The sequence below is a fragment of the Urtica dioica genome, chromosome 10, assembly GCF_054948205.1.
Source record: "Urtica dioica subsp. dioica isolate 48M chromosome 10, U.dioica_male_clone48M_v1_H2, whole genome shotgun sequence".
NCBI lineage: Eukaryota > Viridiplantae > Streptophyta > Magnoliopsida > Rosales > Urticaceae > Urtica > Urtica dioica.
Window position 1 is genome coordinate 4,308,261 of NC_142765.1, and position 72,089 is coordinate 4,380,349.

A 72,089-nucleotide genomic window follows, 5' to 3' on the forward strand; every position below is an offset into this window, starting at 1 on the left:
TTTTTAGGGTAATTTATATGAAATAAAATTAGAAAAAAATTTATGGAGCGCAATGGAGGACCTCCTCTAAGGGAAATATGTATCTAAACCAAGATGAATTAATTCGCCATTCTAAAGTTTGGAATTGGGACATATAATTTATTTGCATTTGTCTCCTCCCGGTCAGTCACCTCACCAAAATCGACAAACACACCATTGCGCGAAAACATTACCATCGTGTAAAGCTTCACCTCGGAAAAATGTCGTATTTGTGCGAACCTCTCAAATTGAAAAAACAAAATAAAGTTTTTCGATAAGCTATCGTTGTGCAGCTACTTTACAAGGAGGAAAAAAAACCTTGCGTGGTAAGAAGATATTCCGTGGTTCAATTTTTGAGATTGTGGTTGTTGATTCTGAATGTGTAAAAGCTCACAAGTTTTATTGACACAGTATACATCACCAACAAGAAACAAAAAAAAAAGTTTGGATTATGTCAATATTTTAATCATAAAGTAAAGGTTTACCTTATTTGGTAGGAGGGAAAATAGGAGGGATGGATTATATAGGAGAGATTTGGAGGGATATGGATTATGCATTTTCTTTGTTTGGTATGAAGAGGAAAAAAGAAAAAAAGAAAAAAAAGATGAAGGGATGGATTTGTCTCCGTGGGACTCACCAGAAAAACTTTCCCCTCCACTTTGGAAGGAGTGTAGAAATCCATAGCATTTTATTCATGAAAATTACATTTATAATATTTATTGATGCAATTTCATACTATCTAATTATTTTATACACAATTTATTTTCTAAATTATCACTAGTACAAAAAACAGCATTGGGTGCGACTTTTTTCGCACCTAAAGGTCGAAAGTCGCAACCTTTAGGTGCGACTTTAGGTGCGACAAAGTCGCACCCGAAAGTTCGCACCTAAAGGTCATGGGTGCGACTAGTCGCACCCGATGGTCATGACTTTTAGGTGCGACTTTTAGGTGCGGATTTTCGCACCCATATTCGCACCCATAAGTCAGAAAAGATGTGTGAAAAAGTCCGCGGGAAGGCCATTAGGTGCGACTAGTCGCACCCGTTGGTCTACCCGCCAAGTTTTTGGGTGCGACTAGTCGCACTCAATGGCCTTCGCGCCAAGTCTTTGGGTGCGACTAGTCGCACCCAATGGCCTTCGCGCCAAGTCTTTGGGTGCGACTAGTCGCACCCAATAATTTTTTTAAGACTTTTTTTTTTTTTATTCATATGAATTCTATAATTGTAAACAAATAACTAAATAGTTTATTTTTTAAGACTTTTTTTTTTATTCATATGAATTCTATGATTGGAAACCGACTCTCGGTTTATCTCTAACCAACAACTCGAAGCTAACCCGAGACACTCGACGTGAATCCCGAAACTACACAACTTGTTTAACTTTGTACAATTACAATTTTTTTTTCAACTAATTATACATGATTATAGTTAGACTCTAGCTAACGGTCCTAGCCTCGAGGACTCGCTGCCTCAAGTCTACGCCACGCCGAGGCTTCACAGCTCTAAACCTCGTCGTTGCTGCACACTTTTCGGCGACCTCCTGGAACAGTCTCGTCGTCGCCTTGTACCTGCGTTTCAACCTCGGAGACACGACAAACAACCACAAGAGTCGTGTTCAGGTTACCTCGCGCTAAAGTTACTTATTTTCTCGACTCTTATCTCATCCTAGAACGTCCTAGGACACATCTATTCTGCTAAGTTATTCACATCCAAAACTAACTCAAACTCAGATTCAAAACAAGGCCAAGAAGTCAAAACACTCATCACATGAATTCTTAAGCTAAACATTTAAATCTCCAATTCAGCAAATAAAATACAAAACCCGGACAGAGATTTAAGCTTCTCATGAAAACCCCAAATTGCATTTTCCAATTTTTCGGCCAAACTAAGAAAAATTAGAAATCAAAACTCTTAATCACACGAAACCAAAGGCAAAACAAGCAAACACAAGTTCAATCCTAAGCATAATCCACGGAATCACAAAAATAAACACACATACACATAAACACACATACACGCACACGGTCAGGCATACACATAAACACACATACACGCACACGGTCAGGCATACACATAAAAATTACAAACTAATACACGCACACGGTCAGGCATACACATAAACACACATACACGCACACGGTCAGGCATACACATAAAAATTACAAACTAATACACGCACACGGTCAGGCATACACATAAACACACATACACGCACACGGTCAGGCATACACATAAAAATTACAAACTAATACACGCACACGGTCAAGCATACACATAAACACACATACACGGACACACACACGCAGAAATTCCAAAAGCCCCAAAACCAACCCTAGTTCATGAGATTTTCGGCCAAAACACTACCAAACCAAGGAAATTCGAGTTCAATCCACAAATTCGAGCTATAAACATCAACAATCGAGTCCAAACAACATATAATACTAACCAATTTCACTGAATTCAACTAGGATTCAAAACCCCCAAAAATTAAAACCAAGAACCCTAGATCTCAAAATCCATTTCGGGTTTGATTTTCTTACCGAGATTCTCGTGAATTTTGGACTCCTCGGCGTGTTATCTCTCCTTCCCGGCGTCTCTTTCTCGGGCGGTGGTCACGGCGAGCTCGCGGAGGTGTTGCTTCCTCGACTGGAGCGCACGCGATAGTGGAGGGGTTCGGCCAACAGCTCGCGAGGTAGAAGAGAGGAAGAAGGAGGAGAGAAGAGTGTGGCGGTCGGAGTGGTGGCGGCGACGGGGGTGGGAGCAAATGCAGGAGAGAAATCGGAGAGAGAAATCGCAGGAGTTTTTTTTTGGGTCTTTGGCGAGAGAATGAAGCTGCTGCTTAATTTATACAGATTTTTGAATTTGGGTGCGACTTTGTCGCACCCAATGACCTGTGTTAGTGATTTCGGGTGCGACAACGTCGCACCCAATGACATTTGTAAAAAAAAAGGGGGAAGTTTTGGCCGCCGAAATTTTTTGGGCATTTAGGTGCGACTTATTCGCACCTATTACTCTGGAGAAAGTATTGGGTGCGACTAGTCGCACCCAATAGTCTTAACACACTTTTGGGTGCGACTAGTCGCACCCAAATTCAAAAAAATTCGCGAAAATTTCCAGCGCTTAATTGAGTTTTGGGTCCGACTAGTCGCACCTAAAAGTCTTTTTGGTGCGACTTTTAGGTGCGAATAGTCGCACCCAAAAGTGATCCGCACCGGAAAACTGTATTTGTAGTAGTGTATTTTGGATGTGAAACAAAAATGAGTAAAAATTAAGGGGCGGCTAGGTATCTAGCCCAAATTGACCCCCTCTATTAAAATTATAGCCCAACTATCACAAAATTTAAGTAAGTAGCCCAATCCACTACCAAATAATTTAATATTCCTATATTACCCTTAGTTCAAATAATAGAGCGGAAAACACAATTCCCTCATTAGAAACAAACCTCTCCGCCAAACGAATTTCTTTTACCCTCATTCGCGAACACGAAACCGACGATCTCTCCACTTCCGAAGCCGACGAAGAAAAAATGGTGAGTATCTCAACCTTCAATCTCTGGTAATTTCAAATCCTTCAATCTCTCCACTTCCGGCGCCGACGAAGTAAATTGGTTAGTTAATATTATTAACAATTCTTTGCGATCTCATAAAACACCCAAACTGAAACCCTAGACCTCATCCCCGCTCAATTTTGTGTTAGATTAACCATTAAATTGTAAGTAAATATTATTAACTGAACCCTAGACGTCATCTCCGAACGATTTTGGGTTAGATTATTCATAAAAATGATAAGTAAATATTATTTACAAATCGCCGTTCGATAGTAAATAATATTTACAAATCGCCGTTCGATAGTAAATAATATTTACCATTTGAAAAAACCAACATCTTGAAGTGAGAAAGTCAATGTCGGTTATAGTGTGATCTCTTCTCTTCATCTTTCATAGTAAAACGTGCAAAATGAAAAATAACTGCAGTAATGTTACACATACTCGTCGGCTCGTTCCAATTTGTCCAAATCATAACCTTGATAGTAAATAATATTTACAAATCGCCGTTCGATAGTAAATAATATTTACCATTTGGAAAACAACATACCTGTCTCAGATTTGGCCAAGATCGAGGTCGCCTCGCCGATCTTGATGCAATCGCCGTCGCGGAGCTCGACTCCGGCACCGGGAACGACGGCAAACGCTTGGAGCTAGGGTTGACTTCGGAGAGCATGGAGTGGACCCAGGTGGAGAAATCGGCGGGGTTGTAGTGAACGGTGTCGTCGCAGAGCTGAGGAGCCGAAGCCAAGTAGCCCAAAGCCATCTCGAGCTGCTCGAGCCTCTGCGCCACGTCAACCATGCTGGAAGATCGGACCTTGTAGCCGAGCACGGCGAGAAGCTCGTCCATTCCTCCGCCGCCGGATTCTTGCTCCTCCTCGCCGGTCCAGCAACCCATGGCCTTGGCCTTCGAGGAAGAGCATTCGCTGGTGTTGGTTTTGGTCATCAAGTCTTGGTGTTCACTCTTCATTTTTCTTCGATTCATTATTTGATCTCTCGAACCCAATACCAAATGGGTTTCTCAGTGCGTGAGAAATATTTTAGGGGAAATGAATGGGAAAAGGTGGTGTGGATGTGAGAATTGAAGATGGGTGAGAGAGAGAGAGAGAGATATGCGTAGAAGACGAAGAAGAAGAAGAGGAATTGTAAATAAAATTGGGGGTAAAGGATAATTTTGGAAACTCAAAATAATTTGGGCTATTTTCCTAATAAACTAATAGTTAGGCTATTATTTTAAAACTCCTCTCCTCAACTGGCTAGTTGTTTACAAATCTCTTTAAACATAATTTTAAAATTATTGTTATATACTTTTATTTATGTACCTTGATTATATATTTGATATGTAGACAATATAGTTATTTTACTCACATATTTTATAATATATAAATATTAATATATATATATATATAAATATATATTAAATTGTTCAAATTATTTTTGGATAAATTACACAATTTGGTCTCATATAATAAAAGAGTTATTAATGTCATTAGTATAATAAAAACTAGACATGTTTTTTTTTTTTTTTTATACCAAACAACAAGTTGATGAATTTTAATCTTTCCTCTTAACATACCAATCAAGTTTTTGGAAAGATACAATCCATCCATTTCTTTTCCTTCCATTTCCCTCCTCTTCAATCTCTCCTTCCATGTTTCCCTCCTCTCTACCAAACAAAGCATGTTGGTTGTCAAGCACAAAAAAAAAAAAAAAAAAAAAAAAAACCATAAACTTTAAAAAATAAAAGGGTAAACTAGCAACGTAGCCATTTTGAAACATGATTTTTGGAATCTAACCAACGTTTGGTAAATTTCGCAATCTAGCCATTTACTGAAATTTACGGATATAAAATACCTAATTTACCCTTTTCTTATACTTACTTGATCAAAACACTAGCCCACGTTTGACCGGTTTGAATTGTATACAACCAATTAATTTCAAATTTTTTCGCAATTTAATTGGATATTTAGCTAATTTAATAGGAGATTCGGTGATGTAATTAAAAGAGAAAATTTAATGCAATAAATGCACAAAAAATTTACCATAATTAACATAAATTAACAAATCAGCGGAGATTAACAAAAATTTACAAACATTTACACTGTATTTGCTTACACGGCTATAATTTCAGCAATTTAATTTCAGCTTTTTGAATTCATAATATGAGATTCGGTGACGTAATTAAAAGGGAAAGGAAATATTTATTTGATTGAATAAGTCAAACAAGATAATGAATACACGTAATTATGATAAAATCCCGTTCAAAATTAGAAAATAAATTTGGAAAACAAAAATACCGTATTAAATGCGTATTAAAGGAAAGGAAAGAAATCGGCTCTACCTGCACATATGCAAATTTACCATAATTAACAGAAATTAACAAAGCAACGGAGATTAACAAAAATTTACGAACATTTACACTGTATTTGCTTACACGGCTATAATTTTGATTAAAGAAAAAAACGCTCAATAACCAACTTTGCCAAGTATAGATTTTTTTTTAAAAAAAAATTCGAAATATAAACTGAATATAACAAATTCGGCTACAAAACCAAGTTTCAAAACGTGGGCTAGTATTTTTGAAACCAAACCAAGGCTAATATAGTAAATACCATCTTACATAAATATGACACGTCATCAAATTTGGCTAGATTCGAAAATTAAACGAAACGTTGGCTAGATTACAATTGCAACGTTTGATGTGGCTTAGATCGACTAATTTTTCAAAATAAAAGCATCTACTTGATCTAACAAGTGATTCAGAAAACACAATTCTTCAAATCAGCTTCCATATCCAGCATGCATTTAGACTAATCAAGGACAAATTATTAAGCTTATATGAGTCTGTGACAGATAGCTAATTAATTTCATATGGACAAACCCGTAGCAAGCATATATATATGGCTGTATTGTGCTATTACTCTCATATATATAACAATATATAAAAATATTATACACACACCCATATATACAATACTCATGCATGCAGAGAACTATTCTCGATGACATCCCAGCATATCATATCATCAGTAATAACGAAAGGCATTTTACGTTATATATTTTCACAGCCGACACAAAGAAAATGAATTACGTTCAGACTAGTTTAAGTAGTTCAATTTCTGTAGTGTAAAATTATCAATATATATTAACTTGGTAGCAAGTATGTAAAGACTTTTTCAAAGCGTCAAACGCATACGGGATTCGAGTCAATTATATATGTTCAAAGAAACTTTTATAAAATCGATGCGCCAACCACATCGTGATTCACTAGACTATTCTATAACCCTAATGGGAATGCATAACAAAATAATAATAATAAAAAGGAAAAATATCATTTTTGCCCCCTGTAGTTTGCCACATTTTTCAAGTTAATATTCGAACTCTCAAAACGATTTTTTTAATGCTCTAACTTTGTTTTTAACTTTTTTAGTCCTTCCGTCAAAATTTCCGTCAAAAATTCTGTTAAATGTAATCATATAAAAAAAGGCAATTAATATTTATAAAGAATGAATTAAAAATAAACATAAATTGTTAAAAATAATAAAAACAAAAAAAAATCTCAAAAATCGCTTGTGATTCGAACCAAGAGCTCGCATGGAAGATCGCCATGGCTTTGAACACCTCAGGAGTCAAACCTCTCGAAGAGACCAAATCAATCCTCTCGGAGCTCAACAATGGCGTCACGAACATCGTGCTCTCGAACCCTAAGATTCCGATCCTCCGCCGCCTGGAATTCTTCAACTTCGTCGGAGCAAACGCCGCCGAGAAACCAGACATTAGAGCTCACGTGACTCTCGCCGGAGCTCTGTTCTCCGCACGGATGTTCAACCAGGTTAATTCAGTTCTCAACAATGTTGCGATCGACGAAGGTCTGAGATCTCCGCCGTCGAAAATCGTGGAACTGATCGTCGAGGACGGGAAAGAAGATCCGGATCTCGCCGGAAACCTCTGCGACACGATTTTCTGGGTCTACGCGAAGAACGGGATGTTCGAAGAGGCTCTGAGTGTCTTCGACGAAACAGAGAAGAGAAATATTCCGGTCAACGAAAGGTGTTGCGTTGAGCTTCTGAACGCGATGAAGAAACTGAAAGTCCACGATTCGTGTTCGTTGTTCTTCGATCGGATGGTAAAGAGAGGGATCGAAATCACTGTGTACTCTCTGTCGATCGCCGTGGATTCCATGTGCCAGATCGGAGAGACCCGTGTGCGCTCAAAGACGAGCTGGACCGCGTGTGCGCTCTGGCCGGCAAGTTCCTGGGGCGGCCCATCTTGTCCCTGGGCCCGCCCCCACTCCCCAGCTCCGCCCTCGAGCTCGGCGTCGGCGGCAACGGCTTCGGAGCGAGATTGGGTTAGAGATGGAGAGAGTGGGAATGTGACGAAGAAGAAGAAGAGATTTTTTTTTTTGTTTTTATTATTTTTAATTCATTCTTTATAAATATTAATTGCCTTTTTTATATGATTACAAATTTACCCTCATTTAACAGAATTTTTGACGGAAATTTTGACGGAATGACTAAAACAGTTAAAAAACAAAGTTAGAGCATTAAAAAAATCGTTTTGAGAGTTCGAATATTAACTTGAAAAATGTGGCAAACTACAGGGGACAAAAATGACATTTTTCCTAATAAAAAAGCAACTACTCCATTTTTGTTTTTACCAATATACCAAAAAAAAACAAACAAACAAACGTTGCGTTAAGCAATAATGCAATGCATTATATACGTAGTAGTCTTCTTCTGTGATTAGACCCACAATCATACACACACACGGAGAGAGAGAGAGAGAGAGAGAGAGAGAGAGAGAGAGAGAGAGAGAGATGAGGCTGTCTTGGTTTCTTTTAAGCTTGATGATGTACCTCGTTCTACTATTTCATTCATCTTTTGCTATCCGGTAAGAGAACAACAACATAAAATAAATAAATAAAAAACTAAAAAAAATTAAAAGTTAATTGAATCTTTCTCACTATATTAATTGTCGTTTTCAAGTCCAATTTTGTTTTTATATATATATATATGTGTGTATATATATGAATATTCATATATATAATCAATTTTTATACTCTGTAAAGATCATTAGGGTGTATTTATATCATTACTCTTTCTTTTGTATTGGATTATTTGTACTAAATCATTATTATTATTATTATGATAAATTCATTTTATAGGACCAAGCTGGAATATTTATGCTCCCCTCCGCCACCTCCTAATCCAAATTTTGAGGGCCGTGGAGATGACAAAGGAACACGAGCTCCTCCGCCGCCGAGAAGGACCCCGAGCCCAAAACCATGAAGAACCATTCACGAATTCTATAAATCATATGAGGATTAGTATAAATACATATAATTATATGTGTGCCTATTTAATTTCATTTTGCAGTTACTTCTAGAGTTGACAGGCATCAAATGTACGATGTGTTAAATTCCCATAAATAAATATAAAAAAAAAATCCCTATCAAATTCAACTCCAGTTGCCAAATGTACGATGTGTTAGAATTTAGAAAATTATTTGTGATTTTTTTCTCCGGAGGTCATTGATTTGTGGTTTATGGTTTTCAAACATTTTTACATATATGTGTAGGTTTTTATAAGGTTTCCAATAATAATATAAATGTATAAATTTAGATAGGCCGAAGGCATTACTGACAAATTATAGGCGGAATACAAAAATAAAATAAAAAATTACTTCAGGGAGTTTTTAGTTTACGTAATTAATGAATGAAACCTGCTGAACTTATCAAACCTATTCTACAGAACTATGAACACCTGCAAAATATGTCAAATTGAAATCTAGTGAAACCGGTGAAGAACTAATAACTGAGACTATATACGCTAGACAAATTCAAAATTGGAGGATATACGGTTTTTTTTTTTTTAGTAACAAAAAAAATAAAAAAGAAGAAGATGATTATGATAATTTCTTATCACAAAGACGCAAGTATTACCAACCCATAGTCCACAAAAATACTAGCAATTATCTAGTAAGCAATTCAAGAGCATTAGAAGAAGACTGACACGTCACACACGACCACTTTATACATTGTTAAAACAAAAAATTGGCTGCTTAAGCCACGGGATGTGTAGCAATTTAAAATTAGCCAACGTTTTGTTAATAATCCGTAAATAGCCTAGATGCTTACGTGGCAACTCATTTAAGAAGGATTTTTTTACTGATTTGTCCTTGTTTGACCGATTTAGTAACTTCTTTTTTAGGCAGTTTTTTTGTTTGAAATTTGAAAAAAAAATTCGGCAAGTTTTAATTAAACAATATTCAATTTTTGCGAGAATTTTGAAAATTCTGTTTCAAAATTTTAATTTTGAATTCGTGCAGGTAGTTATTATGAGCGCATATTTGTAGGTTATTAGTTTCTAATTTTGTTACAGATTATTTATTGGAAATCTGTTAATGATAATTCTATTTATTGAAAATATTAATAGTTGATATTTGTTGAACGCTTTATTCAAATACATTTGGCCGCCAATAGTTGTTCAAATTTTTATTTTTCAGGTTTCAACGTTTGAAAAAAAAATTATTCCCAGAAATTAAACCGCCCCAAAGCATGGATGAATGGTCGTCCTTTTCTCTAATTGATTCAGGTATGTGTTTTTTTTTTTATCATTTTATGCAGTTTTGATAATTGTTTCCTCGTGCAATTTTACCCTTTTTCAGTGAATTTATTTGATTAACAATGCCATGAATCGTCGAAAGCTTTATTGCCTCATTCTAGTCATGAAGAACCCCCGGCAGAAATTGTTTTGTATGATGAACCGGATTTGAGGAATTTTCCTATGAATTTTGAAATTAATGTTAATAACGTATTTAGACGCAAAGATGTACTTCAAATGGCTATTGGCATGATTGCAGTTCGCAACAATTTTGAATTCAAGGTGTTGAGATCCAGTAAAAACGCGTTATAGTATTGGTTGTTTGGATATGCAGTGTTCCTGGAAGTTAAATGCGTCGGTTTGCAAGAATTCTGGATTATGGGGTCATAAGGTCATATGTTAAAGACCATACTTGTTATGGTAAATCTATTGTGCACAAGAATAAACATGCATCGTCTGTTCTTATTAGCAAATGTGTCAAAGATGATTTTCGCGGGTCATTGGCAAATCAAATTACGCCTTCCGGTGTGGCTGAAATTATGAGGACCCGATTTAATGTGGAGGTAACATATTTTCGGGCATGGAAGTGTCGTAAAGAAGCTTTGAGGGATCTTCGTGGTGATTTTGAAGAGTCATATAGTCATTTACCACTAATTGGTGAAATGATCAAAAAGAAAAATCCAGGTTTTTATTTACAGCTTATTTACTAATAATTGTAGTATGTAAATATTATATACATTTACAATATGGATTCAGTTTTATTTTGTTATTTACTGAACTTGTTGTAAATTAATGATTTATTTACAACTATAACGTGTTATGTTTGTAGGGTCTTATACTGTGACCGAGATCGAACCTGATGGGACATTTAGGTATTTCTTCTTGGCATTTGGTGCTTCTGTACAAGGATTTCAATATTGCCGCCCGGTAATATCTGTTGATGGTACTTTCTTGAAAGGAAAATCTCATGGTACATTACTTCTGGCCACTCCTCAAGATGGTGATAATCATTTGTTTCCATTAGCCTTTAGTATTGTGGATTCTGAAAATGACAAATCTCGGTCTTGGTTTATGATGCATCTTCGAATTGTGTATGGTGTTCGAAAAGACTTGGTTTTTGTTTCGGATAGGCACAAGTCAGTAATTCAGCCCTGTAAATAACATTCCTTAAACCGTAAATAACTCATCAATTTACAAATACTGCGTGCTATACTCAGCAACTACGTATGTTAAACATTTACCTGATATTAACTCAAAGTCATACATATTGAAAACCAATATGTTTCCACATATATTGAAATGGAGTTCATCTACATTCCCGGACTCTACTTGACTGAGCACTAGTAAATGCGCCAGTTTTTTGGGATATACATGGCCTTGTAGGTGTTGAAGATGAGCAAATGGCCCACGACTGAACAACTCATGTTGGTATTCTGTTTCTAGGAGTGACATGAGGTTGCTAATAACGTTGAATGATGAATGAACTATGATTCGTTGTTTTAAATCCCAGTTCTTCCTTTCTACAATCATGTCCCCTATCTACACACAAACAGCATAATCAAATCATCAAAAAATTGCAACCTGCTCTCATTTCATATCTTAGAGCTAAAATATATTTACACAACACTACTATTTACAAACTTATTTACATCCACATCATTTACACTTTTTAACACTAATTTAGTGTATATACCAGCTTTACATAATTTATTTACATATTAACAGATAATCATATGTATTTCCATTAACCCCAAATTCCTAACCATTTTCATTCAGCCCAATACCAGTTCGCTGTATTTCTCAAATTACACTAACTTCTACTACATTAACCACGTATTCAAAGAACATATTTACATATTAACAGTTTAGCCTAAAACACTTGTACTTACAATCAAGCGGTCAGTACCCTAAAATACATTTATTACGATTTAAATCAAATATCTTGAATTCTTCATGTTTATTAACCATTATCGAGAATGAAAATAAAATCTCGGCATAAAAAACATACCTTTGTTGCATTTGTTTTTTTCCGACTGGATTTATTCCCCTTTTCTTGGCTCACTTCAGGGTGGATTTTTTTCTTTGAGGGGGATTTCCTTGCCATTGTTCATTACCACAGCGATGTCGTGTGTTAAAAAAAATAAAAACAGGAAAACACATATTATCAGTGTTTGCGTCTGGGTAAATTCTGTCGATTTCCTAGACATGCAAAGAAACTAACCCGTGTTCGTTCTACTTCGTCGTCGCTGTTTTTGAAGCCTTTCTTGTCTGGGTTTCGATTTCGTTTGTAAATAAAGGGGTTGAATTTTATTTCCGGTTCAAATTTGAGCAGTTTCTTGTTCGCGATTTTCTGGGCTTTTTTTTTTTTTAATTGAAAACAGTACATTTGAGGGGTTGCGTGTTAATGTGAACGCAGCTGACGGTTATAATTACTCCTCGATTTTTGCGTGCATTAATATCCAAATATTAGAGCTGATCACATATTAATGTCCCAATACATAGTGGGCGGGAAAATATAAGGGTAGTCTCGTCCTATTTTAAATCCTCCTGGCTATTTACCACTTATTAACAAAATGTGGACTAAAAATAAATTGTCTATTTTCAGGAGTCTATTTAGCTTAATTACCCTTGTTAAAACTCTCACGTATATAACGAATCCAAATCTTCTCTCTTTTGTTGGTGTGTTCCTCCAATCAAAATGTGTCAATTTAATTATTTTAGTTTATTTTTAAATAAATATGAATAAAAAACTTAAATGAAATGATGATTGTGGGTGTAAGAAAAACGACCTCACCACTTTATACTCTGAAGTGGGCCCAAGCCCGTGATCGGCGAACCCAGCGAGGAGAGCACCTCGTCAAGGCCCAAGCTCTCCACTTCTTCAAAGCCCAAGCCCTCCATTTCGTCGAGACGGTGCGCAGCTCGGAAGGAAGAAGAGGTAAATTCCACTACTCATTCAGTCTGGAAGAATCGATCCACTCCCGATCTTCATGCCGCTGTGGAACAAGTCAGCACGCACGTGTCAATCCAATTCCTTCCAGATCAACGATGAGATCCCAAGAATCTCCATTATAAATAGGAGAGAAGTAGGAGTTCAAAGGCACGTATTATTCCAGAAGAAATTCTCTTTTTTATAGTTGAGTTTGCCATTTCCATTGTGTGCCCGAGCTCGACCACTCCTTGTAACCAGTCTGATTCCGCCATCAATAATATTTCCTTTCATTCATATTTCATTTTCAGCTGTTTTGTTATTATTTTCTAGCTATATTTCAATTCAGTTACGACGAATTCTTGAGATCCATATAAATATAAATAAATACGATCCTTAAATATATTATATATAGTTTCGTGATTGTTGAGGGACCGAATCCGGTATCGCTTATTTTAATTAGAGGTACACAAATAAGACACCAAAAAGAGACAGAAGATTCGAATTCATATATAACATAAGAGACCCTCACGAAATTCTTTCTATGATATATTGTGCGTTTATTTCTTGTTAAGTCTCCACAATTAAACGACAATTCTGATTGTCCTGATTCACCAAGATCGGATATTATTATTTTTTAAGAGGAAATAGCAGCATAAATATCTAACGCTTTCATTTTTGTACATTTTTATACTCATTCCTTTCTTCGGCGGCATAAATACTTAACCGTTAAATTTGGATGGAAAAACACATGTTGGCTATCGAAAAAAAAAACGAGTATGTAAGTGTATAAAATCGAAAACATTAAGTATTTATATCGCAATTTTATGAAAAAGAGAAGTTTGACTCCTTTTTACGAATTTTTTTGAGAATTTTCTTAAATAGGAGTTGAAATAAATTTGGTAAATTGAATCTTTATTTCATAGAATAATATTGTTACTTTTTAAGGTTAAAAGATAATATTTCTTTCAATAATGTTTTTTCAAGAGAAATAAAAATTTGATCTTAGTTCTCGATGGGTGGTATTGGCTAAAATTGATCTTTTTAATAGATGGACTATTTGGATTAAAGTTAGGGAAATTGCATCAACTAGTAGCAATTTTGATAATTTGGATCAAAATAGTAGCAATTATGTTTTTGGACACTTTTACTAATAGCTGTGGACTTATACTTATATTGTAGATATATAAGTATAAGTCTACAATTACTAGTAACAGTTTCTAAAAATATAATTGCTATTATTTTAGTTCAAAGTATCAAAATTGATATTAATTTAGGCTATTTTCCTTAAAGTTAGTGATAGGAACATGAGTTCACTTGGGAGTTTTATTCAATGGGCTTGTTGTGAGGCCCAATAGTTCAGTTGTAGTTTATCTATTATGTCGAATAGGTATATAAATATACCTAATGATGTACAAATGCTTTAAGCATGAATCAAGAGAAATCACGTGAGCTTCTTTGGGAGTCATGTATCGACTCGAAGGATGCGATTCTCTATCACTAGTGCTTTCATTGAGAGTAACCTGAAAAAAAAAATGAAGAAAGAGATGAAGATCGAAGACCTCGCCGAGTTGACACGTGCTACCTAGAGGCGCGGATGCTGGCTGTCATGGATGCTCGTTTCACCAAGCAGCTCGATGAGCTTCACCACCTCATCGCCGAGAAGATCTCGTCCTCATCGCTCACTGCTCTGTCGACGAGTCTTTATTATGCATCTGCGGTTAAGACCGTTCATCGGTGAGCTTGGGCGATTGTCTCCTTCTCCCATGGCATTCACGGCGAATATCGATGAGCTTCGTCACTCCACCGCCGAGAATATCTCGTCGCTCTCCGTTCCAGCTCGCCTCGAGCGCACGCCTGCGACGTCCGCGGTGACAACCACAGATCCGACAACGCCGAAGAAGACCATTTCTCGTCCAGCATCGACGGTCGTTTCGGAACAAAGCAGTGACCACGCTCCTCTCCAGACTCCCCGACGCAGCAACTGTGGCTCAATTCTGAACACAACGAGAAAGTAAGCCATGCTTCGATGAGCTGACCTCACATCGGTCAAACAATCTTGTGCGTGAAGTCTGACTCCAATCTACACCACCATTTGACGGCTCAGGAAGAATCATCTGCACGTCGGCAAACCTTCGATCCCGGCCGACCACGGCGACTCATGAAGACGACGGTAATCAAATTAGGGTCAATCACACGCTCCCAACACAAACAACGGCCAAAACAGACGACACCGTCCTTTTTCTCCGCGCTCGTCGATTGCTCACCGTCGACTGAGTCCTCTTTTACAATTTTTCGACGAGGATTAGGAGATTCGCAAAATTCATCGGAATCTCGCACCGTCGTGGTGTACATCGACTCCAACCGCCGTAATCTCCACGCAAATTCTGTCGCTAAACCTCTCCGTAGTTCTCCAATGTTTGCCTGCCTTAACTACCACTCCTCGTCGGTCATCATCTTCGCCATTGACTATTTGCGCGACTACGAGGACAAGATCAATTTGGAGAGCGTGAGAGTGATAAGAATCTGGGTTCACTTGGGAGTTTAATTCAATAGTCTTGTTGTAAGGCCCAATAGTTCAGTTGTGGTTTATCTATTATGTTTAATAGATATGTGAATATATGTACAAAGGCTTTAAGCGTGAATTAAGAGAAACCATTTGTGCTTCTTTGGGAGTTCTATATCGACTCGAAGGATACGATTTTCTATCATTTAGATCTAACTTTAATTATTATCTTGAAAAACAGAGCTCCTCTTTGAAAATAGTCTACTTTAATATCTATTGAAGAAAATTAAAATGAAGTCAAACTCATTTTTTAAGAATGTGAATATAAATACTTAGGGGCCGTTTGGTTTAGTTTTCTAAACTCATTTTCTGTTTTTAAATTCTGTTTTCTGATTCTAATTTTTAAATTTAAAAAACAGATTTAGAATTACGTTTCGGAATATTTTAAATGTTGTTTGGTTATGTTTTTCATTCAATTGTATAGAGATAAAATAGAAAACAACTTTTCATTGTTTTCTGTTTTCTAAACAAATTTCAAATAAAACAGAAACATGATTCTAAATCTGTTTTCTGAATTTATAACTAAGCAGTTTTTCTAAAACTGTTTTCTAGAATTTAGAATCAGAAAACAGGAATGGAAAACTTAACCAAACGGGGCCTAATGTTTTCGATTTTATACACTTATATACTCATTCTTTTTTTGACCGTCGCCATATGTCTTTTCATCCAAATTTGATAGTAACGGTACAACTAAAATAGTAACGGTACAACTAAAACAAGACTTTAGATATTAATGCCGCCGAAAAAAATGAATATATAAGTGTATACAACTGAAAACATTAAGTATATCCCGATATTTTTTTTTTTCAATGAAAGAGAATCAGCTCTATATTTCAATGATACATTGATACTCCTTTTATTTACGATGAATAAAGAAGGAAAGCTATGATCAAATAAAATAAAAAGAATAAAGAAGGAAAGGTTTAGGCGGGAATATAAAACACCCAGTGATTGACAGCCCGTGTGTACTGTGTACGATATTTTTGTTGCCAACGCTGTACTGTGATTTGTTGATAAGATCGACCAGTTCTGGAATGATGTGGACGTTTTGCACACTAATCTCCTTCAGCTGATGTCGTTTGTATCAGACCTTGGTGATTGTCGTTTGTATCAACAATCAGAATTGTCGTTTAGTAGTGGAGACAACATTGCTAGAGAAAATTTGGTTTACATTATTCGCCGAAGCTTAAAACGTACTTGGTTTAGTGATTTTTTTTCATTAAACATTTGTATATATAATGTAATCCTAGCAATTATAATTTTACCCTTTTGAAACTATAAAATATAACGTGTAATAGTTTGAGTAAAATTTGGGCTTTTATGAAATGAAGTCCCAAAAGTGTTGATTTCGCTTTGTTTGCTGCTATAAGGTCTAAGGTATTGTTTAGTAGGAGGAAAAGTGGAAGGATGAATTAATATGGATGGATTGTAGTGTTGAAATAAACGTAGAGAGGAGGTAAAACAAATTGAGAAGATTATGAGGAATTGCTTTCTGTGGGACCAACACAAAACTATGTCTTCCAATTTGGAAATATTGAGAAAGATCAAAACAAAAACTGAAAGAAAATTATTAATATAACGTTAAATACTATAATTATTCTACAAATATAATGAAAATTTAATAATTTTAATATACAAAACACCAATCATTCATCTTTATTATACCAAACAAATGATGTATTATAATATTTCCTCACATTATATCAAACAACTTTTTAAAAAATTATTCACCACTTTTCTTTCTTTTATCTTCCCTCCTACTTAATCCAACCACTCATTTTTCTTTGGGAAATGGCCGGTTCTAGTAGTCATTTCAATAGTTTGGACCAAAATATAGAGTTTCTTGTTTTGGACACTTTTAGTAGTTGCTTAAGTGAACAAGTACATATTTGTCCTTGACTTTATTTTTTGTTTTAAAAATACCTCATTAAACAATAGCGTCAGTTAATATTTCAAAACTCAAATGAAACCCATTTTCATCTTCTTGGTTCACGCTCTTTCATCTCTCCTCCGACTCTTTCTCTCTCTAAAACCCTCACCCACTTCGCCGAAATCGCGGAAATCCTCATCCACGTCGTCGAAATCTCCGGGTTCGTTGCTAATCTCTCCTAAATATCTCAGGTTCGTTGCTAATCTTCATTATTCTTTCAAATCTCTACGAATCACCTTTTTTCAAACGCTAAATTGCAGAAAATGACGGCAAAAAAATGCACGCCGGTTCGGAAGAATTCGAGGACGACGAAGAAAGGTCCGACGCCGCTGAAGAAAAGTCTCTCCAGCGAAAAAGTCTCCTGCCAAGAAGCCAACAACGTCTCGTCGAGTGAAGAAACTAAAACTACTCACTGAATTGCCGGCGTCAAATTAAGATGAGACATCGCCATTTGAGCTCCGAAAATGAAAAGCAACTGTAAATGAGGTACATTTCTTCACTTTGAGCATTTTTTGTAACTTTTTGATGGCATGCAAAGCTGAATTTGGGTTATTATTTATGTGATTGTAGAATTCTTTGATTTGCATTTTCTGTGTGTTGAAGATTTCATAGGTTATAATTTATGTAATTGTAGACATTTATAGCTATAGTCACTAGAATTGTAGATGTTTATGTCTAGTGAATATAGCTATAAATGTCTACAATTACATGTTTGTGTAGATATAGTTCTGGTGATATGAGGACTGTTTGTGTAGAGTTTCATGTTTTTTTCTTGACATATGCAGGGATTTGTAAGATTTGTCCCCGAAGAAGAGATTGTGGACCACAACTTCATCTTCTTCGGCGCATTGGACAAGTTTGAGGAGACCATGTGGCGGTGAAACTTGCGACCGGCTACGAATCTGACGACGAGTTTCCGACATCTTTGGGCTGGGATTTTTATGTTTACATGAACTCAAATCTCAAACTATGAAGTTACTTTTAAAACTATGTTTTATATTTTTGTATGGTTTTGTATGACAATTTGAAGTTTGAATGCCTAAACATTGCTATATATTTTCGTATGCTTTGTTTTGTTTTATTATGACTGTATGGCTTCGGTATGCTTTTGTTTTGTTATGGCTGTGTCTACAGATGTGTACAGTGATGTCTACAATTGTGATGATTGTAGACATATATATCTATAATTTGAACTGATTGTAGACATTAAATGTCTACAATCAGTTTAATTGTAGACAATGATGTCTACAATTTGAACAACTTCTATCATGTAATGCATTCAAGACGTAAAAAAAGACATACAACTATAATAATTCAATTCTATCAGTAACCCCGTCTCACTGAAATATAACATTGTAAATTCATCACCACCATAACACTGCAAAAGTATCAGTTCAAACCAAAAATTGTCATTGCATTGCATTGAAATCATCTTCATTACATCATTACAAAACCCTTAAAACAGATACCTTAAAATCTGATTCGAGCAGCTATTATCTGACTAACCAAATATATTCAGAGCATGTAAAAAACTACAACAATGACAATGACAACGAACAGAGCCATCTTCAGCTTGAAAATTTGACTTCGAAGTCCCGCATTCTCGGATTCTAACATGTTTTTCCTCCGCAGCAAACCGGGAATGATTTGCTTCGATCTATAGAACATTTCTGGGTCTATCCATTTGAAATACCCGCACCCACCATCTTCCTGAGAAAACAAACACAAAGAGGTGACTTTTCGGCGAAAACAAAGACGCGATTCACAATCGTGATTCGAGAGCTTACCTTTTTTGTGATGCAACCGTGGAACCTCCTTCCAGGATTCAAAATTGTCCACGAAGCGCACTCGCGAACAGGAATGCCACAGTAGCAAAGCTCTCCCATGACTGCAAGATCGCGACTTGAAGTTAAGCAGACGATAGAAATAAGAAGCAATTTGGGGTCCTTTTCTTATTTAGGGATTTCAAATTGTTTTTCTCATTGAGTCCAGAGAAAGAGTTTGATGATTTATGCCGCCAATTCCCCTTGATATGTATAATTGTAATAAAAACTGTAATAAACGGTAGACTTATAAGTCTACAGTTAACAACAATTGTAGATATCGACGTCTACAGTTGTAGTAACTGTAGACCTATAATATCTACAATTGTTACAACTGACATTCCTGCATAGCAAAAACGCATATCTGATTGTTATTATCGTGTATGAAAAAAATTAAATGTCTACAAATGAGACTATTTGTATACATGTATATCTACAATTACACCAATTGTAGATATACACATCTACAATTCTTGTAGTTGTAGACATATAGGTCTACAACTTCAGTTGTAATAGACGTATTAGTCTACAACAGCTGAAGGTGTACACCGATATGTCCACATTTACAAGAATTGTAGACATGCATATCTACAATTACAATAACGACGTATAACGGGGACAGTCTACAATTTCAGAGACTGTAGACATGTATGTCTACAATTCAAGAACGCGAAAAAAAACTCAAACGTCCAAAAACACGAAGAACAACACACAAACAAACCCAGCAACAAACAACACAGAGACGGCGGGTAATGGCACCAACAAACCCAGAACGACAAAGACCTAAAACCCAGACAACAAGCACACGAAAACAAAGATGACCGACGAAAAAAAAAAGCTTTCTTTTAAGATGCACGAGGATGGCGTTGAACAAACATGTTCTCCGAAACCCAGAAACTCAAAAACCCGACGAGGATGAACGAAAACCCAGAAACAAAAAGAGAGGAGAGAAGACGACGATGGCGATGAACGAAAGAAGCTTACTTTTAGACGATGACGAGGTGGCCGAGAGCTGAGCTTCACTTCAAAGACACACACAGCTCATGGAGGAAGTTCAAACGTCATTCACACGCAGAGAAAAAAGAGATGAGAGAGAGAGAGCTGTGATGACACAATAAACAAGACGTACTTGAATTCTTATTGAGCAAGTTTTGGTTTAGGGCTTGAATGAACAAAATTAAATTTTAAAGGGCAAACCGGGTATCAAATTATTATCTCTCCTCAAAACACTACTAAAAGTGTCCAAAATTAGGCTACTATATATTTTGGTCCAAACTACTGAAATGAGTAGTAGAATCGGCCATTTCCCTTTTTCTTTCTTTTCTACCAAACAAAGCCCAAGTCTGAACAATTTTATAAAACCCTTTCCACTCAGAGAAAAGAAAATACAGTTCGTGCAGAGGCTCGTCGACGACGCCCGAGAGGATCGTTCCTATGCCGTCGTTTGGTGAAAGTATCGATAATCTTCTTTCGGTCACCAAGTTTTTTTTTTCATTTTTTCTGCTACACTTTCGTGCTCTGTATTAGAAACAATTTGAGCATATTTAGCACTTGTTCTCACTGTGATTGTTGTATCTTGAGCAGAAAAAAGAGGTCTTCTCCGGAGTTTCTTTCGATGTTTGCTCACCAGGTTCGTGGGGTTCTGGTTTATAACTGTTTGTGCGTATAAGCTTTGTAACTAATTAAGCCAATACAAACAACACGTTTGTGATATAGTCAACGTTTGCACATTTTTCAAAAACTACTTTTATAACTTTAATTGTTTAAATTCGTCACTTTCTCTCTCTTTTGATTTTGAATTCGTCACTTTATCTCTCCTACTTTTTTTCAAACATTTTTTTTCATCAAAACTTCAAAAATTCATATCTATCTCATATGAACTCGAAATGGAGTGATTCAATATCGTACGGATTCGTGGCACCGAGATATTCAAAAATAAACCTATTGTGTTGGATGAAAAAATAATTTTTAATGCCATAGATGTAGAAAAATCACGTTACTACCTTAGATATGAAAATAACTGAAAATTTTCGAGAATCATCTTAAAATAAATGAAAATTTATTGAATATTTCTGGAAAAGTCATTACAAACACACATAAACATGATGCATAATATAAAAGTGCTAAGCAATTCTAAACTTTTATGGATAAAAAAAAAATCATATTTGTTTTCGGAATATGTCTAATTCAAATATTTATAATTTGACAACTTTGTTAATCATTCGTGTGTGCTGTATATATATAAACTCTACATTGTGCTATATTATTACGGGTATGTTTGTTACTTGTTTGAATGTACTCCTATAAGTTTATTGAAATTAATAAGAATATATTAAAGTCAATGAAGTTTCAAGTTTATTTTGAACAAATATTACTTTCCAAAGGAAAATTTCAGATTATTGTTGAAAAATTAAACGAATTAGTCACTTCAAAAACGTTAAAATTTCTATTTAACCAACATTTTATAAAAGCTTGCCTAAGCTTTTAAATATATAATATTTGATTTATGTTATTTTACCCAGGTTGATTTTGGTTATTGGTTGAATACAAAATTAATAGAACCCTAGTTATTTTGCAAAACTTGAGTTTGTTATTAGCTAGTTAGTTACATAAAATTATTTGAGTAAATAAATTATCAAGATAATGAATTCCGAGACAACTTATATTTATTTAAATAAATTAAAATCAAATGAATTTTTTTTAATTCTAGAATTTACTTTCTTATTTAATTATGGATGAAACATGAATCTACTAAAATAAATAAAATAGACCTATTTGCAACAAAGAAATAAAGGAAATATTACCTTGTGGTCGAAATTCAATGAGACCAAAAATTTGGAGGACCATAATGCAACAAGAAAATTTGAGTGTGGTTTTTGAGACGGTAGGACTTAAATGAACATATAATAAGAAGGCAGAGAGAGAGAGAGAGAGAGAGAAGGCCGAAAGAGATTGTTTCGCCGGAGAAGGAAGAGGAGAGAGAGAGAGACGCCGAGAGAGAAGGCCGAAAGAGATTGTTTCGCCGGAGAAGGAAGAGGACGTGGTCGGAGCTTTCTTGTGGTAAGTTCGTCTTCTCTTTCTTCTCTCCGTTTTATTTGTTTTTCTCTCTAAAACTTGTACCCAAATTTCTCTAAAATACTGCAGATTAAGAATTGATACAGAAACAATTTTAAAACAAGCGATGTTTTTAGAATTACCTTACTAATTCGCACATAATTTTAACATACTTGTGACATCTACTTCCCAACGCTATTAATCAACGACTACAACTTCAATAAGAAAAAAAAAATAACACCAGAACAAACCAAGTGTTACATGTCATTAGTTCTTCGGTTGCATTATACGGGATCGATGCCCAACATATATCAAAGGCAATTTGATACACTTCAATTTATACCAAATATTTAGTAATATTCGAGTCTTTTACTTCGTCCATCCTAATAGTTATAAAATAATTAATCGAATAAAATAAAAAAAGCAATGTTAACAATATCTACTTTGGAATTAACCATAAGTTTACAATCTTTCCCGTAATATAATTAATGATTATGTTTCCGTCCCGTTTTGAATCAAATCTGAGAATTGGTGTTGATTTTGGATGATGATGATTGATGATAATGTTGACGCTATTTAGTTGCTGGGATTATAAAATAGTGGAATCCGTTTGTGAGATGATCCAACAGAGAAATAGTCTGATTGCCTCATGGCGGTTATCACGATCGTGAAAGCGGTGATGTGGTTCATTTTTTTCGCGCGCCTCGTCACCATTCCAAAGACCTCATTCAATTACTCCTACGCGAATGTGGTCAACGCAGACTCGGTTCTTAAAGGTCACGTTCACACCTCGTGGGTGCCAGAGTTGTTCTACGAAGGCTCTAACATAGTCCATAGGTTGACGAGCGTCCGAACCGCGGCGGACTTGACCATCACCAAGTCTTGGGAGATCAAGATCCCGCTCCGACTCTTGGCATATATCGTTGCATCGTTTTTGCTCGCCAAAGTCAGAGTTGCAACGCTGGCCGTCCAGATTGTCGACTTTGCCACGGGGCGTTGCAACCTCGCAAGTGAAAGGTAAGAAAAACGCTCTCAAAGTTCCATTTGTATGCACATATAGTGGTGTGTTTCATATGTTTTCTTTCGCTCCCCGTGCAGGACTACTGCTGACGTGGCACAAGGCAAGGCGAAGGAGGTTAAGAGTTAGCTGTTTCGGCATTTGTTGTGGGGAAATTTGGGTAATAATTTTATAAATTTGGATTGTGGAAGGAAAATTTTAAATTTTATAATTTTTGGTGCCCGATTAGAGGATTCATTTCATCAAACAAGTACGTCAACTACCTAGAGGAAGTTTTCAGCAGCGATGTATCCAAAAACCAGATCTTTGGAAGCCCATTTACATAAATTATGAGCATATATAACCATTTTGACTACGAGAATTTTAACTAAGTTTAGCCACAGGAATTCTGGTCAGCTCCTTCGCGGCTGATGTGAGCAAGCAGCTATTTAATAGCTTCCAAAGGAATAGTTTGACCAGCAAAAGTGAATCGTAGTCGTAGACTTCCACAGTTTGCACGCTAGTGGGTTTTTGTCTCTACATATATCTATCTCGACACAGTCTCCACCATAGTCGAATATTGAGACCGAATCCATTTAGCTACTTCATGACTGAACGCGTCGCAGATAACCGAATAGTGGGTTTTTGTCTCTACATATATCTATCTCGTTCCACGTTCTCCGTGTTGGGTAAAATAGCACACAAACCTTCTTCGAATCAAAGGATTCAAGGGGATTTGGATTCAAGGGTAAAATAGATACCATATATCCGTATCTAGCCAGATCCGACCCCGCCATAATTGATGACCACACCACCGAGCAACCATCTTTCTCCGGAACCAAACTTGAAATTTATCGAGACTCATGCGAGGAGCGTGCCGCGGACTCGGCCGGGGATTCATTTGCAAAGGTTAGAGACTTGAAGCCATGACCTTGCTTTCTTGCAGTGAAGTACTAATTAGGTTGGAGACTTGAGGCCGTGAACTTATGTCTTGGCTACGATCTGATTCAAGGAATTCGCTTGAGAAGCTCGACCACAGGACTTAACTCAAAGACTTGACTCGGAGATTCGACTCAAGATCTTTGCTTGAGAATTCCACTTGAGGACTTGACTCAATGATCCGTCTTAAGGACTCAATTTTTCGTCTGTGGACCCGTATTTCGTAACGGGCTTATACCCTGTACTGGGATTCTCATTGTCATTTTTTGAGTAAAAGTGTCAATGAGCGTTATTTTAAAAAAAAAAAAAAAATGCCATAATAATAGCTAAGGTTATACAGTAAAAGAAATAAAATAAAGAATTACATAGTCAGTAATCATAGAATATTTACACTTGTACTTAAAAAAAAAAAAAAAGGTAATAGTAGTATATATACATAAGCGCTTTATATTATAACCTTTTGAATTAGTGGTGATAATAATACTCAATGTTTGGTCAAAATACTACTTATATACTCAAAGTTTTTTTTTTCTTTGGCAAAAATACCACATGTTACGTTATAGTGGGTCCGTTACTACTCGGACTGTTAAGTTCAAACAGAATTTTTAACGGCAAAGTATTTACCATGTAACTAAATTTAAAACTTTGGGTATTTTTGCCTAAGAAAAAAAAAGGCAAACTAGCAACGTAGCATTTTTGAAACGTGGTATTTAAGATCTAGCCCACGTTTGGTAAATTTTGTAATCTAGCTATTTACTGAAATTTACGACTATGAAGTATCAAATATACCCTTATGTGGTTTAAATGAGTAAAAATAAAACAGTAGCCAACGTTTGAGTCATACTAATAAGAAGTCAACAACATCATCAGGCTCAGTACAAGCTTGGATTCCAATTTGAATATTTAAAAGGAAAATCATTAAGGAATATAATATAAGAAACAAATTAAATATTGATTAAAATAAGTAACTTGTGAATCGTCAATAAATTTTCGTTAATTTTATTTATGCGTTTAATAAATAAACGAAAATAAACCAAAATAAATAGGCGATATATTCAGCCGACTTTTAAACAAAGGATAAACATGTAAATTGTTAAATGACTAATAAAAGTCACGTCATCAATTGTGGCTATGTTTGAAACTTAGCTGAAACGTTGGCTAAATTGCAATTTCCACATTTCAAGTGGCTTAGTCCATATAATATAAGTAATGTTTTGTCTAAACATTGAGTATTTTTCCCACCATTTCCCTATCTATTATAATACATATAAATAATTACGAAAAGAAGAAAGACGCGTATGTTTATATAATTGGATGCAAAATTCGGATTCGCAGTGTGTATAAAGAAGAGATAGGAGTTCAATTGTTGTTTATTAGAGTGACCAAATCAGAGAGAGAGAGAGAGAGAGAGAGAGAGAGAGAGTAGTGGGAGGGTGGTCATTGGAATTTGTGGCGCCAGCAGCGACGGTGAGTGTGGTGGTATGGCTGCTGATTGTGTGCAACGCCCGCAGATACTTAGACAACCGATTATTACATCAAGACGAGACCGAAGACGCCGTCACCGAAAAAGAGACCGCATGCATATACTTCGATGTTTGATTTTTGCAAATTAATATGCTTTAAAAAGCTAAGAGAAATATCTATCCAATAGAAGGAATAATTCATCCATGCTGTTTTATAGAGATTCTCAAAAGCATGCAGAATAAGACTCTGTGTTTCTTGTTCAACTCTAATTCGTTCGGAAAGTTTTCGAATCACCTCAAAACTGCTCTGTAACCTCACATGATACTCTACTAACTTCCGTAACACTCAATTGACCTCTCAAACTTGTAAATCACTCAAAAACACAACTAACACGCTAAAAGTCACTCGAGAACACGTGAAATTCAAGTTGAGAAATAGGTGTTTAACATGTATAAAACGCGCTTATCAGCTGTGAACTTATGTCTTGGATCTGATTCAAGGACTTTGCTCGAGAAATCGACCCAAGAACTTGTTTTGAAGATTTGACTCAGTGATTTGTCTGGGCGGTTTGGTTCAAAGACTTTGCTTGAGAATATATGCATGCTCTTTTTGAATTATTTATTAAACATTTATGTATTGATAAAGCATATACATGAGATTAAAACAATCTAGCTACTAATTAAATCAACTTAAATATACTGATTTCATTGAAATACTATGAATTGTATTATGTCCTAATCTTATAATATTTCAAGCGATTCGAAAAACTTGACTCGATGATTCATCTTGAGGACTGGGATTTTAGGATTTTTTTGCGGGCCTGAAGTATCTGATAACGAGCTTGGACCTTGTATTTGTACCTTCATTGTCGTTTTTATAAATAGGACTGTCAAAATACCTCTAACAATAGGACTGTCAAAATACCTCTAACAATAGCTAAAGTTATACTAAAAAACAAATAAAATAAATAAATAAATACAAACATAGTCGGTAGTAATATACACACTTGTAAAAAAAGAAAAGAAAAAGTAATAGTAGTATGTATACATAAGCGCTCTACTATAAACCTTTTGGTTTAGGGATATATATTATAATAAATATATAGTTACGAAAAGAAGAAAGACGTGTATGTTTATAATTCGATGCAAAATTCGGATTCGCAGTGCATATAAAGAAGAAATAGGAGTTCAATTGTTGTTTATTGGAGTGACCAAATCAGAGAGAGAGAGAGAGAGAGAGAGAGAGAGAGAGAGAGAGAGAGAGAGAGAGAGAGAGAGAGTTCAATTAAGGTTTCATGTAGGCATGTAAAAACAATTATGATGACTTGGAAGCTCTTATTTACACGGTTATATTAAGAGTTTTACATGTTTTGAAAGCATTTCCGACATAAAACTCTAAAATTAATGCAATTTTTTGCCTTTAAAATGCACTTTTTAAACAATATTTCATCTTCAACACAATACTCTCTTATTTACACCAAAAAACATGATTTCCAGCAACATCGCCAGGCGTTTACTGTATGGATGCCCAATTATATTTCCTTAATTAATTTGAAAATTATTTATTTTCAAAAATTAGAAGCATATCTATAAATGAAATATTTTCATCACATATATGCCATTAAATAGTATATTGCGTTATTATGAAAATGTATATTTAAATTAATTATTTTCATCACATATAAGCCATTAAATAGTATATTGCGTTATTAAAAAAATGTATATTGCATGTCATATTTTAAAAAATTTAATGTAGATGAGTTGGGTAATGTATATAAATTGTGTGAGACAATCAAATACAAAAAAAGAGAAATTACGCAAACTAAACCGCTTGAAACTATTTCAATTAACAAATAGCCAATCTTTCATTTTAGTTAAATAACTAGTCATTTGATATATAAGGCAATTTTTTATTGGTTCTTACAATTTTACCTTCTCTAATAATTTATTTTTTAAATATTGATCTGTGAGTTTTTTCTTTATAATCGGCATTTTTTTTCATGTTTTGATACATATATTTAATAATGATTCCCTAGGTGTTGACACTTTCTTAATTTAAGTTTGAAAAAAAAAACAAAAAATAAAAGAAAAACCAATCCCTACTCCTTGCCTCTACGTTAGTATTTTTGAAAAACCTTTAAAATAATTATTGAAAATCCTATATTATTGAGTATCCTCCAAACTATACATATGTTGGTGATTTGACTTTGACCTAAATTTGTTTATGAAACTTGTAAGTCATTCCAAATATCACGATTGAGATATAGTACGTTTGGAAATTTTTAGGAAAATAGTCAAACAGATGAAATGACACTTAAATAAGAAATTTTTTATTTTGTTCTTCCAGTTTTTTTTTTTTGCTATTCGTCACTTTCTCTCTCGTATAGTTTTTTTTTCCCATAAAAAATTCAAAAATCTATATCTTCCTCGTATTAACTCGAAATTGAGTGATTCCAAATCCTACGGATTCGTAGCGAGAAAAGCTTCAAAAATAGACTCATTGTGTTGGATGAAAATCTTATCTATTACTGTAGGATTTCACCGGAGCTCACCATTAGTATATTAATTATCGAATTTTTAAATTAGTTACATTTTTTTTAATTATAACATGTTTAATATAAGGATATTTAAGTAAAACATAATTGTCATCGACTATTTTTTTAAAAATTTGTAAACATTGGTTACATTCAAATTTTATAATTTAGTTTTGGCTACAAATCTACAAGGCCTTTGTTTACTCCATATTTGGTGAGTGAGCAGTAAATAAACCAAATCTTTAACCAACATTTGTCATGAAAACATGTATTTTCTTACTTTAAATGGCACGACACGTATATTTCTTCTCGCTAATGAATGGTTGGCAACGTCTTTTTTTTTTTTTTCCTTCTTTTTTTTAAGGCAGACAACGCGTCTTCTTTTCTTTTGATGAAAGCGATATGATTTTGACTCCGAACGAAGTTTTTATGATTTTATCCATATCGTTAATTAAAAAAAGGAACGAAGTTCGTAAAAAACTATTATTTTCATTGTTGCTAAAAAAAAACTATTATTTTCATTGGGAATTTCACACCACCACAGCTTTCCTTGCAATAACTAATATTAAAAAAAATAAAAATTTCTCAGTAGAAACAAAAATAACAGGACCATAAAGGAGAGAGAGAGAGAGAGAGAGAGAGAGAGAGAGAGAATTTCTTGGTAAAGTAAAGATGACCCACAAATTATTAATTATGAATTTTCGTTGAATTTTTATCAGAATTTGGGAGGCGTACAATAAAGCATAAAGCAAACTAGCAAAATATATCATAAAACCCAACAGTAAATTACAAGAACGACAAGTTTCGAAGAGAAACGACAAAATAGAAGAAGAAAGAGAAGAAAACAAAGCGCATGGAACTTCAAGTAAGCGCCAATAGAAGAAGAGCACAAGGAAGGGACTGGAAAGGAAAGAGAAGGAAGACGAAGAAGGAAGGAGTTTTCGATAATTGAGATTCATTTCTGAGAATTTGGGTAAGCTTTCATTTATCTCGCTTTTGTAATTTTTTTTTAATTTACTCTTCAAAGTTTCGATTTTTATAAACACAAATCACGACGGACCCACAATATCGATTGCGTTTTTTTTTTTCATTATCTGAAACTTTTTCTGAGCTTTGGGTCTCGGCTTTATTTCGTCAAGTTTAGGTATAGATTTATCCTCTGAAATATCATTTCATTTTGTCAATATTATCTTATCGTAAAAAGAACGAAATTTCTGGGTTTGTCTATCCAATAATTCGTATTAGGCCTTGAACGTTATTTACTTGCAAATTATAGGTTTTTCAATTGATTGTCATTTTTTTTTTTGGGGTATAATTTTCCATTTGTGCAAGGCAACTTTATGCTTAAAACATGTCATTTGGTGATATTGCTTGAGCATTTTGCTGCTTGAAAAATGGAAAAATGTTTAATGAAACTTCAATTACTGTCTGATTTTTAATTCTTCCAGGATCATCATTATATTTTCCAGGAGAGAGTCAACCTCCAAAAGCTGAGATGTTTACGCCTTTCTCGGTTCTGATTCCTGATTAAAGCCGTATTATTAGGATTTTATACTTCTGAGAAAACTGGAATATAGAATAGGAAAATTAGCTGAAAGAAAATTAGGAGGGTCTTTCCGAAATGGGTTTGCCTCAAATCCCCAGTGTAGACGAAGCATCACCGAGAACGAACGCCTGCGATCTGAGCGGTCTCCATCTCGGAAACCGAGCACCATCCGATTTCCCTCTCTTCTCCTTCGGATCGTTCCATCGAAGACCGATTGCGAGCGAGCCCGAGGAGAACCGATCGAACGGTCCACCCGCCACGAGGATCATCGTCGGCTTCGATTCCTCGGGCACGAGCACAGCCACAGCTGAGCCGTTCGTCAGAACCAGGGTTTCGTCTCCGATTCCTCTCGGAGACCCGTTCGAGCACGAAGAGGACGAGAAAAAAGCTCATGTCGAAGACTCTTCGGGTTCGGACGATGGTTTCTTCTTCACCGACGGCCCTTTGGACGAATCTTCGAGGGCGTTCATCGTCAAGCCCCGAACCGCAGCGATAACGATTCCAAAGAAGACACTCCCGTTTTCGTTGTCTCCGCTATCTTTGTCTCCGCTCGGCCCTAAGCCTCGCAGAGGGACGGGAAACGAAGCCGAGGAGGACTTAGGTGGCGGTGAAATTACGCTCAAGGACGTGGAGCGATCTCTCGAAGCGAGTCTCACAGGGTCATTCTCGTCGTGGACCGAGCGTTCTCTCGAGCAGCGTATTTTTCAGGGTCTGAGGTCGGTTCGGACTCTGAGCGGGCTGTCTGTGAGAAGGTCCTTGGTGGGTTCCTTCGAAGAGTCTCTTTTGTCCGGCCGGTTAATATCCGCGGCGCTCAGCCAGGTCGGTAAAACTACTCGTCCCATTTTCACGTCCACCTCAATATATATATATATATATATATATATATATATATATTTTTGTTAAGGGAAACATGGGAAAGGTAAAGAGACGAAAACCCTAGGCGAAAAATGAAAACCGATAAAGATTTGCACAGCATGAAAATCATAAACCCTATTGGCTATGTCTCGTGAATATCAGATTTTGTTGCACCGCGAACCAGGGACATAGTCAGACTCCAATATCAGAGAGGGCCAATATGAAAATAAATGAAAAATTTTTACGTTGATTTTTGGTTGGCAGAGGATTGATGGTTTCCTGGCTGTTCTGAGCATCACCGGAGGGAGTTTCTCGCCGCAGACTCAGAAGCTTCCGTTTTCGGTGACCAGCGTGGACGGGGACAACTATTTGCTCTATTTTGCATCGATCGACCTCGCGGGCGATTCAGAGTCGAAAAATAAAGCCAAGACGATGAAGAGGAGCCTCAGCATCAACAAATCGGGGATGGAAAAGACTCGGCTCCGCGTGCCCGTCAAAGGTCGCATTCAATTGGTAATAAATTTATCATCTTTTCAGTTAACAAAGAGCAAATAGTTGAAGTGTATTCCTGCTAAATAGCAAATTGAAACTAATGGATTTGCAAAATATCTAAAGTTTCTCTAAAATTAGTTTAATAACTAGAATTTACGTAAATATGCAAATACGACGTGTCAGTAAAATTTTTGATGCTGGCAATTTTATTTTTTTACAGTGGTAAATTGTTTATATACTTGTGTCAATTTTTTTTTTTTTGTACAGTAATTTGGGCTATTTTGTTGAAACTAAAACCTTGTCTATTTTGCCAATTAATTAGTTTCAATATAAGGTTTTCATAATGTAAGGCTAAAAAAAAAAAAAAACACTTACAGTGGCCAAAACACTTTTCTTTAAGAACACTCTTAACATCTAGCCATTTGAAACTTGAGGTTTTTGCAAAATAACCACAGCTTATAAATTGTTTGAGAACTAGCCAAACCTAAACTTAAAAAGAATGTGAAATCTTAGGATATTTTACGATATATTTCTCCTACTTAATAGGTCCTCAGTAATCCAGAAAGGACTCCCATACACACATTTTTATGCAACTACGATCTGAGCGACATGCCAGCCGGTACAAAGGTACGTCTAAGAAAGAGCTCTTTTACAATTACCGCGCTTGTTCAGTTTAGGCTTAAAATTGTTCTTATTAGCTCTGAATATCAAACCAGACGTTTTTACGACAAAAGCTGACTTTGGCCTCTTCGCCGGCGGCCGGGAATGGGAACGGGGCTGGGGTTCTCCGCTACGCTCTCCACGCTCGCTTCTCGTGCCCTTTTCCCAAGAAGAGCTCGAGATCGCTGCAGAGGTGCAAGTCCGACCCGTTATCTTCGCCCGCAAGTAACGATGGCGAACGCCACTTCTACTTGTGCAGCGACCTCAGAGTTGTGTTCCCTCAACGCCATTCGGATTCCGATGAGGGCAAGGTAAAAAAAAAAAATTAATGGTCTTTTAAGTGAGGAATTTAGTTTAGGGTTTCGATGCATTTTAAAGACCTGTGTTTTTTTTTTCTCGTGTTTTTGGTTGTGGCTTAGTGATTAAAAGTGTGAATTTGTTCTAATTTTTGCAGTTGCATGTAGAATATCATTTTCCTACGGATCCGAAATACTTTGACATAGGCGACTAAAATAATATATTGGATCGTTTTCTTCCCCAGAAGTTTGTCCGGTCCGGCTGTAAATATTTGTACATTCAGTTCCCCTGTAATCCTTCTGGCGATCGCTTGATTTAACTGTAAATAATTGTATGTATCTCAATGGTCTTTTCGATCTAGAATTTACCTTTAAACCAAAGGAAATAAAAGAATATATTTATGTGTTATCCAACACGCTTTTGGCTTCTGTTTCTAGTTTAGCTTTGGCAGAAGAGAATGAGAGCACGAGTAACCTTTTATTTACCCTCTTCAAGAACCTTTATATATTAAAGTTTGTCTTAGTACTGAGTTTCAATTGAAAAAAAAAAATTAATGACATTTTTAGTCCCTGAACTATGTCGTGTGTAACAAGTTGGTCCTTCGGCGAAAAAAGCTGTAGGATCGATACCTGGTGAATGTGAGAAAATCACGTTTGATCCTTCTGTCTAATTTATCGTCTATTTAGACAAAAATATGCTGACGTGGCTTGATCGACTAGGGAGTTACCATTTTGCCCCTGTTTTAATGGTTTCCTCTTCTTTATAGAATATTCTCTTTTATATGGTAGTGTAATCCCAAATCGAGAAAATCAAATCCCTTGATAAAACCTTAAAATCCCAAATCGTGTAATTCCATAATCGAGAAGAAATGAACAAATTTCTTCAGAACTGGGCTTGAAGACAACCGCGACAAGCGTCATGGAATCCTATCTGTCTTCTTCGTCAAGGAAATCTCGCGTAGAGGTCGATGGGTCGAGTGGGCGGCGACGACCTCCGGCGTGTTTCTGCAGCGCTACTGGGGTTGAACGCACGTCGTGGACGATTGAAAACCTGGGTTGAAGATTTTATGGATGCCCCGAGTATAAGGTGAGGTTTTCAATTTAGGGATTTTCAATTTTTTTTCTTTCTGTGTTTATGAAATTGCCGACTCTAAATATTTTCAAAATTACCAGTATAAAACAGAGCCAGGCTGTGGATTTCATGAAGTGCGCAAGATCAACAACGATTATTCCCGGACTGTTGAAGAAAATTAATGCGTTTGAGAGGACGAAGTCGGACTTGGTAATTGAAGAATTTCACGACCACTAAAGCTGTGCAATGAAAGAAAGAATTTTAGAATCGAAAGATCTAAAACAGATTAAGATGTTGGCAATGGTTATATTACTGTTTGTGGTTTGTTCAAGTAAATTGTGATGTAGGTTTTGTGATGTTGTCTTTGGTTTAGTAAGTGATGAAGTTGTTTTGTAACTGATAATGAACGTGTAATGTTGTCTGGTATTCTTGATTCAAATGCTCAAGTAATGTCAGTTGATTTATTTCTCAGTTTTAGTAAGTGATATTTTCAGTTGATTTAAGCTATCAATTCTTGGTACAGATTCTTGGAAAAAATGATTGTTAAATCAAAGTACATAATCAATAGACAAAATAAGCTATCAAACAACATAATTTAGAGTCAATAAGATGTCAATCTGTTTTAATCATTCATAAATCAACCAAGTACATAAACCATTCATAAACCAAAAGTACAATTTGTTTTAACCAAGTACATAAACCATTCATAAACATCAGTTCATCAGTTCATCAAAAGAAACCAAAAGAAACATTAATACAGACATAAACCATTAATAAACATCGGTTCATCAAAAGAAACCTTAATATAGACATAAACAATCTGCAACCCAAAAACTCTCGGCCTCATGAGATACTGTCTTGAATAAACCATCTACTTGAATAAACCTCGCGGCCTCATGAGATCCTGTCTTATGTTGTGACTCCTAAATCTCGGGCTTCTCTGTACAATAAAAAGACACATAGAATGAGAACAAAAAAAAAAGAATATCAACATTCAGTAGTACCCTCACCCTCAATGGCTGTGTAGCTTGACTCGAAAGCGGTGACAGTCGTGGTGGCTGTGTAGCTTGAGAACGCTGTGATGGTGGTGGTTGAGGTTGAGAAGGCTGTGATGGTGGTGGCTGAGCTTGAGAAGGCTGTGATGATGGTGGTTGCGATGCTCTTCCATGCCTCTGTGAAATTGATTACAGAAATGTACGTAGTCAATACTAAATCATAATGAATTCAAGTATTATAGCCATTACAGAAATTGATGTACCCTTGATTCTTCTTCTCGCCTGAAACATGTTTTCACATTATGGCCCTCTTTCCCACATTTTGAGCACCGTGACATGATATATTTTCTTGTCATCTTTCACTACCAGCAATTTGGCCTCTAACTACTGCCGAAAGCTGTAGTCATTTTAAATCCACTACAGTTTACTGACTGTCATCTATTGCACTGGAGTCTTATCTCTTTGATTATGACTCCAGTGTTTGGCCGTAGTGTATCTGTTTTATAAGACTGTAGTTAAAATATATAACTACATTGTTTAGATGTAGTCTTACTAGTGGCATCTATAATTACTACAACGTTATGCTGTAGTTATATAGAACTCAATTACATGAGATAAAAAAACTACAGTTTTAACAAGTAATCTTAATTGAGTCAATTAGACAGACTACGGCGTTTTTGTGGGATCTATTGCACTGGAGTCTTATCTTTTTGCCTATGACTCCAGTGTTTTCTGTTGAAGACTACATTTTTATAATGTAGTTGTTCAAATTTTGAGTCAATAAACACTACAGCTTTAAAGAGTAGTTATAATTAATTGAGTTGGACAGACTACGGCGTTTTTGTGGCATTTATTGCACTGGAGTCTTATTTCTTTGCATATAACTCCATTCTTTTCTGTTGAAGACTACATTGTTTAGCTGTAGTTTATATTTATGAAATTATATTTTTACAATATAGACTACATCTTATTTCTGTAGAGCATTTTTTTTTTAATAAAAATATATATTTAAATACATTTATAATATATAAATATCCAAAAAAACACATAATAATAATATCCAAAAATCTCATATTTCATTCAATCAATAATAAATATCATTTACATAAATATGGCATTACAAGTTTTTGGAATATAAGAAATACACCCAAAATTAGTACTGGAAAGTGAACTCCATAATAAGCATGACCAATCATAACAGTTATACTCTTATATTTTCAAGTAGGACTTGCAGAGCTATCATTCAAACAAAGACCAAGTCATTTACCGGCAGAGGGGGGACAAAGCATAACTTGTACCGATCCGGGGCCCGAACCTTCCAAGCCAATGCCACCACGTTGCTCAGAGCCTCCGCCGTTTCTCACAGCGCCTCCGCTTTCCAGAATCGTTGTGAGCTCTGTGGAGCCCGTCTATTCCGCGCAACAACCTCATTGCGGAGCCTAGACCCTCACACAAACACAAGACCCAAAACAAAGAAACCAAAACAAGCCTTCACAAAATCCAGTACCAAATGACATTGATTTAACAGACTTGCAATACAAGATTAGTAGATTATTTCTTTTGGGTCTTTAATTAGCGTATCACTATTGGAATTTCGCAAAACAGAATCAGCCATATTTAGATTTCCCATCCCATTGAACATCACCAAAATTAGCAGCTCTTATTGATTAAGGACTGATCTTTATTGTAAAACTCTCAAATGTATGACCAAGAGATATTTTAAAACAGACATACCGTTGTTCCAGTTTCAGAACTTTGGTGTGGAGAGTTCAAGTTGTCGCTTGTACGCTGAAGAAAAAAAAAATCTCCTTATTAGTAGGCAGTTGATAAATTAAGACAACAGAAGTGAGACTATACAAAATATCTTGCCTTGACAGATAAGGAAAGCGCTAATGCAACAGCCCCTCTCAAACCTGACCATATGAGAACAAGAGCCTCTTTCCAGTCCAAGCCATAGCCAAAGTATTTCAGAAATGGGAATGAAACTCCAACAACAATTACTCGAGTCACTTGCACATAAACGTAGAGAAGGACTAAGTAGTCTTCTTAACAATAACATAATATATAGAGTACAGAGTCAAAATAAATCATTCATTATTAAAAATACATTTGACAATGTCCAGTTTCAACATAACAGTACCACATCACTAAAAAAACGTGCATTAATTCATCCACACATGATAAAATTGTAAAAGTTTCAAGACATACCATTATGAAAGACATGGTTATCACTCAGAATTCCTTCAGCTATGACCACTCCACTACAGAAGAAATACAGAGAAGAAAATAAATAGACCAACTTTGAAACGCAAAACATGAGATATACCATGCGCACAGCATAGTTGCTCTCATCGGTTGAGAACTAGCTACGAGAATAATTTTTTTTAGGAGGGGTGCGCCAAGGCCCGAGTGGTACTGCAAAATCTGGGCGACTTGATCCACGTATCAGATATACTAGCTACGAGAATTATATCATCAAGTTATACCAACAACTTTTCCAAAGAAACAACTGAATTGTATAGCAAGCGCATTTAAATTGGAGAACAGGTTTTTGGAATGTCAATTTCATTATCTACGACTCTTAAATAGGACCAAATCAAGAGAACTAAACGTTTGTCTGTATAACAGAAAAATAAAATGCTGTTGAATGAAGGTTCAATCAATATCAAAACCAACCTCTCCTGCATGTAGACCCAAGTGTTCAGCCCAAAGGGAACATCGAAGACTATACGCGAATTTCCCTGAAACAACTATCAAAAGAATTTAAGTAATCAACATCAACCCAATAAAACCGAAATATTGGGAATTCTATTTTCATCTTATCTATTCACAGACGTATAAACACACAGCCACACACACTCACAAATTAAGACTCATTCACACTCACTTTGCAGTAAGCACACAGTGACAACATGCACATTGTTGCGGCCACTCCCAAGACACACACTCACATTGTTGCATAATATGTTTAGAGCATGGTAAATCTGAGGGGGGTCATCATCACAACAAAATTTAATTTGCAAAAATAATGTGAAAAATAATATAATGTTGTATCATTTTATCATTGTCCGTGAGTCATAAACAGGTCTAATAAAATTATGAATTTGGATACCTGAAAATAACGATCTGTGATGGTTTGCGGTTACTCGTTTGATATAAATCCACCAGAAGCTCACTGCAAAACGAAGTTTATTCGACTTTAAAGCAAGGCAATCTAATAGATATTCGACTTAATGCATGTTTTATATTACACAAATTGTGCGTGGATATACAGTTTAATTTCAACTTCAATAAGATATTAATCCGTGAACTTTCATAATATATATTACCGATTTGTATTTGAAGTAAATTTATTAGAAAATGAATCAGATGCAGCAAAAATAAGTATCAAGCTAAGCTTTGATTAAAATTAAACATCTCATGATATCTGAAATTAACTACCTGATGATCCCATCGTCATGTCCATTTGGCAGTGGCTTGTACAAAGTATCAATCATCTCCGTTTTAGGAGATTGTGTCCTGACTGAAGCACCATACTTTGAAATGGATGGCCAATATCGGGAGCCAACAACCTGCGTGTAGCAAACACATGAATATCTATTAACACTATTGAAACGATTGCAAAAAAAAAAAAGAAATTCTAAAAAAAAAGATATGTTGGTCGCACCGCAGCAATGGATGGGAGACCTGATCGACCAGGAGACCCATGGGAGACATCCATTCCCAAAATCAGCGTCGGAGTATCACTGATCACAGGAACACGTGAAGGATGTTCAATCGCCAACATAGTTCATCCCTCCAAGCTTCACGAGGAAAACACGCAAAATATAGGTAAATAAGAGAAATTAGCCAAGAGGTGCAAAGCCAAAAACAAAACAAAAAAGGTTTTCTATCTTACCTTAGCATTGATCTTGATGAGGACATTGGTCAAGTACTGATCGTTGACCTTGAACGGGGAAATTCATTGGGTGAAAAAAAAATTGAATTAAAACTAAAACTCTCCAACAAAAAATGAACGAAAAAGTTACAAAGTTCATTTCAATACCTAAGGATATGCGGTTTGCTGATCATATCGGCCGTGATTCCTAACTTTTCCATCATTCTAATCTTTGATATGTTTTGCAGACAAAAAGGTATAAATTTCTTATAATTCCATGCGTAGTAATCTCAACCAACAGTAAAACACAAGTCAAATGCATTCTATCATGTACAAGCACTTTTATTCTCTATTTCTGTTGTAGATTTACCTTCATCGGCAGGGTAAATGAAGTATTTTTTTGCTTCTGTTGATTTAAGCAATTCCTCCGTATAAGCCAGCCAGATCTTGACACTGAATGAGAAGAGACAAAAAACGAAAAAAAATTATCCAACGAAACAATAATGAAAAATTACACAGAGTGATTTCTTTTCTTGACCGGACTTGCCACCAATTGCAAGCAACGACACTGACGAGCCATTCGGAGGAACGGAACAGACTCTAGGGGATAATTGCAGCAGCGGCGACCACGCAACAACATGTGACAAAAGCTGTGATACACAATCCACATCAGCCATGGCTCTATGTGTCGAACCAACCACCGGGATCTCGAACTCCTGGCTGAGGGATTGAAGAGAAATCTCGACATTCAAGCACAAAATTAAAACAAAACCCTAAGGTCTCATTCCTCACGTTTTTAATAAGAGAAAAGAAGAAGGAAGGTTAAACAAATTAAACTGAGTTTTCATTCCACAAATTAAAACCCTAAATTCTCAGGGTCGAGCTCTGAAATGGACCTGAAATATACACACCCTTGAGTACACTCACTAGCACACAAACACGCGTATTCACTAGAATAGAAAAACACACATACACACATTCAGATAAGTAGAGAAAGAGATAGAGAACCTTGATTCGTGGTCTGTGCGGTCGGAGTTCTTCGTTTTTGGGGTGGTTGGAGTTCTTCGCCAAATTTGGGGCTTTTCACATCGTGGTGGGTTTAGCGGTGGCCGGATGAATTTGGGGGTGCTGGAATTTCTATGTTTTAGCAGTGGTGGTGGTCTGGTGAATTTGGGTTAATTTATCGGTGGTGGTTGTCTGGTGGCTGTGGTGGAGCGCATCGCGGTGGTGGAGCAGTGGTAGTGATGGTCGTGGATTTGGCGGTGGTCGTGGATTTAGAGTGGCGATTTTTAAGGGAGAGAGAGAGAGAGTCGGCGAAAAAAATAGTGTGAATATTAGTGTATTTCCAATACTTACTCGTTTTTACTTTATTTTCATATTGGTGGGAATATGAAAATTTCCAATACTTAATCTAATTTGTGAGTGGGAAATTTCCCTCCCACACTCAAATAGTAAAATTTTGTTAATTTTTTCTATTTTAAGTATTACAACTCCTTCTTTGCCTTTGAATGTAGTGTAAATGTGCCAAAATTTTGTGGGAAATTTCCCTCCATTTAAAAATGGTGAAATTTTGATCATTTTTAATTTTTTGAGTATTACCACTACTTTTTTATATAAAAAAATTGGCCAGATAAGCCTTACAAACAGTGGCATTTGCGTTTTAGCCAACATTTGGTTAATTTTTTGTAAATAGCCATTGCGCCTACGTGGCAGGATATTAACTGTTTTTTTGTTACTTATTTGCCCTTACTCATTATATGCGGCAGTTTTTTTAAAATTAAAAAAAAAAAACTGAATAGGAAAGTAGTTATATAGGAAAGTAGTCATGTAAATGACTCATTAAAATCGCATTAATTATGATGCTGGGTTTTTTTAAAATTTGGTATAAACTGAATTGAATAGCAGTTATTGTATTCTCGAAATATTTGGCTTTGGTTTGAGAAAATTTTGCGAGCTTATTTACACGTTATCTGATGTTAATTGATTTGACAGGTTATTTACAATACAAATAAACTGTAAATAAATTTTGTAATATTGTCTGTTAATTGATTAACAGCTTATTGTCTGATGTTAATTGATTTCACAGCTTATTTACAATACAACCGTCGGCGTCCCGAACGACTCCTTCGTAGAACATGAGCTTGAGGCCATCGAGCCCCGCCTCGTCGTCCCACATCCCGTCGAAGATCTCTCCGTCCACGCCATAGTCGTCGTAGAAGCCGCCGATCTGGTGCGCTCGCTTGTGGTCGCGCCCGCCGATTTGGTGCGCTCGATCTGGTGCGCTCGGCCTCAGAATGGACTCGGGCTAGAGATTCTGCAAGACTCCAAGCCTTGGATCTCCTCCGGCCGGCGGGCCTCCAAGTCGCCACGCTGCTCTGCCGCCGTGCCCTAGGTCGCCGCGAAATCCCAACCTAGAACCTAGGTCACGCCCTAGGTTGTCGCGCGCCTCATCCTCGCTCGCTCGCGGCTTGGATCTTGGATCGGCTCGTGGTCGCTCAACAACGCTCGTGGACGCTCGGATATGCGCTTCCCAGCCATCGCCGGTCGCGATCTCCTTCGCGCGCGCTCTCCGACCGTCCGACGCGACTCGATCTCCGCCATCGTCGGTCGCGGCTTCCCTCGCGTGCGTCGCCAGCCACTCCAGCTCGACTCGGTCGAGGATCTCCTTCTCAGGCGCGGCTCGTCTTCAATTTTGGAGATTTCGTGTTGGCATTCGCGTCTATATCAGAGAAGATTTTGGTATCTTCGCTATTAATTACAGAGCGTCATAATAACTGCGGTAGTTATTAGCTTAAATATTGAATTAATTAATTTATTTTGTAGGCTGTTTTGGGCGGGATCGGTTATGAGGACATTTTGGTATATTTGTATGTGTAAATAAATTGGGCTGGCCATTTACCCGAAATTAACAAAATGTTGGCCATATCCAAAACTGTATATTTATAGGAGGCTATTTAGCTATATTTACCCTTTTTATATTAGCTGTAGAGAAAAATAGACCATTATCTACAGCTTTATATTCGACTGGAGTCTAATATAGACCTAAAAAAAGGTGACCGTAGTCTGTATTCAAAGACTCCATTAAAAGGCTAAACTGGAGTTAATAAAAAAAAACTGTAGCTGTATCCCATATTTCTGGCAGTGTTTGTACCTCGCTTTGGAACTACCTCGTCATGAGAGATTCACCTAAGCTTCTTTGGTCTTCCGGGTTTGGCTCGGTCCGGTGGCATGGACATAGGGGTCTTTTTTATTCGTGGCCATTGTTCTAGGGGATTAATAGGACATATCCCTTGAACATATGTTTGCTCAGAACAAGGCTTCTTGTACCACATTTACACATATTTCAAAGGATCATCGTGTTAGTGTTAATCATGTGTTGAACCAAGTCATGAATATGAGTAAGACATATGAGTAGATTAATAGCTGAAGACTTTCAGGGTCACATTACCCATATCAGCTTCCTCTCTAAACTCTTGAAATTGTGGCAGTTTCTTCTTCGGGTTTCGCTTGTTCCAGAACTTGTCATCTTCTTTTTCACACTCTTCTTCTTAATCTGTGTCGAACCCTCTAAACTCAGCATCAATATCGTCTTCATTCTCACTGTCCGGATCAAAATCTTCATAGAGAATACGCTTTCCTTTGTCCCTTAGCCCAGTAAGCCCAAGATCCACTGCTGCTCCATCAACTTGAATGTCCTCCTCGCTCAACTCGAACCCTAACTCAGCCTACCGGGTTGTTTTGTAGCTTCTTCATCTGTGTCTATACCGCTCATCTCATCATCACTAACCTCATTGTTAGCATCAACCTGAAGCTTTGGCTGTTCTTCTTCCACGGCAGGTATTAGCTCATCACCGGCACGTAATAGCTCCTCATTCTCAGTCATGTCAAGTGGGTGAGAACAGAACAAGTGTACCTCCCACTGTGTCTTCAATATCTCAGCCATATCTTCAATCAAGCACTCATTATTTTCAACAAAAGTCATCCAATCGCTCGTACCCGACTTCAAGAAATATGTTGGAGCAGATGAGTAACCCAGGTCATTCAAAATCCCATTTAATTCAAAGATAGACATCTTGTCTAAATCTGTGAATTCTTGAGGACTTATGCCACCTCCAACGTATCTGGTTCCATCAGTATCAAATACCATTGACCCACTATGGTGGACTTGTAACGTAAAGCTGTTGACCAACGCATCTGGGTACAATATACAAAACAATTAGAGGACAAAAATCAGTCCATTACTTGACAATAATAAATATGAATATTCAATAAACAAATAATATGCATCAGGGGACAATAAAACACCAGTGGTCCCAGACAAAACAAAGAAAGAATAAACAAACAAGTGGTCCCAAAAAATATCCGACCAAAAACAAGTTATTCGCGTGGTCACAGTGATCCCCAAATAATATCCGACCATAACAAGTTATTCGCGTGGTCCTAGACAAATCCCGACCAAAAAATATGGCTAAACCCCATTCCAACGACAACAAAAAAAAAGTGGTCCCCGTGCTCTCCAAAAATCATTTTCAGGTTTCTAAAACTAACCAAAAAATTTTGAGAGTTCATTCATTCTCACCATAACACCCCGAGTGCACTGGGGTTGTATTTCGATCTCGACGTTGCTCCTCCATTAAATGCCACCGCCGGCATCTTCGTCGCCGGCGACTTCGTCTTCGCCATTAGGGTTTTCACAGCCGTCAACCGTGATTTTCGTTGTCGTTCAATTTCGTTGTTGTTCAATTTGAATATTTTGGGGAAAATGTATCGAATAGGTTCCATTTAATCGGTTGAAATATAAAATTACTTAACTACCCTAGTCGATCAAGCCACGTCAGTATATTTCTATCTAAATAGACGATAAATTAGACAGAAGGATCAAACGTGATTTTCTCACATTCACCAGGTATTGATCCTACAACTTTTTTCGCCGCAGGACCAACTTGTTACACACGACATAGTTCAGGGACTAAAAATTTCATTAATTCAAAAAAAAATTATGGGTGATCTCATATAAGAATATATCATGATGATTAATATTCAATTTCAAAATTAATTACCTACTACAAACACGTTGACAAAAAATATAAAAAAAAAAAAAATCTATATATAATGACTCTCTTTGGGGGTTAATTTTGGAAGGTACTGTTGGCGTTTTCTAATGATTTAAACGTTTTTGGAGGTTTAGTAAAAGTAGGTTTTGAAGGTGCTGTTAGCGTTTTCTAATGATTTAAACGTTTTTGGAGGTTTAGTAATAATAGCTTTTGTAAGAGTTAAAAAAATATTTTTTGACTTTTAACTAAAAAGCTACAAGCAAGAAAAATTGTGATTTTTGGTAGGTAGTTTTTATTTTTATTTTTTTGACATCTTCTCTTTTCTCATTTTTTTTTTCTATTCATTTTTTATTTTTTCTTAAATTATAATCACGGTTATCCTTCAAAGTGTAACTTTTTTGGTAATTTATCAAGGTGATCAAGCGTTACAGTTTTGACAAAAGAAAAAAAAAAGCTGTCCCGCTTCATTTCAAGAAGGGGTTTTGAAAGTTTTTTTCATAGGATTTCTTACTTTTAAGATATCCTATAGATTTTGAATATGGGTTTTGAATTTTTTTTTATTTTAAATAATCAATAGGGTACCCACTCTCGTGTGGCGGAGATGGACTTGGATCCATCGTTACTCATCTACAAAATTGAATCACTCTACTAATCCAACCCTTTATGAAAGGTAAGTTCATATATGGACTCATATATCCTGGTTATGGTAGTTTTGCAAAGATGGAAAGGGAAACAAGATATACAAAACCACTCATTTTGTTTCAATGAAAAATTCATAATAACACACACTTATAATCAAGGATTGACTTTTCGGGGGAACGGACGGAAACCGACGAATCGGAAAAGACCGAGAGGGTAAGGGCATTCACCGATTTCGTTTCTTGAATCCGGTCGGAACCCGATCGAACCGGACCGGATTCCTTTGAACCGGTTCCCGATTTTAATACAAATGATTTGAGCTATAATTCGGGAAACCTAGCTTCCTGAGGACGTTTTTGGCGATACCCTTTTCTCCCCGATTCCGTTTACTCAAGCATACGTTTGCTCATTTTCCGGCTTGGTTTTGCGATTTCCTTCATCGTGAAGGTGCTTCCCGGCGGATCCCATTTTTTATAGGCTTGGTTTGTCAACTTTCTGGCGTTTCCGAGAGGTATGTAACGAGGATTTCTGGGATTTTGGGAATTTTTTTTCATTTTTTTTTTTCAAAATTTCGTGTTTTAATCCTAGAATATGATGATGAATTGATGATTATGAATTTATGATGATGAATATGTTGATTTTAGATGAGTTTGATGATGAATTGATGATTATGATGATGATTATGTTGAATTAAAATTAATTGATGATTGTGATGGTGAATATGTGGATTTGAGATGAGTGTGATGATGAATTGATGATTATGATGAAGAATATATTGATGAATTGATGATTATGATGATGACTATGTTGATTTCAAATGAATATGATGATGAATTGATGATTATGAAGAGATGAAGTATAGTATCCGACCCGGCACAGAAGTTTGTGCGAGCCTGTCGAAGGACGACCGAATGCAAGCAAATGTAAATTTTGCAGTTACATCATCGGCGGTGGTGGAATCACTCGTGTAAAAAATCACTTGACAAACATAGACAAGACAAATACTGTGAAGATGTGCGACAAGGTTCCTCGTGAAGTACATGAGGATATGCGAGAGTTACTCTACATACGCTCTCAAAAGAAGAAGCAACATGAGAGTTTGTGCGAGTTGATGCGAGCCGACCTACGGAAAAGTCTCGGGGACTCTGAGGAAGAAATAGACGAAGGTCCCGGTGGATCTTCAGGGTCCTCTTCTCCAAGAAGATCACACTCCGGGGTCAAAAAGTTGGAAAAAGCCGTCGACCGATTCTCCATTCACGAGTGACGAGACACTCAAGACACTCCATGTATAATTAATTACTAATTAGTGTGTTTTATATTTTGTCGTACGTGTTGTAATCAAGGTTCGACTTTCCGTGGAAACCGACCAGAAACTTTGAACTTTATGGTATTTATGTTGAATTTTATCTTGGTTTGAACTTTGTATTTTATATTTTGTTGTACGTGTTGTAATCAAAGTAATTGGAAAATATGTTTATTTTTGCAAAATATTTGTGTGACTATCCCTTGGTTTTCTACATTTTTTTACCGGTTTCCTCTACAGTAAGCGATTTCCTGTCGGTATTGATTTCTTTTCTTTGGTTTGAATACCCCTCGATTTTAGTTCCGGTAAGCAGTTTACTCCCAAAATTTAAGTCCCTGTACGGTAACGATAACGATGACGGTAAGGCGATCCTTGCTTATAGTACGCGTGATCAAACAATTAATGATCATTTCATATTCACCCTTTACGTGAATTGTCATTCCACCACTAAATAATTTAAAAAAAAAAAAAAAAAAAAAAAAACTCCTTGTTATCCTGCAAATTTTTATAGATAAAACCTTTTCGATGTTCAGATCTATCACCGCACGACTCACCTACGACCTCATCATCGCAGTTGTCTTTCATCGGCGTGCTCTATTACCACCAACCTCCACAGCGACGTTTACATAAAAAACGATGTAATAACGAGGACGAGTCGGGTATCTGGTTTTTCATTTTTAAATATTTTGTGTACAACATATATTGGAAAAGACTTAAATATTATTGCATAATGTTCTTGTAACCAATACGCTATAATAATTATTACAGAAAATCGATTGATACAACATATGTTCACTGGCCAAAGAATAATCACATAGACTGAATTGTAATAATTCTCGTCATGGGCTTTCTTGGTTATGAGATGAGATAAATCTCATCTTATATATATATTATGTGGTTTGTTTGGAAGATAGATTACATGATGTGTGGTCACTTTGGAATAATGGCTTCAATAATGGAAGGCAAGGCCGGAATATTGACGATTCTGCTTAGAGAGAAACCGCCACGTCTCAGTAATGATTTCCATTGCTCGGCCGTTCTCTCTTTTCCACCGGAGTGGTAAGCAATCATTGCCACGTCAAGCATTAACGCCGTGTCGCCAAACAACGTGTCGTCCTCATTATTATTATTATTATTATAACCTTCTTTCTCCAGAACTATTTCAACTATTATCAGTTTCCCAGTTTCTTTTTTTTTTATTGCCTTCCGACAGTTCTTCAAGATCTTCACACAATCTTCGTCACTCCAATTATGCAACACCCACTATCATCAAATTATTACAAAAATGATCGTTACATCATTAAATCATTTACCCTACGTAATGATTTTTCTATAAGACTTTTGGAATCTTAATATAAAAGAACTATATTAGAATATTGTAATTATATATTATTATTATTCAAGCATAAGGTCAATGAGAAGAATGATAATGTGTACATTCTGGCACACTCAAATGTTATCCTTTATAATAAATAAGTTATTTTAAAAGGGTTTTTTGGAATCTACCTATAAACTGATATTGTAAATTATCTCAATTTTATTTTTTTTAAATCACAAAACTTAATATTCAAAGATCTAATTAAAACTAAATAGCCAATACAAGCTTTTTTCGATAGAGTTATTGGTATGTTTATGATACGGTGGATACATGAGAATATGGATTGATAAACTAAAATATTTAAATAATAATAATTAAGCTCATAAACTTAATGTTTCTAAATAAAAAAAAATTAAGTTAAGTTCTCAAATCAAAGAGATTATACAAAATTCTAAATTCAATTTTCAAATTTGGTGCGTATATATAAAATTCTTGATGTATAACGCCTCAATGACAATTAAGCATAATAGTTATTATTTAAGATAATCAATTTAAAAGAATTATGATGTTTTGTTTGGTGTAAGAACGTTACCTTGAGGAAAACAACATCGGCCCTGGGGACGCTGTTGAACATGTCACCACCGACATGGCACACTCTGGGATACTTCGGCGCGGTGGCGACGACTCCGGGGAGATCAAAGTTGACGCCTTTCAATCTCGGATACATTTTAACGATCTCTGCCAGCGTGCCACCTGTCCCGCCGCCGACGTCCACCACCGACCCCACGCCCTCGTACTCTCTCCCGAACCCCTCCGCCGCCATCGCCTCCACCACCACCTTCGCCGTGCACTCAAAACCCCGCCGGAGAACCGCCCCGAACTCCGACGACTGATTATCGTACAAGTCAACGCTGTTCACCTTCTTAAACCCGGACGACGACGAACCGCCTTCCTTGACTTGCTGGCTAAGGCAGCCCAAGGAAGCCGCCATCGCCTCGTGGGTCTGAAGGAGGACCATCGGACTCAGGCTGGATGATGATGACGTGGCACTCGTGAGGAGCCACGTGGAGGAGGGTGTGAGGCCGTAGACGGTCTCTCCGTCGCCGCGGTGGGGATTGTTGGCGGAGAAGACGTTGCGGCGGACGAGGAGCTTCATGACGCGACCGAGGAGGGCGGTGGTTTCCGGTGAGGGATAGCCGCCGGAGATTTCGGAAGCGATTCGGTAAAGAGTGACGGGACCACCGCCGTCGGAGTTTTTTATGATGTCGGGTATGCGAAGCTCGACGGCGCATTTCAGGGCCATGGAGTTGGCGTGGCTGAGCATTAATTCCCATATCTCGGCTTGTCCTCTCAGTCTCAGATCACCTTCCATATTTGATTATCTCCGGGGTTTCGGTGGTTTTGGAGTGTGACTTTGAGTTTGAGGTCATTTTATATTTTACAGTATACAAGACCCCAAAATTATTGGTTTCACCAATCAACGTTTTCTTGATTGCTTCGATTTTTTTGGCCGATAAGAAGAAGAGGATACTCACGTGCTGTTTTGTTTGTGTTATAGCGTCTTTAAATCCCATAAAACGACCTTTTTGGCACTGTATAATAATATGTCCATATACATTGTTATGCGTCGTTTTCATCTCTCGTGAAAACATCCGAAGAGAAAAGCGACTCAGGAACAGAGCCAAGAGACCAATGAGTCTAAGTCGGCTCATCGAGCTGATGGCTAGGCCTAGCTGAAATGCTTTAATTAGTTTATCTAATCATGAATTACATATGGGCTACCAGCTAAATAAGTCTAAACATTTGAGAAAATGATTAATATACTATCATTTCATAATTCGATTTTCATTTTGCACAAAAATCATAATTTGAACAAAAATATTAGTGGATCAAAATGCATAAATACTCTTTTGTCTTCACTCTATTATTTTCTTTCTTTGTCTCATTTTTTCATTCTCTCATCCTCTATGTTCACTCGTTCTCTATCCTCTTTCTCTTTCAGACTCTTCTTTATTTCTTGTCCAAGAGAAATAAAACCCTAAAATCTACAATATTCGACGACGAGACGAAATTGGAGATCGACTGCCTCGCCGGACCGCCGGATTCCGGCGACGAGAAAGGCGATCTCCTGGTCTCTCACGGGCCGGAAGGACCGGCGCTCTTCGGGATCAGAAGCTCCACGACGCATAGCCTCCTCGCGCAGGGCCAGAAGCTCCCGCACTACGCAAACACAATGTTGTTGCCGCAATGGAAAATCGTGTCGGAGGCCGTGGATGTCGACCGCCTCCGGCGAGCAGACCACCAGTGACGGATCCAGAACTCTTATTCAGTGGGGACACAAATAAAATAAATGTATAATAAATTTATAATTTTTTAAATAAATTATGTACACAATCAACAAAAATCATTTTTGAAACTAATAAATAATATAACAACTTATGTTAATATGAAAAAAAGCATTTTGGTATCCAATATGAAGAATAAATGAAAATTTATCATATTTGATTTGAATTATTTTATATATGTGTATATAAGATATACAAGTGGATTGTGTATAAAAATAAATTCTTAAATTTGTTTAAAATTAATAATTCTTATTAAATTTATATTTTATAAAATAGATTAAAATATAAACTTCAAAAATACTTCATATGATTATAAAATATATTAAAATAGTTAATAATATTTTATATATGCATCGATCATCAAAGAACCAATGAATTAGTTTTTTTTTCTTCTCAATAAAGTATATATTTGATGCATAGAATGAAGAAAAATAATTATAGTTAATTATATTTAAAAAAAATTGTATTCGAGTTTAGAACGGTAAGAAATACATAGAATAGACTATTTTGTTTTTAATTAAAATGATCAAATTAATAAATAAATAAAGTATTCGAGTTTGAATTTATAGAAAAATATGAGTATACAATTCATTATCATCGAAAGTTAACGAGAAGAGAAAGTTAAAGACAAAATAATTAAAACAATAAGAGAACCGATGAAGAAAAAACACTAACTAACGCTGTAAAGGAAAAAAGCAAAAGCTGAGAGTCGATCCCCTGACGTAGAATAAAAAGCATACTGCCCTTAGCATCACACAAATGTTGCACCCTGTTGTAGGCTGAGAAACGCAAATATATACTTGCAAACACATTTAATTATATATTAATTATTTTGCTAATTCTACATTAATTTGTTTCCCGATTTTTTGAGTGGGGGCACGTGCCCCCACTGGTCTCTACCTAGATCCGTGCCTAGAGACCACCACCGTCAGGACTCGGCCCAGCCACAGCAGCATTAGCCCGTTGACTACCTCTCGGAGGGACCGATGAGGGTTGGGCCCGAGCTGGTGGAGGTTTTCGAGGACCGGAAGCCCCGACAGTGACGGATGTAATGACCGGTGTCTATAATAGTGCTGGAGCACCAACAACGCTATGAGCACCGAGAGTAGCAGTGAAGAGATTACCAGAGTCGTTCCTGAGTTAGAAACTTCCTCTAACAAAGTACTCATGCCCATGCTTTTTTATTTTATTTTATTTTATTTTTTTTTACCTTAAACGGCTTCTCTATATCTACATATACATGTGACTTCATGATATATTATAAAATTCGTAGTTGGCTGGCGCCAAAGATGTTTTTATCCTGTAGTAGATGATGTGTTCGTCTTTTTCCGTAGAACTAATTAGATATATGAAGATGGAATAACAGTGCATAGTCGTACCTGCACAAGTTGTGACTAGAGACCAAACTAGAATTTTGTGGTAACAATGACTTTGACAGTTATATATAAGCCACACAATGGAAGTATCTTATCTAGGTATATAAAAACTAGATAGCCATTTGTTTTTGTTTTCGTGTAGATACATGGGGTGTAATCGGACTGGTTTAATCGATTTTTCATGTGCTATCAACCCGAACAGTTACAACTAATTTTTTAGTTTTAAAATCCAAACCAATCTGATTGAAATGTAAAACCAAACCAAACCAACCCGAAAATAATCGGGTTGGTTTGGGTTGGTTTTTCGGATTATAATTATCGACAAATAACTTTATAACTCGAATGAAAATCATATACGTATATTATATCTAAAAAGTTTTGTCAAATAAAATCAAAATTTTACTTATATTTAGAAAATTGAAATATTAAAATAAAATTTACGGATATTTTTAATTACCCAATTTTCATATAGTCACAAATAATAAAGTATAATACTGAGTATTTTTTATTTAATTACAATATTATTAGAAAAATGATATTTTTTTAATAATAGTACATATAAAATATTTACAATCTTAAAAAAATTAAAATTAACACTATCGGGTTGGTTTGGTTCTACCCAATCTCACGACTATAAAAAATCAAACCAACCCGAAACAATTGCGGTTTGAGTTGGTTACAACCCAAACTTCATCGGGTTTTAATGAGGTGGTTTAAAAAAGAGTGCAATTTGGTTTGGATGATCGGATTGTTCGGTTTGGCGGTTTTGATGAACACTCCTATAGATACATATATGTAACAACATTTGATGCAATCAATGTTTAGATCACAGGCTTACATTCCTATTTTAATATGTAGTAATCCAACCGTATCAACAATAACATGTATGTACATTACAACCACAGGTGATGACCTTAGTATATGCATATATACGTAAGTTGCAATCACAATTACAGTTTCTGATCCTATATAAAGCGTGTCTGGTAGGACTAACATGAACACAGAAAAAACTCAATTTACATTATATATTAGGTGTTTGGTGAAATAATTGAACCATTTGATTTTTTAGCTTTGATTTTTTTAGCATAAATAGTGAAGAAATTATGTCCTCTATGTCAACAAATCATGGCGATTGTTGATAATTATGTCAACAAATTGTGTCGATTGTTGACATCAATGTCAATAAATTATGTCATTTGTTGATATATATATATATATATATATATATATATATATATATATATCAACAAATCATGTCGTTTGTTGACATCTATGTCAACAAATCAATTAACTTTTCAATGTTGTCATTTGTTGACATATATATGTCAACAAATTGTATTAGTTGCTGACATATATATGTCAACAAATCGTCAAACAAACCCAGATAAAAAAAATAAAAAATCATATTTTTTTGTGAGACTCAAAGTAAAAAAAATTAGAAAAAAAAGTAAAAAAAAAAGGTAAAAATGGATCAAATAATATTTTCTCCCATTTTTTTTACTAATATTTAAATCCAAATAATTATTTTGGTGCAAAGTGATACTTGGATTTTGAAATAGTAGTATATAAGTCATTTTCTCTAAACATTTTGATGTTTTCATTGGCTGTAAAAACTGGAAGTTGAATTTAACTCCAGTAACTTTTTTTTTTCAAATTTAATCAATCAAATATCTCATTAGTTTGTTTATTACACAAATATTTTTATTAGTTTTTTTTACAGAAAATTAGGAACATAGCCAACTTAAAGGTTTTACATTGCTAAATAGCCAACGTTTGGTAAATCTTAGGTAAATAACTGTAAATAATGACGTTGTATAATATATGGAAGTGGTCAATTATCTAAGATTTACGTCTGTAAATACATGAAAATGGCTATTTATCTAAGATTTACCAAACGTTGACTATTCAGTAATATCAAACGTTTAATTTGACTATTTTCCTAATGGACCTTTTTTTTTTACAGTTTTATTTTACTTATTATATTTTTTTTTAATTTAAAATATGATTTAGTTTTTTTTTTCCCATTTCTACAACTTCATTATATAAAAAAAATAAGTAGTTAGGGAAGGTTTGAAAATATGTCTTAAAATATAATATTTGGGAAATTTCCCTGTCTTCTATTCTAGGCCCAGTTTCGTTTCATGATGATGTATTATGAATTTCAACCCAAGTACTTTGACGACGATTTTGAACTAAACAATGACCTCTACCTAGTTTAGTGTTAGAATTGATCTAGGGTTAAGAAAAGATTTAACGCTTCGAGTAAGCGGCGGAATTTAAAATTTTTTCTTTAAAACAAGTAAAACGATTTTACTAACCTAGACAAAGAGCAAGTACACATAAATTAAAACTATTAAAGAGCATTATTTATTTACTAACCTTTGTGAAGCTTGAACGTTGAGAAGCCTTAGGAAGGTTAAAACGTTTGTCTCCCCACTCAACTCGTCTTTCTTCTTTCCTCGGGAACTCGAGCAACCACGAAAGTTTTTATCACAAGAATCACTTGAGAAAGAAAGGAATTAGTGTGTGGGCACTTTTAAACATGACGACTCAAGAACAAGTCTAAGAGTCGAAGAGCTAAAACACTAGGTCAAATGTGGACCTAGGTGATAAAACAAAAACAAAAAGAACTTAGAGAGCGAGAGAGATGAGGTGGGCGACCAAGTCTAGAGAGAGAGGCTCTCAATCTTTTAAACTTTGGAATGAGTAAAATGAGAGGAATGATGGCTCTATTTATAGGAGAGGAATTACCTTCAACAAGGTAGTTTCATCTTCTATAGAATATCAAATATTCATGAGCAAATATTGCCCTTTTTTCCTTAGAGTCACACGGCCAAGGAAGCCTTCTAGAAGGCTTGGATTTGTTTCCTCTTTTGTTCTCTCCTTGCCTTGGCCGATCCCCTCCTTTCCTCATAGAGGAAATTTGTTTCCTCTTTTTCTTTTGGCAAGTATCTTCATACATTAATGCACATAATAATCTCTCTTTTTCTCTATTGGGTTGGACGGCCAACGTGCTCTAGAAGGAGCTTCTAGATTTTTCTTCATTTGTTCATGACAACATAAGAAAAGGCCTATTAAGAATTTTCAAGTAAAATTCCATGAAATGAAATTAATCCACAAGGCAAAAATTATTCAACTTGGCCGAGTGTTTATATGTCATCATATGACAATGTCAAAAATTTATTGACATTCATTTCATCTTATGTCCAAAAAGACAAAAATACCCTTTAGACAACTTTCGTAAAACTTGTCTCGTTTCTTGTTTTGACTTAGCTTCTAGTTTAACTATTCCTACTCGATATGATTTGTGATAGTGACCTCATGGATCCAAATGAACAAAGCTTGAGCTAAAATACTTAGACTCAAAAGTTCTCAAACCTTTTCCAAGTTTAGCTTAATGTCAACTGACTCCACTAAAGAGTTGACACTGAGAATCTCTCGGTTCAAATGAATTTATTTTCTACTCAAGAATTCAACTTAATTGTGATGAGTGGATCCACTGAATATTATCTATGTTTACCCTTCATGAATATCATCAGCTAGTCGGGATTTACAAAATCACCATTTTACCCTTCTAGTTGTTATTTCCTCAACTCCTTTGTCGCTTGTGAATAAGTTAGAAACAATGTATTGACGAGGAGCTAACAAGTCACATTGATTCATCCAAAATAGTCATGACTCAATTTGGACACTGGCCAGCTCATTTATTCACATTCCAAGGACAAAGCATGATGTGATATACACTGCATTTAAGTAATCTTATACATGAATTCCATATCTATGAGATCTTCACAAAGTTACTCATGACATCTTCATAACTTAGTACTTCACCAATAGATCCTGTTCAAAATCACACAGTGAATCCAAACTCCGACTTTCTCAAATGAGAATACGTAAGCTATGAAATGACATGTCTCATTTCAGGATTGAGGTAAGCATGATGCAATTCATACGTAGTGACTTCGAGATATAAGAGGTTAAATGGTTTGTTCTTATTCTGTCTCTAGAAGTACACTGGTCAATTCAGTACCTTCAGAAGATACCTAGAAGAACTATAGAGTCTCTAACTCTCAATGTCCCATAACCAGACATCATAGATTCTCCTAACAATCTTACTAAGATCAATAGTCCTTTGATCCTTAGATTTTGAATATGCAGTTTTAAGCAAACCATGAAGAGTTTGTTCATGCAAATCTACATTTGTCTCTTCATGTGTTGTTAGGTTTGTTTAAGGACTATAGACTATAGATTATCATAAAGCTTCAAACAGACAAGGAAGAATGAATGAACGTTTCAACTTTTATTAACTATTCAGCAGTTACAAGCAAGAGTCTTCGTAAGACTATATTACATCAAATGTACATAAATAGACACTACTATTGTTCTCGTGGACACCATGGACACCTTTGACAACATTTAGGGCCAAAATTGGTTCTTCTTTTGGAAATTCCATTCTCTTCTGTTATGAGGATTTGACGAAGACTGTTGCACTTGTCGATTCATCTTCCTCATAAACCTTCCAATGTTCTTGACAAGATATGCAATTTGTTAAGTGAAATCCTTCTTATCTTCAGAGACAACTTCAGCTTTCAAGGCAATTCCTTTTGTCTTCTTTTCAGACTCCTTATCTTTCTCCTTAATGTTCATTTCATATGTTTTGAGAGATTCTAAGAGTTCATCAAGCTTCATCATCTTCAAGTCATGAGTTTCTTCCACAGCCAGAATCTTCATAGCGAATCTCTTAGGAAGAGTTCTAAGCACCTTACTCACAAGTTTGGCATTGTCGATTCGCTCACCCAAAGAAAAAGACTCATTGGAGATATCATAGATTATGACGCTGTACTATGAAATTGTCTCCTCATCTTTCATGACAATATTCTCAAAAAGAGTAGTGAGTTGACGAAGGCACTGTTCTCTAACCTTTTGAGTACCTTCGAAAGAAAAAATTAGAATATCCCATGCCTCTTTAGCAACCTCGTAGTTTGAGATCAACTTGAAGATGCTCTCATCAACAACAGAGAATATAGCGTTCATGGCTTTAGAGTTTCCATTTGCAGCATTGTGATGATCATATGACCACTTGTCGATAGAAAGATCCACAGTAGCTCATTTAACTACAATAATAGGAGCCTTCCACCCCTTTTCAACAGCCTACCAAGTACTTTGATCAATAGCTTTGAGAAACGTCATCATCCGAGCTTTCCAGTAGGCATGATTGGATCCTTCCAGCAGAGGTGGTCGACCAATGTTATGCCGTTCTTCCATGTTCATCTTAACACAAGATACACATTAGTATTTATCGAAGATAACACTTAGCAAGATAGAGTGACTCGCTCTGATATCAATTGAAATTACTTAACGTGGTTAAGATGGTTATTCAAGATTTAGGTTGACGAAGTTATTGAACAACTTATTGTTTTAAGAAGATTAAGCAAAATGATAAACAAGCACACAATCAAAAAAGAAAGCAATAAAGAACACAAGACAATTGGTAACCCTATTCGGTATAAACAACTTACTCAGAGGGACTGATACATCCAGGCAAAAGCAATCCACTATAATCAATCAACCAACGTTATTAATAGTTCCTGAGAGCCGAATTCTCTTGCATTAAAGAACTGGTATTTATCCATTAAGAATATTAAGTTTGAAAAAGCTCCCCCTCGCAAACATTTGGTTATCTCCAATGGATATGGATCTAAGCTCCCCTTGGATCTAGAGACTCCCTCTCTATGCTTTATCTTATCTTCTCCCGAAGATCCATAACACGTCAATACAACACATGATCTCACACTCAGTACGACGGTACAAAAGCTATGAGTTGTTCTAGGCTTGTTGTCGATGAAGATCTCTAAACAAGTAGAGAGGTAGGCAAAGATATATATATATATATATATATATATATATATATATATATATATATATATATATATATGGTTTTGTTCTCAATCCAATGCAGAAAGTCAATTCAAACGGATCCATCAAATTCGAGATCATGATACCAAGAAAATCGGGTAACTAACTAAATCAATTAATTATTTGACTCCTCACGTTACTTGATTCCACGTGAGGAAAAGACGCAGTTGCCCTGACGTTAAGTTGCTTGAACAACTTGTTGATGCTCCTGCTTGAACAACTCGATTACAATTTGTTTTACCAAATAAACTATACCATAAAGATACAACAAACACCATCTTAGGATAATGTTTTTGAAAAATCACTTGAATTAGGCTAAACTTTACGATTGCAAAGCAATCAACGTTTCATAATTTTCAATAAAATAACCACATGTTCTATATACATATAACACTAAACTTGATGTGATTGGAAATAAACTAAATAAAAGTTAGAAGTAGAACACCGCTATAATAATAATAAAAAAGTTAACACCGTCATGGAATCGTGTCTGACGTGTCGTTGTCGATAGGGGGTGATTCCATCATGGAATTATTTGTCGCCGTCCCGGCGAAGAGTGGAGTTACGAAAATACCATTTCTCTCTAACCACGCGGATGCAGTACAAAACCCAAGGATATGTGACTGTAAACTAACTAAATTCAACAACGACATGGATTCATGTCGTTGTAAAAAAAACCGACGTTCTTCGCCGGATTTTACTTGTATATTTTTATTTTCCGAAGCGAGTCTTGTGTACGCTTGTGGAGTAGCTGATGCCTAATAGATCAAGATTTAGACTTTGAGACTCGTTTCTTATTTATTTTTTAATATTGGAAACTTCCTCTATATGCACATATTTGTGTACATGTAAACTATATCTTCATCCACTCAAGTCCTCTAACGGAAAGTATGGTATGTCATTGAGAACCTCATCCAAAGTTCCAAACAGCAATTACTTTTTTTTTTTGTCCTCGTAACTTTTCTTAGTCTTTACTTTGTTATATATATAACTCATGTTCATTTCATTAACTATGTTTGTGTTAATTAAAAAAAAAAATGTTTGTGGTTTAAGACTTGAGAACTTAGTTTTCCTCCAATTATTCAGTAGATTGTATGGTCTTTTTAAGAAGTTCTCTAGAAAACTCATTCTTTCATTTGCAGTTGTGAAGCTATATTTGATCATCATTTTAATTCTTTTTATATGTATTTTATAAGGTCCTATAACGAATTCAAGCGGAAATAAGAGGACGGTCAGTGCAAGGGAATACGACAACATAATCAGCGTTGTTCAATGGAATCATAGTGTTCATAGAGAAATTTCATTTTCTAGACCCGAAAGTAATAAAAATATCTCAATTAGACCCACTACTTAAAAAATATCCAAAATTGGACTTTTGTATCAATTTTGGACGAAATTACCCTCAATTCAAAATAAACCTTCTCCATCTCAAATTCATCTCTTTCACTCTCACTCTCTCACTTTCTCTCACTTGCTCTCCACACCAAATCCGACAGACGCCCACATTCCAACGCCCAACCACACCAAATCCGACCTCCTCCGACGCCCACCACACGAAATCCGTCTGAAACCACCACAAATCCGACCTCCACCAAAGCTCTCAAACTTCCATACCTCAAAATGACAGAAAATGTTAGGTTTTTTTTTATTTATTTTTTATTTTTTATTTTTCATGGTTTGATTAGTGTAGGATTGATAGGATACAAGATTTTAGTGCTTATTAGTTATTTTAGGTTGATTTGAATGAGATTTGGAGGTGAAAATAGATTTTAAAAAAAAAAAAAAACTGGAAATTCCGATGAACACCATCGGAATCCATCGGATTCGGTCGGATCCGACCGAATCCGGTGGATTCCGATGGTCTTCATTGAAAATTTCTGACATGTTTCGACGGGATCCGACCAATTCCGACACGTTCCGATGAGTTTCGATGGTTTGAGAATCCAACGAGTTCCGACGTGTTTGAGTTTTTTTTTTTTTTTTTTTTTAATAATTTAAGATAAATAAAAGAGATTTGTTAGCATATAGCCGGTTTATAAATGGGAGTTTAAAATACTAGCCAAACTATTATTTTATTTAGAGAAATAGCCCAAGTTACTTAGAATTCCCCAAAATATCCCTACCCCCAAATTCAACAACGAACGCACCAAGAACAATTTCGATTACTCTACTGTCTCCAAATGCAATTCTTCTCCGACGACTTTCTCTGCCTCAGAAACTCCGAGTAAGAATCGGCATCGGATTTCCTCTCCCCAAGCTCCACTTGATCTATCTTCAAGAATCGGTTTGAGAAGACCTACACGATTAAGAACTAGCACGGCTAATCTCCGCCGTGCGAGGTGGCACCAGAAGCTCCGCCGACAAGGATGCCGCCTTCACCGCCGCTAGCGCCCTATTCGTGCCGGCGATCTGTACGGCCAAGGCGGCCTCCAGTCGGGCCTCGACAGCGGGCAGTCGGCCTCGGCATCTCTCAGGACCCTGGAGGCGGAAGAGAATGAAGCGGAGCTCCTAAAGCAACACAACGAGTCTGAATCTGTCTCCGATTTCCCAACCCTAAACGCGGCGGTGGCGACGAAGCCGTCGAAGAAGAAGAAAGGACAAACCGTGACTCTCCAGGAGTTTGCGGCGTACGGCGGTCCCAAGCCGTCCTCGGATTCGGCGGGTCTTACCCCCGACGACCTCGTCTCGCTCCCCAAGGGCCCACGCGAGAGGACCGAGGAGGAGATCGCCAGAGCCAGCCACGGCGGCGGAGGATTCAGGTCCTTCGATCGCGGCGGCACCGGAGAAGAGTCCAGATGGGGAAGCTCCGGAAGGGGCGGAGATAGGGAGAGAAGAGACGGAGGAAGAAACCGTCGATGATGAGCGGTGGGTACGAGAGGAGAGAGCGAGACAATGGAAGGGACAGTGAGAGAGGAGGGTTCTTCGATTCTCAGTCCAAGAAAGCCACCGCGCCTCCGGTGCAGCCTCCGCCGCAGCACTATGCCAAAGCCTCCGCCGCAGCACTATGCCAAAGCCTCCGCCGCGGACTCCGATGGCTCCGTCGTCATCAGGATCTTCAAGAACGCCGTCTCTTCTGTACCTGTGTTTCACTTGCAAACAACATAGATTTGATCAATTGAGGTGTTGGAATTTTTTTTTTGGCAGCGCATTTGTTATAGAGATGTCAATTTCACTCCATTTGGCGTTTGTTTGTTTTTTTTTTTTAGTCAGTTTCTCTGCATTTGTTACATTGTTGCTTAGATTTAATTGATTGGGGTGTCCATTTAATCCGCTTTTCCTCTTCTGACCTGTCTAAAATAATTAGTAAATCATATTTACTAGTTAGATTAACTAATCTCCATCGTTGATACTTTTTCTGTTAAATTAACTAAAAAATGTTATGGTTAATCTGTAAATGTACCTAATAAGATTTATTATTGTGCTTGTTACGGTAAATAAAATTTATTATTGTTCGTGTTACGGTTAATAATATTTACTTTTGTTCTTGTTACGGTAAATAAGATCTAATTTTTAAAAGCAAGACAATAATCTATAAGGAATGATTTACTCAATGGTTAATGTGATTTACTGTCGTATTTACTGTCATCGATTGTTCACGGATATAATTAATAAATCGTATTTACTGTTAGATTAACTAGTCCTCATCTTTGATATTTTTCTTGTTATATTAACTAAAAAATGTTATGCTTCATCGTATTTACTATTGTTCTTGTTACGGTTAATCGTATTTACTATTGTTCTTGTTACGGTAAATAAGATTTATTATTGTTCTTATTACGGTAAATAAAATTTACTTTTGTTGTTGTTACGGTAAATAAGATTTACTTTTGTTCTTGTTACGGTAAATAAGATTTATTATTTTCTTGATACGGTAAATAAGATTTACTACTGTTTTTGTTACGGTAAATAAGATTTACTGTTATTCTTATTACGACAAATAAGATTTACTGTAGTTTTTGTTATTGTTAATTAGATTTACTATTTTTTTGTTATGGATGATATTATTTACTATGATAGTTAATAATATTAACTTAAGGGTATTATTGGAATATTGAAATGTTATCATGATAAATTGGCTATTTTCCTAAATATATAAATAGTTTGACTATAATTTTAAAGTAGGGGTGTTATTTTGGCTAATTGTTTAGACGGCCCTAAATAAAAGAGTTCTTTTTTATTTATGAACAAAATAGACTAATAATTAGTTGTTTTTTCAAATTAATGATTAGTTGTTTTTTTTTTAATTATGAACAACATACTAATAATTAGTTGTTTTTTCTAATTATTATTTTTTAATTATGAACGACATACTAATAATTACTTGTTTTTTTTAATTATGAACAACATACTAATAATTAGTTGTTTTTTTAATTAATAATTAGCTGTTTTTTCTAATTAATGATTAGTTGTTGTGTTTTAAACATCGTGTTTTTTTATGTTAAATTTACTTATAAGTTGATGATTTTTGTTTTATCTTATATATTATGTTATATTACAAAAAGTTAAATGAATTGTTGTTATTAAGGTTTTAGTTATGAGATCTCTTTAGTTATTGTAGGAAAAATATGAGATTAATCTTGTTGTTATTTGTTTGTTTGATTAATTATATTAACATTTCATGATAATTAAATATTAATAGTGTTTTAGGACAAATTGACGTTTCTATGCGACCACGACTTTGCAGGTCGAATCACATACGGTGGTTCCGGATATTTGAAGACGGTGAAAGAAAAATTCACCGTTCTCGGTCTAGTTCAAAGGGTCGTGGAGACTCCGTTCACCCAATTCTTTGAGGGGAGTACGCTAAATTTTTCTACGGTACTTCTACACTCTATTCTTCTCCGTAAGATCGACCCAATGAAAATGGGGGAGATTCACTTTGAAATAGGAAATAAACGTGTGAGATTCGGAAGACTCGAATACGCGTTGATAACCGGATTGAGCATGGAAGATGGTCCGTCGACGGAGGAGCAGAACGAGCGGAGGAGCGATAGGCTCATCACAGATTACTTGAACGGCGTGTCAAACGCCAGGTTCGACGTCTTGGTCAACGCGTTCAAGACATGTCAAGATCCGAACGACGCATACGAGCTTGGTTTATGTGTGTTTGTCTTGGGATATCTCCTCGGACTAGAACACAACAGAACAATCAACGACAAGTACCTCTACATGGTTGAGGACTTGTCGTTCTTCTATTCTCTGCCATGGGGGAACATCTCGTGGGCTGAGACTTTGTCGTCCCTCTCGGTAAATTTATCGCGCTACTACGAATGAGTAAAGGACAAATCCGCGAAAGAGAATGTCAAGGAGGCGAAGTATTCCTAGGGAATTTGCACGCGGTGCAATATTGGGCATTCGAGACGATCCCGGAGATTGGTCACCAGTTCGGGAATAATGCCGGTGTTCGAGTACCGAGGATGCATTCTTGGTCAAGCACTCGAGTGATCACGTGCAAGGACGTCGAGAAGATTTTGCTCAAAAAAACGGTAATTTATAATTTATAATTTTTAAAAATATTTATAACTACACTTATCTAACTTATAAATATTCATAAATTTTGTTGTCTTGTAGCTCGGCGTTTTTCAGATGTTGAGACCACGGACCGGAGAGCACGAGTTATTCGAGCTACTAGAGACACAACTCAGTCAATCACTCTATCCGACTGAAGGCGAAGACGTGGTTGAGCCACGTAATATCGAGCGTGAGAAGATAAACGTCATGTTCGAGGACGTGACGGATTTACCTCCGGGGCCGTTATCGACTACGCAAGCTGGTTCACACCGTCGATATCAATCGCGTAGTCCTCATCCTCCTGGTCCTCCTATTCCTCCCAGTCCTCCTCCTCCTGCACAGCCATCCTCTTCGACGAAGCCGCCTTCTTCGATGCCATCTTCGACGAAGCCGTCCTCTCCGAGTAGGAAACGTTCACGGCGGCTCGATGTATCGAAAAAGACGCTCCCACTGTCAACCCTAGCGCAGAAAAGGCTGAGGCTAGAAAGAGACTTGGTACGAATGCCATCTCAGAAGCGTCACCGAAAAGATACTTTTCCCTCCGATTTCACGGACCCGACGCGGCTGAAATACTCCTCAGAGGTGCGGGTAGCGCCGTTCAGACCTTTGAAGGAACCAAAAACTTTTGATTTCAATGACTGCGTGAAGTGGACCCGCACTTCTAAACTTGAAGGGAAGTTCTTGGGCCGAGTTTATGTGAAGGTCGCCGATGTGGAGACCGAGTTCTTCAAGCTCCTAGTGGAAAATGGAAAATGGCTAACAGATACGGTAAGTCGAATTACATTGCTTTGAATACGTTTATAAATAAAAAATGTTAATTAATATGTTTGTTGTTTCATACACGATCACATCATATTGATGCTATTCTGGATATGGTTCGGAGACGCCAACGACAGTATGCAAAGTATCGTCAAGATGTATGTGTCATGGATACCCGGTGGATCCAAAACGTATACGGTCATTATACGAAGCAAGAGGAGAACAAGAAGATAGCCGCTAAACAAGGCACATAGGTGGAGCTCATAGAATGGGATCACAGAGTCGTGTTGGACCCGATGACTGGCTGCAGAGATTCCCATGTCATTCCGTGGACTAGAGCGCGAGAGATTTTGTATTTCGTGAACTTCAAGAACATGTATTGGTTCACGTTCCGGGTCGATCTCCAAAAGTGGACCATAACCGTCTTGGATTGCCAGAAAGATATTGTGCATATGCAACACAATTCAGTTGATTTCAACACGATGATGGAGGTTAGTAAAATTTAAAATACTCTACTGAACTTAATGTTTATTATCTTACATTATTACATTATTATGTTAACGTAGAATTGGAGTCGAGCATTACCGACGGTTATGGCAGAGTCGGGGATGTCCAGCGAGCATCCGAGGGCAGAGCGAGAGCTAGATGGCGGCCAAAATTCGACTTTCACCGTTCCTATGGCTAGTCGACCAAAACATGCCACAATGTGTGACAAGGTATGTAATTTGAATAACAACAAGATTAAGAGTTTTTCGTGTATAAATTTTGTGGTTTTGTCTTTCAGTGGTGATTGCGGGATGTTCGCAATCAAGTACGTGGAGCACATCCTTGTTGACGCGGGGTTCGATACACTTCTAAGCGAGAACTTGAGGACGTTCAGGAAGAAATGATCGACCGACTTATTTTTCCAATTAGAAGCGCGATGATATGTATTGATGTGTACTAATATAAAGTTTTTGATGTGTATTGACATTAAATATTTGGATATTTTTATGTCATTAAATATTTTAAAAGGTTATGTTAATGTTCTCTATGAAATTAAATAATAAATAGTAAATATAAATATAAATATAAATATAAATATAAATATAAATATAAACATAAACATATACATAAACATGAACTTCACCTTAAACTACAAATATTCAACAAAATACGTACAAAAGTTGTCAACATAAAAATACAAACGTCATAAATTCAAAACAAACAAAATAAAAGATAAATGTTTTCACTCTCTCCAAGTGCATGTCTTCTTGTTATGGCTCATACCACCACATTTACCATATTTGCGGTGAATAACAACTTTTTTGCCTTGCAAAGGGTATCGATTGACCCTCCGCCTTCCTTGTTTACTTTTCTTCGGTCGACCGGCTTGTTTCTTTTTAATTGGTTCTGACACCTTCATGTTCTTTATGTCATCCAGAACATTCCACTGATCTTCATTCTCAACAGGATATATGGATTCCTTGTACATCTCAATCCATGTCTCTTTCAAATAGAAAGGAATGCACAAAGAATAGATGTCGACACTCCTGTGTTGTGCAGATGCAATGGCATGCTCGCATAGGATTTCAAGTAGTTGTGGTAGCCCGCACGTGTATGTCTTTCTCAACAAATCAACATCAAAGTCACCTCTCTCCTTTTTGACATGACATTCATACATACCGAGTCCATAGGTATTGACGAATTGTGCCTTGCCGATTAGATGAGTGAGATTGTCTTGAAACTTCGGGGACAGTCTTGTTTCACATTTCCTAGCCATTTCTTCTCGATCAAAAAACCACGTTTGAAGTGTGAATCTAATAAACTCAAGCAACGTGGTAATAGGAAATGTTCTAGCATTCCTCGTCTTATTGTTGAAGTTTTCTGCATTATTACTTGTCATTATATCGTACCTATACAAACAGCTACATATTAGCGACGTTTTATATCTAGTTAAAACACTTGTAATGACAAAATGAAGAGTTTGTGTTTTACCGTTTCCCAGGGAAAAATGCTCTTGCCCACCGATCAAAACCGACTTCCTCGAGATACTTAGCCATCTCGACATCTTTCCTTCTCAATTGCCGAAAATGAGCTTTGAAAGCGGTCTTATTGAAAGCATAAGCGGCGGCATTCAGTTCAATGCCACAATGATCGGTCTTGAATTTATGTTGGACATTTAGTTTTAGATGATGGTAGCATGCTCCGTGAGGGATACTAGGGAACACCAATTCGAGACCATATATGATGCTAACATGTCGATCGGATATGAACGCCAACTCTTCAACGTCTTCACCGATAACTTCTCTCAACTTTCTCACACCACCAGAAATTTGGCCTCTAACTACTGCCGAACGCTGTAGTCATTTAAATCCACTACAGTTTACTGACTGTCATCTATTGCACTGGAGTCTTATCTCTTTGATTATGACTCCAGTGTTTGGCCGTAGTGTATCTGTTTTATAAGACTGTAGTTAAAATATATAACTACATTGTTTAGATGTAGTCTTACTAGTGGCATCTATAAATGCTACAACGTTATGCTGTAGTTATATAGAACTCAATTACATAAGATAAAAAAACTACAGTTTTAACAAGTAGTCTTAATTGAGTCAATTAGACAGACTACGGCGTTTTTGTGGCATCTATTGCACTGGAGTCTTATCTCTTTGCCTATGACTCCAGTGTTTTCTGTTGAAGACTACATTTTTATAATGTAGTTGTTCAAATTTTGAGTCAATAAACACTACAGCTTTAAAGAGTAGTTATAATTAATTGAGTTGGACAGACTACGGCGTTTTTGTGGCATCTATTGCACTTGATTCTTATCTCTTTGTCTATGACTTCAGTCTTTTTTGTTGAAGACTACATCTTTTCGGTGTAGTTGAAAAATTGAGGTGGTTCATGTTTTTATCTTAGACTACTGCGTATTGTTGTAGTCTAGGAAGATAGATATTTATATTTAGCTTTAAGACTACATTTCATTCAATCAATAATAAATATCATTTACATAAATATGGCATTACAAGTTTTTGGAATATAAGAAATACACCCAAAATTAGTACTGGAAATAAGTAATAATTAAAACTATTGAGAACCAAACTAAGAGAGGTGGGTATTGATTACTAAGTTAACAAAGCTCTCTTGATAAATCTCAAATATCTTGGAAACTGCAAAACAAGTAATTAAACATTCAATACAACAAGTGACAAGAATGCATCAGATGAATAGATGTTTAATAACATAATTGATATTAAACATATAAAGAGATTAATCCATGGACACAGTTGCAGTCAAGAAGATTAAAACCAAAATTTCTCCGAACAGTCAATAAAATGAACCCATAGTATTCTGTTATTGACAACTCCATAATAAGCATGACCAATCATAACAGTTGCACTCTTATATTTTCAAGTAGGACTTGCAGAGCTATCATTCAAACAAAGACCAAGTCATTTACCGGCAGAGGGGGGACAAAGCATAACTTGTACCGATCCGGGGCCCGAACCTTCCAAGCCAATGCCACCACGTTGCTCAAAGCCTCCGTCGTTTCTCACAGCGCCTCCGCTTTCCAGAATCGTTGTGAGCTCTGTGGAGCTCGCCTATGCCGCGCAACAACCTCATTGCGGAGCCTAGACCCTTACACAAACACAAGACCCAAAACAAAGAAACCAAAACAAGCCTTCACAAAATCCAGTACCAAATGACATTGATTTAACAGACTTGCAATACAAGATCAGTAGATTACTTCTTTTGGGACATTTGACGCTGGTATACCTACACCATTAGGATAACTATTAGAAACCTTACTGCAAAAACACCAAAGAGAAAAAAAAACCATAATAAAATCATCAAACCTTCTCTTCAATCGTTCAAGTACTCAAAAGTCTGTAAATATATACTCTTTTCTTTCGTCCATCCCTCCAGACTCTTGCAGCAGCCTATAACAAACTGAAAATAAAATATCAAGAAAGCAAGAGCATGTAATGGCCGAAAAAAGATTAAATCTAACACACACAAGTACCAGAGCCATTAGACAAATTCAGTTAGTAGAAAAGATCACGACAATATTAAAGATTAGGTCATTGTTTATAAGCTACAATACCTTCGGGTGATTGCAAAGCTTCTTGAGTGCTGTTATATAAGCTAGAATCTTTGAGTGCTTTAGATCTTCAGAAATCACTCGTTTAATCTGTTTTGCAAATAACAACCTCGACCAGTCAGATACTATTTTATCAAGATATCCATTCCTGCAAACTTCGTGAAATCACTTTATTCGGAGGAAGTTTTAAAAAGTTACATTTTTTGAATGTATGAAATGGTTATATAGTTATGACTGGAGAGGAGTCAACTTGCAACAGACTACTTCAACTATCTGTACCAGGCAAAAAATGCGTAAGAAGATTTATATCGCAGTTAAATTTCTGAAGACATTGAAGAATGTGAGTGATGTTGTTTTTCAAAGCAATATATGCTGTAAAATAAACATTTTTTTTAAGAAAAGGTATCAAATTATGTGTAGAGGTTCAGCATCATTTTTCTAGCAGACTAACTAAAAAAACATCAAAAGCTATACAAGTCACTTGTCTAGATGCCCCAGAGCAAGATTTAGGAGTCATACCTTTGGTGGAAGATGATTCGACAGTAATCCAAAAAAACAGTGGTAGCATAACTACTTAACCTCTATCAGAGGATACTTTTATAGCTTCACTAGTCAGTTCTAAGTTTCATATTTCCACATATGTATATGTGTGAATTGCTAAGGAAGCTAATACAAAACTTTGGAAGAAATATAACTAATATTTTGTCTCAGAAAGTCACCCAACCTGATTAACTTTTGCACTTAGATCTGCAGAACGCTCAGAGCCTAGCTTCCTTTCTTCTTCAGTAGCACTAGGTTCCCGTCCACATATAATTGGTGCCTTAATAAAACATTGTTAGTCTTAAAACAGAAATTTAATCACCAATAATGTCTAAAAATATTGAATTCAATAGCATTGGTTGAGTTTATGAGATAGATATGCTCCTCGATTTTAGGAATAGGAAGATATATGCATCATGTTTCACTGTGAAAGTAATCTAACTGCACAATAAAACTGGTTCTTGCACAATATGCACAGGAATTGAAAAAAAAATTAAAAAAAAAAACAAATCAACCATTAATTAAAGTAACAATGTGAACCATAGATGAAATTCCTTCTATGAACTCAATACCTACATGAAGGGCATGTGATGTGTTGCAGGGATATCAATACTGGGATTAGATATTTTATAAATGCAAGACTCAAACTAACAAATCCACTTGAGTCCCAAACATGAGAAGTTAGATATTTTAATGGCAAGATCATAAATCAAAATTTTATGTTACCCCCAAAAATCCTAATATATGCTTTCTAAATTATGAAAATAACAGAGAAGAATGAGGCTCTACCTCGAAATGACGACGAATAACACGACGATGCTTAAATATGTCCTCCTCGTCTCTGAACTGTGCCAAAATATTCATGGACAAGAAAAATCTCCAGATTTCATATCAAATCTAGAAAATCTCAGACAAAAATCAATGCGGAAATCCGAATTTTTCCTACCTAGTCATGAAATCAAGTTCCAATGAACTCATAAACGTCTTCTTCATTCCTGAATCAAGCCGCCGACCTTGAGAGAAATCAAAATCGAAAAAAAACTTAGACCTAGAGATTCCTATATGAAATCCCAAGAGAAGAAGAAGATAATGATTTCCTTTTCCTCACCTTGGACGAGCGCCGGCCGTAGTCCTCACTTTCTTCTTCTTCTCCGGCGGAATCTGTTCGTTCGCACATTCGTTTTCTCTCTCTTGTGTTTGGAGCAGCGAATATTGCATTTTTGTCAGGCTAGGGTTTCATCATACAAATCTGTGTATTGTGGGATTTGGGGATTTGGAGATATGTATATTTCAAGGTCAAGATTTGGATGAGAGTGAGGTATTCGAGAGGAGGGTTTGTTTTATCTGAGTATTTAGAGGAGGAGGGTTGGATTGTAGTTCAATGAAGAGATATGCACGAATGAGAGAGAGAGAGAGAGATGTATACCGTGTATTTTCTATACTTATCGATTTTAAAATTTTCATAGGCCGCTTAAAACAAATTATTTAGTGGGAAATTTCCCTCCATCCTAATTTGGTGAAGTTTTGGTGATTTTTTATATTTTGAGTATTACCACTACTTGTTTAGATTTGGCTGTGGTGAAAATGTGCCAAGTTTTAGTGAGAAATTTCCCTCCATTCTAAAATGGTGAAATTTTGGTAATTTTTAATTTTTTGAGTATTACAACTACTTCTTTATGCTGACTGTAGAGAAAAAAGATGATTAACTATAGTTTTATATTCGACTAGAGTCTAATATAGGCAAAAAAAGGTGACCGTAGTCTGTATTAAAAGACTCTATTAAAAGGCTAAACTGAAGTTAAATAATAAACTGTAGTTGTATCCCATATTTCTGGTAGTGTCAAAAACCAAATCAACGAAACATGACACTCGCTATCTACTACCCCGAATGTAAGTGGATATAATTGTGAATTAGCATCCATCGCAATTGCGCATAGAAATTGTCCACCGTATTTTGTCTTAAAAAATGAACCGTCTAATGATATCACCGGTCGACAAGACTTGAATCCTCTACGACACGCCCCAATAGAAAAGAACGCGTACTTGAATCTATCGCCATCTTTCACAAACGCAGTCAGAGTCCCAGGATTCTTCTGCTCCAACATGTATAGCCAAGATGGTAACTTCTGATAATATTCTTCTAGCGTACCCCTTACGTATGAAATTGCTTTCTCCCTGGTTCTCCAAGCTTTCAAGTACGAGATGTCAACACCCCATCTTTTCTTGACTTTCTCGCTTACGTTATGTGCCGAATACTCAGTCATAGAGTTAATACTGTACTTATCTTAAAAGACGTGCCCAATAACCCAAGGTGCAGCTCCTCTATGCCCTTCTGTTCGAACCACACGCGCGCAAGAATGTCTACTCTCGTACGATGTAATCTGCTACATATCAGACCAATGCACAAAACCCTTCAGCTTCCATGTGCACATCTCATTTTTGCATATGACATACCATCTCCTTTTTGAAGATGATTTCACTCTAAACTCGAAATTATGTTTTAGAGAAAAAACATGAATCTCTTGCTTCATCTGTTTCTTGGACTCAAACTCCTTCCCAAGGTATATATCTTATGTGCTACCTATTGCATTCAACGGTTATAATACATATATCATAACATTTTTCATTTAAGAATATAAGTACATCTCATTCTTATTACTTGTGGAAGAATTTGGCAACTGACTTGGACCGTCATTATGTTCTTCCTTGACAAAACCATCGGTTGTGAAGTCGGGGGCTTTCCATGAGTAAGGCACGTAATCCGTTGGTGATACAACTTTATGAGGGTCACGTGATGGTTCACCGTGTCCCGATGGTTCACACTGTCCCGATGGTACTGTAAAATGTTTTACAAAATCATCATATTCTTCAGTGTTCGCGAACTCTTCGAATTCTGTTCCCTTGTCACTGTTGTGTCCATCATCTCCGTCAAACTTGTCTTCATTACCCCCGTCACTTTTGTGTTCATCATCTCGATCGTTGTGGTGGTAGTCATATCTGTCACGCTTGTATACTTCATCGTCTCGGTCATCTATTCGGCTGTTGAACACAGGATTATCATCTCGGTCATTGGTAATCAGATTATGTCGTCTCTTGTTGAGTTCAACGCGAGGCAATTCTTCATTCATCACATTTTTCCCTTTATCTACTCTTTTTGGAGTTAACTCTATGACTTCTTTTGATACCAAAGTTACACAAAGTGCATTACTTCTACGACTTTTATTCTTCGTATAATACTTAACGTCAATATCGTCATTCAACAAATCAGGCTCAATCGGCATATTACCCGCCTTATATGGAACTTCAAAATTTAATTCATAGTTTGTTCTGTCTATATTGACTCTCTTGTACACCTTGTCGACTAACTCCATGTATGTTGTCTCTTTCGAAACTTCAAGCGGAAATGTTCCCGCGTTTTTGAACACGTATAAGTGTCTATTTCTCTCCCACGTGCCATTAACCATCAATAAAACTGCAAGAAATATCACAAAAACACATTATATTACATTAAACTTCGATTTTTCCAAACTCATCGGACTTGGTCGGAATTGGTCGGAAACGGTCGGAATCCATCGGATTCGGTCGGAAACTGTCGGAACGGTCGGAATGGTCGAAATATGTCGGAATTGGTCGAAATTTCTACTTGAATTTCATCGGAATTTACATGAATTTCATCCGAAAAGGTCGGATTTCATCGGAAATAACGTCAAATTCCAGAAAGTTTAATCTACATCTACCAGCTTTATTTATTCTACACAAACTATATGACTAAAGCTATACGAGATGAATGAAGAAGCATACTTACCCATTTTGAAGGAATTCAACCAATTGCATACGCGAAATGATGAGAAAATGAGAGAGAATGAGAGATTTTCAATAAGTAGAGAATGAATTTTTTTTAGTAGTGTTATATGGTCTTGAAATGGTATTTTCGTCCAAAATTGGTACAAAATTCCAATTTTGGATATTTTTAAAGTAGCTCTAGAAAATGAAATTTCTCGTTCATAATCAGTGTATTGTTTGTATTTGTCCGAGTGGAGTTTCAGTAAAGAAAGCTTGTCTCCTTTTAAAACACATATTGCCCTTTTTTGTGGTTTTACTAGCTTACGTTTACTCATGCGCAAAAACAACGACACCAAAGAGCGTTGAAATCTCATCTCAGGAGGCATATGGGTATCGGGGGTGAGTCAATGCTCCACACGAATATTTCAAAATTATAAATTTTACCTTAAAATTTTTATATATATTTTTTTGAATTTATATGACTTTTTTCAAATTTGTCCTCCTTTAATTTTTTTTCTTCCAAATTTGCCCTTATGTTTTCAATTCCTGGTTCCGCCACTACTCGGAATAATCCAAATGACGGTGTTACTATTACGTCGATCACTATGAGCAAAATAAGTATATTCTCTTGTCCTCTAGCTTCTATATTGTTAGGATTATCGTATTTCCTGTTATAGGTTGGGTTTATTTGGTGTTTTGGTGTTTGTTTCTTTAAAATTGTATCGGAATTGATAATTATCATGTTCCTTTTTATGCCTTTGATGAACTGAGTAGAGTGATTGAAGGCCAATTCAAATAGAAAGAAGAAATCAAGAGCTTCCTGTTTAATATTATCTCATTTCACTATTGTATAATAAAGTTATATTTTTTTCACCGATTACCTCTGAATTTGTCAGGTAATAATATTATGGTTCCTAAATAAAGGATTGTACAAAAGTTAACTAAAAATTAATTTAACAGATGACCAAACTTATTATAAAACCGAAATTTTGTGCCACATCTACGTGTACACTTTTATCATTTCATTTAATTTTTTTTTCCTCATTTCATTCATTTTTCTCTTGTCTGTTTCCTTTGTACAGAAATAAATTGTACAAGCATTTGACTGACACTAGACATACTAGTATAAAACAACGATGAGAAAAACGCTTCTCTGTTTTTGGGTCGAATATCATTCCCTTGATTTTTTATGGGAAAATGTACACAACAATTATAGTGAGTATGAAAAATGAAGAGGGAGTATTGTACCAACTTTTTCCAATATATATTT

General features: G+C 36.1%; 4 protein-coding genes across 5 annotated transcripts; 3 read left to right on the forward strand and 1 right to left on the reverse strand.

Moving 5' to 3' along the window:
• The first annotated feature begins 23,110 nt into the window (after positions 1-23,110).
• On the forward strand, positions 23,111-23,838 carry LOC149383157 (uncharacterized). The gene is made up of 2 exons (XM_089629341.1): positions 23,111-23,482; positions 23,564-23,838. Exons 1-2 carry the CDS (start codon positions 23,115-23,117, stop codon positions 23,610-23,612), a joined length of 417 nt encoding a protein of 138 aa, XP_089485467.1. The 5' UTR covers positions 23,111-23,114; the 3' UTR covers positions 23,613-23,838.
• Positions 23,839-29,050: 5,212 nt separating this feature from the next.
• LOC149383158 (uncharacterized) lies at positions 29,051-32,656 on the forward strand. 2 transcript variants are annotated; one of them, XM_089629493.1, is made up of 6 exons: positions 29,051-29,371; positions 29,847-30,763; positions 31,064-31,312; positions 31,838-31,918; positions 32,008-32,262; positions 32,406-32,656. In XM_089629493.1, the coding sequence occupies exons 2-6, from the start codon at positions 30,020-30,022 to the stop codon at positions 32,460-32,462; spliced, it is 1,386 nt and encodes a 461-aa protein (XP_089485619.1). In that variant the 5' UTR covers positions 29,051-29,371; positions 29,847-30,019; the 3' UTR covers positions 32,463-32,656. The 2 variants fall into 2 exon arrangements, with proteins under 2 accessions (XP_089485619.1, XP_089485620.1); XM_089629494.1 differs by having other exon boundaries at positions 29,868-30,763.
• Positions 32,657-45,889: 13,233 nt separating this feature from the next.
• On the reverse strand, positions 45,890-47,991 carry LOC149383159 (desmethylxanthohumol 6'-O-methyltransferase-like). Its single transcript, XM_089629622.1, has 2 exons — positions 47,098-47,991; positions 45,890-46,450 (listed from the first exon to the last, which is right to left on the reverse strand). Exons 1-2 carry the CDS (start codon positions 47,875-47,877, stop codon positions 46,118-46,120), a joined length of 1,113 nt encoding a protein of 370 aa, XP_089485748.1. The 5' UTR covers positions 47,878-47,991; the 3' UTR covers positions 45,890-46,117.
• Positions 47,992-56,179: 8,188 nt separating this feature from the next.
• Positions 56,180-59,134, forward strand: LOC149383160 (eukaryotic translation initiation factor 4B3-like). Its single transcript, XM_089627695.1, has 4 exons — positions 56,180-56,240; positions 57,339-57,373; positions 58,358-58,426; positions 58,531-59,134. Exons 1-4 carry the CDS (start codon positions 56,180-56,182, stop codon positions 58,999-59,001), a joined length of 636 nt encoding a protein of 211 aa, XP_089483821.1. The 3' UTR covers positions 59,002-59,134.
• The last annotated feature ends 12,955 nt before the right edge of the window (positions 59,135-72,089 follow it).

Coding starts and splice junctions, on each gene's coding strand:
- LOC149383157 (XM_089629341.1), top strand. CDS start 23,115: ATGGCGGTTATCACGATCGTGAAAGCGGTGATGTGGTTCATTTTTTTC. Junction 23,483..23,563: donor TGCAACCTCGCAAGTGAAAG/GTAAGAAAAACG, acceptor CTCCCCGTGCAG/GACTACTGCTGACGTGGCAC.
- LOC149383158 (XM_089629493.1), top strand. CDS start 30,020: ATGGGTTTGCCTCAAATCCCCAGTGTAGACGAAGCATCACCGAGAACG. Junction 31,313..31,837: donor TCAAAGGTCGCATTCAATTG/GTAATAAATTTA, acceptor CCTACTTAATAG/GTCCTCAGTAATCCAGAAAG. Junction 31,919..32,007: donor ACATGCCAGCCGGTACAAAG/GTACGTCTAAGA, acceptor ATATCAAACCAG/ACGTTTTTACGACAAAAGCT.
- LOC149383159 (XM_089629622.1), bottom strand. CDS start 47,877: ATGGAAGGTGATCTGAGACTGAGAGGACAAGCCGAGATATGGGAATTA. Junction 46,451..47,097: donor CCGATGTTGTTTTCCTCAAG/GTAACGTTCTTA, acceptor ATTTGATGATAG/TGGGTGTTGCATAATTGGAG.
- LOC149383160 (XM_089627695.1), top strand. CDS start 56,180: ATGCAGAAAGTCAATTCAAACGGATCCATCAAATTCGAGATCATGATA. Junction 56,241..57,338: donor CATGATACCAAGAAAATCGG/GTAACTAACTAA, acceptor GTATTTTATAAG/GTCCTATAACGAATTCAAGC. Junction 57,374..58,357: donor CAAGCGGAAATAAGAGGACG/GTCAGTGCAAGG, acceptor TCTCTGCCTCAG/AAACTCCGAGTAAGAATCGG.